Source organism: Eschscholzia californica, unplaced genomic scaffold (genome assembly GCF_041429995.1).
Source record: "Eschscholzia californica isolate CP2 unplaced genomic scaffold, dmEscCali1.0.p SCAF_5, whole genome shotgun sequence".
NCBI classification, from domain to species: Eukaryota; Viridiplantae; Streptophyta; class Magnoliopsida; order Ranunculales; family Papaveraceae; genus Eschscholzia; species Eschscholzia californica.
Window position 1 is genome coordinate 19,789,227 of NW_028238472.1, and position 72,089 is coordinate 19,861,315.

At 36.5% G+C, this 72,089-nt stretch overlaps 3 protein-coding genes across 6 annotated transcripts; 1 reads left to right on the top strand and 2 right to left on the bottom strand.

The window, feature by feature from the left end:
- The first annotated feature begins 17,502 nt into the window (after window positions 1-17,502).
- On the top strand, window positions 17,503-17,910 carry LOC147537701 (uncharacterized). The gene has a single exon (XM_086642823.1). The coding sequence runs from the start codon at window positions 17,503-17,505 to the stop codon at window positions 17,908-17,910; it is 408 nt and encodes a 135-aa protein (XP_086498949.1).
- A 13,010-nt stretch (window positions 17,911-30,920) lies between these two features.
- On the bottom strand, window positions 30,921-41,170 carry LOC147537702 (calmodulin-binding transcription activator 3-like). Of its 3 annotated transcripts, XM_086640392.1 has the most exons (14): window positions 40,678-41,170; window positions 40,392-40,485; window positions 39,088-39,207; window positions 38,156-38,271; window positions 37,879-37,967; window positions 36,606-36,648; window positions 36,054-36,162; window positions 35,747-35,872; window positions 35,408-35,667; window positions 33,834-34,376; window positions 33,004-33,683; window positions 32,099-32,678; window positions 31,525-31,845; window positions 30,921-31,220 (listed from the first exon to the last, which is right to left on the bottom strand). In XM_086640392.1, the coding sequence occupies exons 2-14, from the start codon at window positions 40,432-40,434 to the stop codon at window positions 31,107-31,109; spliced, it is 3,144 nt and encodes a 1,047-aa protein (XP_086496518.1). In that variant the 5' UTR covers window positions 40,435-40,485; window positions 40,678-41,170; the 3' UTR covers window positions 30,921-31,106. The 3 variants fall into 3 exon arrangements, with proteins under 3 accessions (XP_086496518.1, XP_086496521.1, XP_086496519.1); XM_086640395.1 differs by lacking the exon at window positions 37,879-37,967 and having other exon boundaries at window positions 40,678-40,861; XM_086640393.1 differs by lacking the exon at window positions 37,879-37,967 and having other exon boundaries at window positions 40,392-40,869.
- Window positions 41,171-52,833: 11,663 nt separating this feature from the next.
- Window positions 52,834-58,690, bottom strand: LOC147537703 (putative mitochondrial adenine nucleotide transporter BTL3). 2 transcript variants are annotated; one of them, XR_015225205.1, is made up of 5 exons: window positions 57,995-58,653; window positions 55,839-56,142; window positions 54,394-54,861; window positions 53,779-53,937; window positions 52,834-53,135 (listed from the first exon to the last, which is right to left on the bottom strand). XR_015225205.1 is itself a non-coding variant. In XM_086640396.1 (4 exons), the coding sequence occupies exons 1-4, from the start codon at window positions 58,450-58,452 to the stop codon at window positions 53,869-53,871; spliced, it is 1,299 nt and encodes a 432-aa protein (XP_086496522.1). In that variant the 5' UTR covers window positions 58,453-58,690; the 3' UTR covers window positions 52,834-53,868. The 2 variants fall into 2 exon arrangements, 1 of the variants encoding a protein (XP_086496522.1); XM_086640396.1 differs by having other exon boundaries at window positions 52,834-53,937; window positions 57,995-58,690.
- Window positions 58,691-72,089: the final 13,399 nt, after the last annotated feature.

Below are 72,089 nucleotides of genomic sequence, written 5' to 3' on the forward strand. Positions count from 1 at the left end.
AATGATAATTGTACGAGTCGTTATTCGCATATAAACATGAAGAACATGAGCATTGATTCGTTATCTCTTGATGAGTATAATTTGATTGAATATAATACGATTGATACTGATGTAACTGGTCTGGAAAAAAATTTCCAAAATCATTAGCCAAAAACTTTGGTGGCTCTGAATACCACATGATGTAGAACGCAGCGGAATTTAAGAATAAAATAAACTAATACGAAGAACGATAAAATAACGATTAAATAACTGTACACTCGATTAAACTTGATTGGGTTTTCTCTTCAACATGGGAATAATGGACAAACTAGATATCCTTTTATAGGATTCTGGACTTTCCTAGATAGACTTGAATTAGACTTTCCTAAATAAATAAAATACTGCAACTTCCTAAATAACTAGACTCAAATCTGGACCTTTCCAATTATTGGAAATACTAAAATAACATAATTTCCTAAACCTAAATTCTCTAATAATCATACTAAAATTGGGACTTCCTAAAGCTACTCTCCATGGCCGGATGGCCCATGGCCTGGTTTAGTAGTCATGGAAAAAGCCTCCACGCCGGGTGCCCCTGCATCAGGATAGGCTTCAACTCTTGTCTCAAATGCAACATTTTTTTTTGTTGACAGTAAATGCAACTGGAGTGAGGTATTATATCTTGTTTGTTGATAAATTTTTGATAAACCTTTTAGCCATTTCAGATAAAATAAAGGTCAGAGAGCCAAACTAGCTTCATACAATTTAAAACAACTTATTAAAACCCCATTTCAACGACTAAGGATATGTGAGACAGATGTTGCACCTAAGTTATAAAAAGGCGAATTGAAAGCTGTTTGATTAAGGTGTTATTACTTTTGAAATGTTCTTATCTCTACAAACTGCAATAGAGAGAAAACACAGAAAAAGAAGTCCAAAAGGTAAATTCCAATCTAGAACAACTTGATTTATTGCTAATGAAAATGCTAATGACGTGAATGAATACAAAATGGTGATTTGCTAATGGTAATGTCCTTAATGCATATTAAATGGATGTAAATTTGTAATGGAAATACCAAGATAATCGATAAAAAAAAAAAAAAAACTATAATTTTACTTGCTTAACTATTTTTCTCGAAAAATCAAGTTTTTCAAAAAGAGTTACTCCGTCACCCCTAATTCCTTTTTTAGGTGCTACCAACTAATTCATATATTTGCCGATTCTTTTAGAGAATACAGAAACTTATATTAACTTTTAATAACTATTAAACTATTTTTTTTTTCGGAATTAAACTATTATTAATAACTATTAAATTATTAAGTTTACCAAGAAAACATCTTTTATAGATCTTTAATGACTACTATGCTATAAATTTACTGAGGATTGAAATACTCAGTAAACTTGATGAGTACAATGATGAAGTTTCTCTCTTTATATTTTTTTGAGATCACTAAATCATTCATGATTTGGGTGAAAGAATTGATAGTATTTTTTCATATTAGTGATTAATGTGCACTAATATATGAGTTAATTATATAATAAAATTTATTTGACAAAAGATCTCAAATTTATCCAACTTACTGTTTGAAACTCATAATAAAGATCGACTCACTTTGACTGTTGGATTATAAAATCAAACACTAATTTACCCTTACACACTTCTTACTTTTGATTATTTTTTTTCTTTGTTTAAGTTTCCATCTCTTTTTGGTTTTAGGGGAGGGAAATTTTTTTCTTTCAAAATAATAAATTATCTTCATAATAGTTTAAGTCGACATCCTTGTTTAAGTGGACGTCTTCGTTTAAATCGATATCTTCATTTAAGTTGAAAGACTCTTCTTTCTTGATATAGGGTGCCTCCTTCATTAATGGTGGTTCCTCATTCGTAAGATTTAGAGGCATCATTAAGAATTTGTAACTAAAGAAATAATAATCGTAAGCTTATGTATTTTATAGTTGTTTTTATAGATGTTGATAGTACTGATCGATATTAGGATTGAGTTGTTTATGCCAAACAAAACTACAAGCGAATTATTACTTTTTATTCAAGTCCTTATATTTTAGTGTTATTTATTAAACAATCGGTACAACGGTCTCCTTAAACTAGTTTGGTAAAGGTAGAGCAAATATATAAATTGACTATCTTAATGCACTACCTATACCAGATAGTGCTCTTCCTAACCAAAGACCATTATCTTCTACTTTTTATTTTATTTGGACTTTGTTTACTTTATTTCTTTTAAACTATTTATTTTAGAATTTTTCTCCTTAAACTAGTTTGGTAAAGGTAGAGCAAATATATAAATTGACTATCTTAATGCACTACCTATACCAGATAGTGCTCTTCCTAACCAAAGACCATTATCTTCTACTTTTTATTTTATTTGGACTTTGTTTACTTTATTTCTTTTAAACTATTTATTTTAGAATTTTTGGGTATATGGCCCAAAAAATTGGCCCTGATAAGACTTTTAGTCCACTCTAATCCCATAAAGGGTATAAAAACCAAAATAATATTACAAATAGATATCTAGTCCTTTTGGTTCAATCTAGAGAGAAAACACAAATCCCTAGAATAACTATACAATATTAATACATATACTAACCTTTCTTAAATATTAAAACAGTTATAAGCTCAAAATCACGTTTTATATTTTCCGTTTTTATCTCCCTGTTTCTCTCTCCAATCACGTTTTATATTAAGCAACTGTGATCTTCTCATAATCAGTAAGTTTTGTAACCGAAATCTTATTGTCTCTACTCATCTATCTCTCTCTCTTCCTTCATTTGATTCGAACGTAAATCCTCCATTAAATCAGACTCCTTGCAGTATATTCATTTGAGTTGCAACAATCATAATCACCATTCTTAAACAGGTAAAACATAAATCAATTTATAAGTTTCTGTGATTTTGTTTTAGTTTATGATAATTGATTATCTATCTACATCTTCCATTAAAGCAAAGAATTTGTTAAAACTTCATTAGAGTTAAACAAAATCAGTTCCGTAAGTTTTAATCAGGTAAACAATCTTCTTCTTTAATGATTCTGTTTCATATGGATATGAAATTATTTTCTTTCTCTCTCTAAAAATTTATTGAATGATAGCTATTTTGATGATCTAATTCTTCATTACTGAATCTTACAAATACAGTTTAATTATTGTTGGAATCAATAATCTTGATCAGATTAAGCTTAATGAGATTCGTACATTTTGTTCAGATTTGGTTTTCAATCCGATTGGATTTATGAATCGTGATTTTACTGTACGGTTCCTCGTAACAGAATTATCAGTACCTGTAATTTATCGTAAATTATCATGAATCCTGATAAATCATGCAAACATCAGTCGTGCGATCATTTTCAATATGTAAACATCATTTGATAATTCTCTAACAAATTATATATACTTTATCAGGAATTTAATGAATGCTATATTATGGTACATAAATTACGTGTATGTAATACAACATTACGTATGCTTTAATATAAATCAGTATTCGTTTCATTAACATAAAAACTTCGCATTATTGTTGCACCTCATGTTTGATTTGAAATAAATTCTATATACTTTATCTGAATGTATATATGATATATTGTACATAATATACTTTTATGTAAAATTTATTTGTATTTAATATCTTTCAACATGTTATCACAGATGGATTTCCAGGCAGAATCAATAAATCAAAATAAGCAAATCAAATTGAAATCAGAGGGTTGGGATAAGATATTTACAGAAATAGGACAGTTATTTCCTGGTGGTGCAAAAGCATTTCGATATGCTCTTAGGCAATATAGTATTAACACAGGATATGATTTCAAATTCATAAAATACAAAGCGTGTTACTGCTGTGTGTCCTGTGGAAGATTGCAAATGGAGAGTGCATGGATCGGCACCATTAAAATGCGAATCTATGTTCATTTTGAAAGATATGGAAATGAAACATGACTGTGCTGATTTCATTAAGAAGATCAAAAAATCCAAAATCAACAGTTCTTTTGTTGGTAAACTTATTCTTGATGATGTAACCAGAAGTCCAGATCGTTCCACTAAAAGTTTGAAGAACGACTTCTTGAAAAACTACGACGTCCAACTTCCATATTACTACACTTATGAGGGGAAGAAAGTTGCAATGAACGAAGCATTTGGCCAGGAAGGAGATTCGTATGCAAAACTTAAATGGTATGCTGATGCCTTTCACGTACAAATCCAAACAGCATAGTCCAATTAGAAGTTGACGATGTTAGTCGTCGATTTCAAAGAATCTTTATTGCACCACATGCTTATATGGCTGGATTCAAATATTGTAGACCTGTTATATACGTTGATGGGACCTTTTGCAAAACTCGTTTTAACGGTTGCATTTTAGCTGCAGTTGCTAAGGATGGAAACAATGGTGAGTTCCTAAACTCACATAAATTACATATATTATCTCTTCAGTTTATATACTTTATAGTCATTTTGCATACTTTTAATATTCTCTGCATAATATTCCATATAGTATTCACAATCAGGTTAAATTACCTATTCTTTACATATAAGTTAGACATATAGGATTACACTATTATGGATTTATCTTACACAATTCACAATTTCAGGTCTGTTTCTCTTTGCTTATGCTGTTGTTGACGCCGAGAATGACCTTAATTGGGAATGGTTTTTAAGTCATTTACGCAATGCTGTGGATATGGAGAATACATATACTTTTATTTCAGACCGTCACAACGGTATTATCAACGGTGTTAAGAAAATTTTCCCTACAGCAAACCATTCATTTTGTGTTTGGCATTTAAGGAACAATCTCAATTTAAGACTCGCCAATGGAGCTCGAAAATCAAAGTTCTTTCAATCTTTGATTTTTAAAGCAGCTAGAGTTATTCCCGAGTCTGAGTATAATAATACTATTAACCAGATGATACAGATGGGTGGTTCCAAAGTTGCTGCATTCTTTCAATCCTTAGACCTGCATCATGGGCAGATTCATTCTTCCCCGGTCCAAGGTTTGATCAATAAATTTTTCCAAATTATCTTTGTGCAAATCACATATGTTTGTTAATGCATTTTTCATAATTTAGGTTTCTAAAATCATACTATACCGACATTATGTATAATTTCAGAAACATCATCGTAATTTAGGTTTATTAAATTATAATGTAAACACCTTTTTTAATTTTTTAGATCAAGATATAACTATATTATTTTGTTTTGTTTAAACAGGTACACAACAATAACTTCTCAACTATCGGAGTCCTTTAATAATTGTGGACGGTAGTAAATCACACAATTGATAGATCGTCGATTGGTGGGCCACCGACAACTTGGGCTTTAGACCTCGAGACGGACGAAGTTCCGGTTGGACCTGTAGACAGACAAAAACAAGTAAAACCGTGAAGTCTTGGGGACACCGGGATGGTGTCTTGCCAAGGGCACTCCGACGGTCAAGTCACCAAACTATTAGTGAAATAAATATAAGTCGATTGAATGCTGAGGGTGTCACCGTGTTGTATCGTCGGAGGATGACTCGACTCGTAAAGTGGCCGGAGCTTCGACTCTACGGGATAGTTGGTCGGATTGGTCTCCTGGAGCAGGTCGAGAGATCGTCTCGATCGGAGATTCTGTGTAATGGAGAAGTGAGATGCAACAAAGACTTTAGAAGGATTCCAGAGTGATGGAGCTTGAAGGTATAATATCGTCGTCTAGAGTGATCCCCTAGAAGATTATCCTTCAGGTCTACTGGAATTCGAGGGTCGATTATCGTTGTCTAGAACACTGATCAGAAGATACTAAATGTGAGAGAGAGAAGAGTATTCAGTAATTTTCTAGTCGGTATTCGATGCCTTTGGAGTCTGAATCTCCTTCTATTTATAGGCGGCTGATGGACTCGTGGAGTCTATCAGGTCCGAAATACTTGGGGTTGAGGGTGACTCTGAACCCTACGGGAGACTCATTCTAGTCGTCGATCTGTCGTCTAGAGCAATTTGACCGTACGATTACGCCACCTCGACTTTAGACTCTTCGTAGTCTGAGATCGCCTAACGGTACTTAAGGCGACGTGGGGTTTTAGAGGGACTTCGTCAAATGAATACGTGACGAGGTCTCCAGAGTTGAGGTTGACTCGGTAACCGGCAGGCTCGGTTGAGGGTAGGGGTGTCAACGGGTCGGTTCCGGTTCGGGTATTTAACTATCCAGAATCGGAACCTATAAATTGTAACGGTTTCGATTCTTGACGGTTCCGGTACCGGTATCTCAATCAAAATATCCAGAACCGGAACCTTTAAAATTCTCGGGTACCCATCGGGTACCCATTGGGTATGCACAAGAGTATATCAAATATTTCCTAAAGTAGAAGAATTTGCATGAATCTAGTGAAAAGAAATATCATAAACGACATAAATCCTGAAATAAACAAATATCCCGGGTACAATAGTTGATGAGTATAAGAGATTAGAGATTAGGGGAATTAAGAAAGAAGAAATGAACCTTTATGTTATATTAACTCGCTCACTTTTGTGTTTTATAAATTAGCTTTCAACCAAGGAAAAGAGGATTTGAGAAATTTCATAACTTGGTGAGTTGGTAACTTGGTGAGAAAAACCCTGACGTACAAGAATACTATATAATCTAGGGTATTTTTTCGTATTATCTCGGGTACCCATTACCCCCCCGATTTCCTTAATGGATCTAAAACCAATACCCAGTACCTACCCATTAAGACTCGGGGTCGGTTCGGTTCTCGGGTAAACGGGTACCCATTGCCACCCCTAGTTGAGGGCGACCAAGGGGTGCTTGGAGTATTGTTACTTTTAATGGGTTATTGTTCGTCTAGATGGACGTTCACAAGGGCTTAGAGCTATTTGGACCTTTAGTTGGCCGAATTCCACGTTAGAGAGTGTCCAACTAGTAGGCAAGTGGGTCGGGCCCAAGTGACGGAAATTCGAAGTAGGCTCGGTCTAGGCGACCTTTAGACGAAGTGGGACCAACACGATTTTTGACCACTACAGTTTGTCCCCCACTCTCTAAGTTAGTGATTTGCTCACTTAGAGAGTAGATTTTGTATTTCCGAGGAGGTGTCGATGTTTAGCGTTCTATCGGGGAAGTTCCTGTATTCTCGAAAATTGTATGACGTGTCCGAAATATGTTCTCTCGTCGAACATATTGATTGTCTGACCACTTCGAGTGAAATACGACTTAGTGTCGAAATTGGTCTTCGATCTATAGTGATTTTAAAAATACGCAAATATTCACGGATCTAAAAAAACATCGGGTTGCCACCACGAATTTGTAGCAAAATTGGTTGGACAGATCCGATCCAAACTACCGAAAAGCAGTTCGGGAGGACCTCCAAATTGCCCTCGGTTAGTGGGTGAGGAGGTTTCCTCCAAACTACCACAAGGTAGTTTGGAGGTTTGGGGTAGTGTGTATACATTTATATATATATATATATGTGTGTGTGTGTGTATATATATATACATGTGTGTATATGTGTACATCTATTATGTGTGTAAACAAATGTGCTCAAGTGACATATAATTAAATAGACAACAAATGATTTTTGTGGGGGATCTCAACAACTATATGACACATTTATGACAACGTAAATTTTGTGGGTGTAATAGTACTACATGGTGATGTAACATGTGAGTTGGTATGATCCACTCCTTTTGTAGTCCAACCCCTATATAAAGGAGTGAGGACCCCTCACTCCCTCACTTGTGTTGTGAGGACTTGGAGCAACTTGTGAGGATTTTGCTTGCTTTGGATATTTAAAGTAAGGTTTTTGGTTTTCACATTTGTTCTTCATATTCTGTGCTTGTTTTTCATATGTTCTTCCCATGCTTTCCATATTTTTTCCTTTGCACGCTTTTAGCTAGATTTTGATGCATGAATCTTTATGAAATAATATATTTGTTGAAATCCATGTTTTGCTATTTATGAAATATTGGCCTTGAATTTGCTTGAAGTAATCTAGATGGACTAAGTGTCGGCTCGTTCCTTAGGTGTTATGGTAGTATTAGATGCCAAGCCATTTCAAGTTTAGCGGGACTTTAGTTATCCTAGAGAGACCAAATATAGTCTAGCTGGACTAAGTGTTGGCTCAATCCATTTAGCGAGACTTTAGTTGCCCTAGAGAGACCAAATATAGTCTAGCTGGACTAAGTGTTGGCTCAATCCATTTAGCGGGACGTTAGTTGTCCTAGAGAGACCAAATATAGTCTAGCTAGACTAAGTGTTGGCTCAATCCATTTAGCGGGACTTTAGTTGCCCTAGAGAGACCAAATATAGTCTAGCTGGACTAAGTGTTGGTTCGCTCGTGAGTCATACGTGCAAACATTTGTTGGATTTGTTCCAGACAAAAGTTTGTAGGCCTCGACATTAGGTGGGAAACAATTGTTTACCCTTTTCCGTCGACGACTTGTAGGATGGAGGATCCAAGCATGTGTCTTACTGATGATAATGGCGAGGGTGCCTCAGACCCGCGTAGTGCCGAGGTAGAGGATATGCTAGAGGGGCGTCCACACAACCTGGGATGTAAGAGACGAGTTGGAGAACTGGAGGGAATGGCGAAGGGAGAACGGTTACGAGTCTCATGACGATACTATACATGGACCAGATGCTTAATTGGGTCTTTCATGTTGGGTAGGTTTTTGTTCAGACGCATCTTCGATGCCCTTGAGGCAAGTCGCGTCGTCTCGGTGCCCATGGGACTTATATGTTGTTTTTGTGTTCTAGACCTGTATTAAATGCTCTCAAGGCGTATGCGACTTTAGACGCCCATGGGGCTTTTATGCGATGTCTTGTTGTTGTTCTAACTTTCCTTTACTTGGTTTTTATCAGTAGAACTGTAGTATTGAACATCAGAATATTTGCAAGGGCGATGATCTCTTCAATGAATTTTATGAGTCAAGTCAGTTTGATCAAACACTCAAAAAAGGTACTCGTAAGGAAATATTATCCTGTAAAAAAAATGAGTTGAGTAAGAAGTATTACAAAGTAATTTAGACTTGAGGTTTGTCATCTTGAGCCTAGTGGATGAAATTTTGAGGGTGCTCTTCTTGAGCTTGACCTTCAGGATTGCGCTGTCGTCTACATAGTTGGCCATGGGGCTAGCATTTTTGAATGCCTTCCTCTGGAATGGTAGACTTCTGATATTTTGTAGTTGGAGTCGAGCCTTGAGGTGTAATTCTGTCATATAGAGCTCGAGGTCGTATTCTTTCGGGAAGAAGGTGAAATTTTCAAGTCGTTCTATTGCTTTGATGATTTTGAAGTCTCGAGCTCTTTTGTTGTTTTTAGGTAACATCCGAGGCGTTAACATTCCTCGGGTTGTGTTTATCTCGAACCTTCCTTAGGCAGGGTGGAGTCTGGGAGACGTCTCGACCCGCATGAACTGCAATGTGTAAAGAGAGTTATATAAAAGCAATTGATAGAGGAAGTGAGATAAGTGGCGTCTTGTGTATTGTGTGGCTGAAATGGAGGTGCAAGAAGGTGTATGATGTAGTAGTACTTCTTGTTAGACAACCTGGAGATCGAGTGTGAACCACGTCGCTTCGTTAAAGTGACAGTAAGACTCTAGAAATTATTGTGCTTTCGTCGAGGTCTTATGTTCTTCGTCTATAAGTTTGAGGTTGATTGCTCTGGTCTCTTACGCGACTTTGCAGGAAGTTCAGCTTGCATTTTTGTGTGACGTTGTCCCTGTTAGGCCAATTGGAGTTCGAGCGTGGACCTTGTTGCCTCGTTGAAGTGACAATAAGCTTCTAGGAAGTATTCATTTCTCGTAGAAGTCTTGTGTTCTTCGTCTGAAGTTTAAGATCGAAGCTCTAGTCTTGCTTTGGCTTTGAGGGAATTTGAAGCACCGTTTATCCCCCCAACCTAAGTGTAGAAAAATAGTTTTTCTAGACTTAGGTTATTTATCGGTCAGTTAGCGTCAGTGGATGAGTGAAGTTTGTGCTTCTCCTGCTTGTCCCTGAGCCGACCTGTCATACACAAAAACGATGGTTGAGGGCAGCGCCATCGACCCTCCGACGCTCGAGTTAGTAATATTCTATCAATAGAGGGAAGGATGGAAGTAAGGAGTGAATACATTCAGTACTTCATGGAAGTTGAGACGAACATTGTTTGACCTTATATGGAGTCTTGGATTGTGCAAGACTCGAGAATGGTTTGGTTTGTTCGTGCTTCCAAGGGATCGTTGACAATTTTTGTGTCCTTGATTGAAGGTGGGGAGTGTTTCACGCCTTTTAGTCTAGAAGTTGAATCAATTTTTTCCAGATTGTTATCTTTCGAGTCGACTGAAGCTGGTGGATGATGGAGGTTTTCTTTTCCAGCCATGTTTGTCCCCATGTCGTTGTAGTCGCTCTGCAATGGGGTAGGAGAGGAGGTCGACGGTTGCGCCATCGACCCTCCAGTATAAAAGTTACTTAGTAGAGTTTGAAGATAGAATAAACTTTTGAGGCAGAGTTTTTAGAAGGTTAGAGATACACCTCTGGCGAGACGTTTGTTTGTCTGGGTAAGATGCTCTAACCTGCAAGAAATCGAGCTAGAGGGTTAGTCGGTGGCGTAGCCACCGACTCTCCGATGCTTAAGTCAGTAAAGTATTTGAGATAAAATTTAAACAAAAAATTTAGAGTTTAGAAATGATACAACTTAGGATGTGTTGCATTCCAGTTGTATGCTCTATCCTGCAAAAAATCGAGCTAGAGGGTTAGTCGGTGGCGTAGCCACCGACTCTCTGATGCTTAAGTCAGTAAAGTGTTTGAGATAAAATTTAAACAAAAAAGTTTAGAGTTTAGAAATGATACAACTTAAGATGTATTGCATTCCAGCTGTTATTGATGTTGAGTCCATCTTTGGCTTGAAGTTTGTATGCACCTTGCCCTACTATTCTAGTTATTAGGTAACATCCTTCCCAAGTTGGTGCTAATTTTCCAGCCCCAGTTTCTTTAGTGTTCTGGAATACCTTTCGAAGTCCCCAGTGACCCACTTTGAAGGTTCGAGCCCTGATATTTTTGTTGTAGTGGCGAGCTGCCTTCTGTTGGTAGGCTGCATTTTTTATTATTGCCAAGTCTCGTAACTCGTCGATAGTGTCTAAGTTATGGTTGAGTTGTTCCCAGTTCCCTTCTTCACTAGTCCACTGGGATCTAGTTGATAGAAGTCCTGCTTCGGCTGGCAGAACATCTTTTGAATCGTATGCAAGGGAGAAAGGTGTTTCACCAGTTGGAGTTCGAGCAGTGGTTCGATACGACCAGAGGACTCCAGGTAGCTCGTCTGCCCATGCTCCTTTAGCCTTTTTGAGCCTTTTCTTCAAAGTTTTCATGATAGTCTTGTTCGAAGCTTCTGCTTGGCCATTCGATTGGGGGTACCTCGGGGTAGAGAAGCTGAGTTTGATCCCCCAATTTTGACAGAAGTCTTGAAAATCAAAACTGATGAACTGAGACCCGTTGTCTGTGACAATCTCTTTCGGGACTCCGAACCTGCAAATAATATTTTTCCAGACAAAAGTTTTTACCTCTCGATCTCGAACTTGGTGATAGGCTTCGGCCTCGATCCACTTGGTAAAATAGTCAGTAATGGCTAGCATGTATACTCGTTGTCCTGGGGCTGTTGGAAGTTTTCCTACAATATCCATCCCCCACTTCATGGAGGGCCAAGGTGATAAAATGGAGTTTAGGCGTTCAGGTGGCAAATGAGAGGATTGGGCGAATCGTTGGCAACTATCACACCGTTTAGAGAAATTTGAAGCGTCAGTTCTCATGGTTGGCCAGTAATAACCAGTCGTGAGGGCTCGGATAGCTAGGCTGCGACCACCTGCATGATTACCACACTCACCTTCATGTAATTCTGCTAGTACGTACCTGGCTTCGTTAGGAGTGACACATTTGAGATATGGGCCAGAGTATGATCTTTTTGGTAACTGGCCTTCAAGTATAGTGAACCGTGCACCTTTGGCTCGAAGTCTCCTTGCCTCATTTTTATCTTCTGGAAGCTCATCATTCGTTAAGTATCGGAGTATCGGTGTCATCCAATTATCATCTAGATCTGTACTGGCCACTTGGGAAGTTGGGGACTTCCATACAACTAGCCGCTCGAGGATGACCAAAGGGATAGTCTGAACTGCTTTAGTCTGGACGGAGGATCCCAAGTTGCCCAGTGCATCGACGTGCTCATTGTCGAGTCGAGGAACTTGGGTTATACAGGTTTCTTCGAATTCGACTTGCATTTCTTTTACATGGGCCAGATAGGCTGTCATTTTGACGTCTCGGGCTTGGTAAGTTCCTTGAAGCTGGTTAACTACCAGTTGGGAGTCTGACCTGATTTCAAGATGTCGAATACTCATGTCTTTGGCAAGGGCAAGGCCAACAATAAGGACCTCATTCTCTGCTTTGTTATTGGTCGCTTTGAAGCTGCATCTAATGGCACGTTGGATGAGGTCTCTTTCTAAAGATTGGAGGACCACGCCTAGACCGCCCCGTTCATGTTGCTCGAGCCATCTACAGACAAGATCCACTTTTGTTTGCTTCGATCTGTAAGACACAAAAGTTCCTTCTCGGCCTGTGGCAAAGTGTTAGCTGAAAGACCAACGATAAAATCGGCTAATGCTTGGGACTTGATGGCAGTCCTAGGCCGATAGGTTATATCATATTCACTTAATTCTACGGCCCATTTGGTGAGTCTCCCAGACAACTCTGGTTTATGGAGTATGTTTTTCAAGGGGAAGTCTGTGACAACAACTATTGAATGGCATTGGAAGTATGGTCTCAACTTCCTAGCTGCCATGACTAAGGCCAGTGCGAGTTTTTCAAGTTGACTATAGCTCTCGGCGTCGAGCAAAGTTTTACTAACGTAATAAACAGGAAATTTCTTACCTTTTTCTTCTCGAATTAGCACAACGCTTACAGCAGTCCCGACGACCGCTAGATATATATAAATTCTCACCTTCTTTAGGCTTCAAGAGTAAAGGTGGAGTGGTTAAATACCTTTTTAAATCCTGAAGTGCTTCTTCGCAAGTTGGAGTCCAGTTGAACTCTTTGGACTTGCGTAAGGTGGAAAAGAAGTGATGGCACTTCTTTGACGATCGTGAGATAAAGCGACTTAGAGCAGCTACTCGGCCAGCCAGTTTTTGGACGTCCTTAACACAGGAAGGAGAAGGGATATTGATGACCGACTGGATCTGGTCAGGATTGCTTCAATGCCTCTCTGGGTAACCATGTAGCCTAGAAATTTTCCTGATGACACACCGAAAGAATATTTAGTAGGGTTGAGTTTCATGTTATACCTTTTTAGGACATCAAAAGCCTGCTGGGGGTGTTCGAGGTGGTGATTAGCGATCAAGGACTTGACCAACATGTCGTCGATGTAGACCTCCATGGTGTCGCCTAACATGCTGGAGAACATTTTGTTGACTAGCCTCTGGTAGGTTGCTCCAGCGTTCTTGAGCCCGAAGGGCATAACCTTGTAGCAGAATATGCCTCTATTAGTGATAAATGCAGTCTTCTCTTGGTCGGCTGGGTGCATCAATATCTGATTATATCCCGAGAAGGTGTCCATAAAACTCAGCAACTCATGTCCAGCAGTGGCATCAACCAACATGTCGATGTGAGGTAACGGAAACGAGTCCTTAGGGCATGCTTTGTTGAAGTCAGTAAACTCTATGCAGACTCTCCACTTCCCATTCTTCTTTCTTACTACTACCACGTTGGCCAACTAGTTTGGATAACTGACTTCTCGAACTGACCCAATGTCAATTAACTTCTGGATTTCTTCATTAATCACCCTATTGCGCTCTGGAGCGAACTTTCTTCGTTTCTGTCTCACTGGAGGGTGGTTAGGATCCACTTGGAGTTTATGAACTATCACCTCTGGAGCGGTACCTGTCATGTCAGAATGCGACCAAGCAAAACAATTATGGTTAAGAGATAAGAATTCTATGAGTTTGTTACGCAAAATAGGATTGAGCCTTGACCCAATCTGCACTTTGTGGTCTGGAAAGTTAGGGTGTATCTGGACTTCATCCAATTCTTCCATGCTCGGGTGATCAGGGTCGTTAAGAGGCTTCTCGTTCTGTAATTGCTATAATGGAGACTTCGGGGCCTTCAGAGTGTTTTTGTAGCAGTTCCTCGAGGTGCTCTGTTCCCCTCTGATCGCACTCCCCAGGGGGTTGGAAATCTGACTACTTGGTGGAAAGTGGAAGGGACATCCCTCATGCCATGGATCCATGGTATTCTGAGAATCAAATTGTAGGCTGAAGGGCAGTCCAACACTACAAACGTCGTGTTGAGATTGATTCCTCCTGCGTAGACTGGTAAAGTGACCTCTCCAAGTGTGTATTTCTGTTCACCACTAAAGCCTATTAAGATGGTTGAGCGACGACAGATGCTAGATTCCTTCAGACCCATACCTTTCAAGCCATGTAGAAACAAAACGTTAGTCGAAGACCCATTATCTACAAGTATACGTTTAACTAAACAATTAGCAATTGTAAGTGAAATAACGAGGGCATCATAATGAGGGTTAATGAGAATAGAAATTTCATTATCCAGGAAGCTAATAGTTTGCTCAATATAGGAGGGCCCTGTGGTTGAGCTGACGATTATGTTGACTGCAGCTTGAGCACTTCTTTTGGCGGCTGAGTGACTGACTCCACTCACTTCTGATCCTCATGTTATGACTAGGCATGTTTTCGAGGGTGTAGGCTCCTCTGGTTCTCTAGCCGGCACATCTCTTTGAGCTAATGTGTTCTTTCCCTTGTCGGTTAACAAGTCAGTGAGATGACCTCTCTTCAGTAACTCGGCTACCTCGAGTTTGAGGGCGATGCATTCAGCAGTGGTATGTCCATGATCACCATGGAACTCACACCATTTAGAGTTGTCTCGTTTCTCGCTTGGGGTCTTTGTCTTTCCTGGCCATCGGACATTATTTCCCATGCCCTTCAAGATTGCTACAACTTCAGCTGGTTCCACGTTCAAGTTGTACTCTAGAATTCTGGTGCGAATTGGTCCTTGTGGCCTTTCGCTAGTTCGACCTAGTGGGCCAAGTGGTTTTCTGTTGTCTCGAGGTTGAGGTCTCCTTGAGGTAGTGTAAGGCTCTGAGCATCTACCATCTGACCTACGATCTGTTCGTCTCGAGCGACGTTCTCGGGATCGCTCATCACTAAGGTAGTGTCTGCTTCGATGGTACTCGTCTTCTTCCCAACGGATCTCTACCCAGGCTCGAGCAAGGACATCCTCCATGGTGGTGCAATTGAACTTGGTGAGTTCTTTGTAGAATTCGTTGTCTGGAAGTAACCCTTTTCGAAATGCATCTACTGCGGTCTCTTGGTTGCAATAGGGGATCGAGACTTTCTCACTGTTGAACCTCCCTACATAATCTCTAAGTGGTTCACCTCGCCTCTGGCTAAGTCGGTAAAGGTCTCCAGAGAGCTTCTCTAACTTCTTACTACTCGCGAACTGTTCAACGAACGTGTCTGTCAGCTGGGCAAATGAGGCGATGGAGTTGTTCGGCAGGTTGGTGTACCACTGGAGAGCTGGACCAATGAGGCTCGACCCGAAGCTTTTGCACATGCAAGCCTCTCTAAGGTCCCTGGGTATGGCTGCAGTGAACATCCTTTGCTTGTAGGATGCAATATAATCGTCTGGATCTGAGGTGCCATCATACATTCTCATACTTGGGAATGAAAATTTCTTCGGCATCTCCACTAAGGCGATGGCGTCGACGAAAGGGGAGTCTGCATAACTCTGTGGTAGACTCTTTCTAAGGGGGATTAGGACTCCTGGAATGCGAGTGATCAGAGCCTCCATCTCTGCCAATTTTTTAGCCATCGCCTGCTCCAAGGGGGTTCCTGCAAAGCCAGAGTTCAGACCGTTAGTCAACAGACTAAAGGGTACACTAGTAGGTAGTAAAGTAGGAAGAGTAAGAGAGGATGAGAAAAAAGGGGCAGTCATCGACTGCGATTGTTGATTGGTTTGAGCTGAGCTTTGGAAAGATGGTAATAACGTCGTTGTCGGAGTCATAGTATTAGTCACTGGATTCGAAATCGAGACGCCAATGGTGCCAGACTGGACGGTTGGTTGGCTAGAGGAGTTTCCTGCTTCAGGGGTCACCAAGGATTGCATCGGGTTACTGGAGTTCGAAACCTAGGTCCTGTTGGATACACTATGGCGAGTTCAGTAACTTTTTCTTGAAGTAGTTGGTTTTCTGCTCGAACCAGAGCATTCTCCTCCTCCAAGGCTTTAAACTTTTGGGAGTTTTCTCGCATCTGAGCTGTGAGTTCGGCGATCTGGGTCGAGACATCATTTGGTGAGGCTACCATTCCTTCTTCCATTGATGAGATCGTTTGAGATGTAAGTTGAAGGGGGCCCATGGTGGGCGCCAAACTGTGGACGGTAGAAAATCACACAATTGATAGATCGTCGATTGGTGGGCCACCGACAACTTGGGCTTTAGACCTCGAGACGGACGAAGTTCCGGTTGGACCTGTAGACAGACAAAAACAAGTAAAACCGTGAAGTCTTGGGGACACCGGGATGGTGTCTTGCCAGGGGCACTCCGACGGTCAAGTCACCAAACTATTAGTGAAATAAATATAAGTCGATTGAATGCTGAGGGTGTCACCGTGTTGTATCGTCGGAGGATAACTCGACTCGTAGAGTGGCCGGAGCTTCGACTCTACGGGATAGTTGGTCGGATTGGTCTCCTAGAGCAGGTCGAGAGATCGTCTCGATCGGAGATTCTGTGTAATGGAGAAGTGAGATGCAACGGAGACTTTAGAAGGATTCCAGAGTGATGGAGCTTGAAGGTATAATATCATCGTCTAGAGTGATCCCCTAGAAGATTATCCTTCAGGTCTACTGGAATTCGAGGGTCGATTATCGTTGTCTAGAGCACTGATCAGAAGATACTAAATGTGAGAGAGAAAAGAGTGTTCTGTAGTTTCCTAGTCGGTATTCGATGCCTTTGGAGTCTGAATCTCCTTCTATTTATAGGCGGCTGATGGACTCGTGGAGTCTATCAGGTCCGAAATACTTGGGGTTGAGGGTGACTCAGAACCCTAAGGGAGACTCATTCTAGTCGTCGATCTGTCGTCTAGAGCAATTTGACCGTACGATTACGCCGCCTCGACTTTAGACTCTTCGTAGTCTGAGATCACCTAACGGTACTTAAGGCGACGTGGGGTTTTGAGGGACTTCGTCAAATGAATACGTGGCGAGGTCTCCGGAGTTGAGGTTGACTCGATAACCGGCAGGCTCGGTTGAGGGCGACCAAGGGGTGCTTGGAGTATTGTTGCTTTTAATGGGTTATTGTTCGTCTAGATGGACGTTCACAAGGGCTTAGAGCTGTTTGGACCTTTAGTTGGCCGAATTCCACGTTGGATAGTGTCCAACTAGTAGGCAAGTGGGTCGGGCCCAAGTGACAGAAATTCGAAGCAGGCTCGGTCTAGGCAACCTTTAGAACGAAGTGGGCCCAACACGATTTTTGACCACTACAATAATCAGATCAGATATGCCCGTGTACTCCCAATTACAGCAATGTTGGATGCAATACGTACCCATATAATGAACAAGATGAATGTAGCACATGAATTGTCCAAGAAGTGGACTACGTTCTTGTGTCCAACCATCACTGATCTTTTGAAATCTAAACATGATAATGCAGCTACTTGGAATTATGCACAGGCTGCACCACTCATATTTGAGGTTTATTCTGATCCATCACATTGTGTTGATCTTCTAAATCTGACTTGTACATGTAGAAGGTGGCAGGTTGATGGTGTTCCTTGTGAGCACGCCATGTTGTGCATTAAAACTTTGGCTGACGATCAACAAGATTGTTTCTGTGATCATATATGGACAACTGAGTCTTATGTTAAGACTTACCAGGAACATATAATGCCAATCCCAAATTATGATGAGCCTCGTTCATTTGATGAAGAGTAAAAAACACTTCCACCGTTGATTCGTCGTAGACCGGGTAGGCCAAGTACAGTACGGATCGAGAGCTCAGGGAACATTCCCAGGAAATTGAGGATATGTGGTAGGTGTAAGCAACCTGCCTACCACAATCGCTCCACATGTAGGGTTAATATTTGATTTTAGTTCTTCCGTTACAGTATATACAATGTATCTCCGGTTCTTATTAATGACAACTGAATTGGTAAAATTTCATTTTTTATGTTAAATGTTTCATTATGTTGCAATAATATTGCACAATTTATTATAAAGTATACATAATTCAGTATAAACATTTCAGTTAGTTTACATACATACAATACTTTGTCACATAAATTATAATAATTTATGGTTCATCATGAATTCCCTTTATAAAACTTACTTAGTGTATATCAGTACACAATATAAATTGTTTTATCTGGATGACCACTAACAGAAATCCTATAATTTAAATTACAATCCAAACATTTATAGAAAAAAATCATATAGAAATCTGGCATTACATTGATTTGTGGTTCAAATACTTCGAGTTATTACATTTGACCAATAATGAACAATCTTCCCAAAATTATAAACTCCACTATTGTAAATTCTTTCTCCACTGATCTTTGGTTTCATACAGAAGCTCGTACGTCACTTGCGCCCTCTTTCGTTGTGCTAAATCCGTCCAATCTTCGCTAAGAAATTCTTTTTGTACTCCCCATTTGAAATGTTTCATGAACAACAACTCCATTTGTAGCATTATAAATGGACCACAATCTGCACTGTCCATCATTTTTTAATTATCGTAAAATTCAAACCATGAAATAAGTAACATCAAATCAAGCTGTATAATAGTAATATGTAAAATAATATAACAAGTTTGTTACTTACTTTTCTCCATGTTGATGATCATACGGCGTTTTCAACTCCATACATTTCTTTTTAAATTCAGGACTGACATATTGTATTTCATGAAGCACATCAAGTATCTCCTGCGCATACTTCACAGCATTTTCTTCGCAAACTTTACGTAGTTGGATGTCGAAGAATAACGAGTTGTAGTGTGTCCAAGTTTGATCAAAATAATCAAAAACAAGCAACGTCCAATGGATACCCCTACTTACATCTGTAATCATCGCATGCCACATTTGTGCCTTGCATTTCCCTCTACATACGACAGCAACCCTCTACATACTTACATCCCGTTTATGTTTGCTTTGGTTGCCTTGCATTTTATCATTGTCTGTACAATAATCATTCAAGATTTGGAGATCAAGTTTGCATCTTATCATATAAAGATTAACTTAAACATTAAACAATATGATATATTTGATGTAAATTATAAATACTTTACAGTCTATAACTAAAAAGTTATGTTATGGTCTGAACATACTTTACACATAAATCTGCTCCAAGATGCTAACTGTTTTATTTCAGCAGTCATATTGTTTCGTAAATTATGTGTACTTTATCCGACAATATTAATATCATAATATAATTTCACTGACAATTTCATGTAAAGTATGTATACTTTATCAAACAAGATTCATAACATAATAGAATGTATCTGAACACTCACCCATAACTCTGCTCCAAGAATGAATACTTCTCCAACTCCAACCATTACTTCCGAAAATAAATGTTTTCCCCACCAATTTATAATCTGAGCATCTGTCTCGTAATTCATCATTAGTAGGTCCAACTGTCTCCTTCTGTTCTCACTCATGATTTGATTTGTCCAAACAAGTGTTCTGCAGGTCAGATATTGATAGTCAAAAAAGAAATATTTCTAATACTCATAAATATAGTATTTCATAAAGCTCACAAAATGTCAGTTACAAACACAACACTAATAGTTCAACAACATAACATTGTAATCAAAATATAACATCTTTAATACATATAAAATTCATTACGTGTTTTTCCCTCCTTTGCTAAACTCTTCCAACAACCCCTTTTCATCATCTTTAACTTGTTTCCATACTTTGCTCTTCTTCCAGTTGCAGAGTTTCTCGTCAACATCTGATGCTGGTTTCTTCCCCTTAGTGTCTTCCACAGTTTCCACATTCACTACCTCCTTTTTCGACATTGTAGCATTCTTCTTAGTAACCTTACCTTCCATTAATTTTGGATCTGCCTTTTCAGTATGCTTTCTTGTTGTAGGGGCTTCCTTCACTCTCTTGATAAGAGAGTTTTGCTTCGGTGTTTTAACAGCATCATCTTGTTTTAATCCTACTCCTTTTGAAGCTTTTGACTTTGTCCTTGGCTTCTTGACTGTCTTTGGTGAAGGCTCCACAAAATCATCATCTTCATCTATATGTACATCTTTTCCTTTGTAAGATTTTGCAAGTTCTGCTATACCAGCAAAGTCATTTGGATCATTATCATCAATACCCAGCGAAAATGTTGGTGTGCTACTATAAACTCTATCTTCAACCATTTGATACTTGACTATGGCTGTGCATGGTACATTTTCATCAACTTCTGAACAAGTAATAAAAATAATCTTAGATAAATCATGCATACTTTTATATTTATATTGAGAAATTTCATTTAAACAAACCATAATGTCCTATAAAGTACCTATAATTTATGATATTGAAACATAATAGTTGTTGCAATTATGCATACTGTAAGTCATGATATATCATATTTTTAATAAATTTTAATAGAAAATGACTCACCAAAGTTGTTGCCACCATCATTGTTAATTTCACTCTCCTGTTGCTTATCACCATCATCAACATCATTTCCCTCAACATTTTTATCTTCTTCTTTTTCACCATTTTCATCACCACCTTCCATTCCATCTTCTTGACCTACATCTTTATCTCCCACATTACTTTCAAAACAAAAATTACTTTCATCATTTCCATCATTAATTTGATCTTCACATTCCTCCACATTTTCCTTCAACTTAAGTTGTTCTTTCAACTCAGCTATTTCTTTTCTCAACATCTCTATTTCAACATCTTTACACTTCATTCCACTCTTTAGAGATTCTATCATCTCCAGCATATCAATATTCTGATCATAGGTTAATTCAATATCAACCTTTTCAGTAAATTTGAGCAAACCATGCTCTTCTTCATCAACACTCACAATTACCTGCATTTGAACATTAAACATTTTAAGAAAATTTTATACACAAACTTATGATTTAATGTAAAATATAGAAAAAATAGTATAAAGAACATTTATTTCATGATTCAGGCAGAAACAAATAATGTTAAATTAACAGTGTTTGATATAAATTACATATACTTTATGATAAATATAGAATAATGTTATAAAAAATTATACCTGATCTTCTTCTAGTCTGGCCATATCGATCTCCATTCCATTACTGAAAGCATCAACTGACCACCTCAAGAACCTTGGATATTTTGTTGCATTCAAAGGATTCTTAGGGTACAGTGATGTGTGCATGCATATCCAGAACTATAAAACAATATGTAAAATTTCCACATCACACAACTAACATAAGACATAATTTTATGTAAAGTATAGTATCTTTAAATAAAATCTGACAGAGAACATGTAAAGTATGCATACTTACAGGTAAAAGAAACAACCAGATGCTTTGGTTGGTTCTTCAGCATGTTTGTCAATGGTTTCCATCATGTAAGAGTGTATGGCTCTTGGCCATGACACCCTATTGATAGCCCTTCTCGGCATGATGTTCTTATAAATGCTTGGCAAAACAGTGAAACCAGCCTAAGTTGCAAACAGGAAATTGGCTGCTAACAACATGATTAAAAGACTTACAAATTCGATTATTGGTTCATGGTTTCTAATACATCTCTGTAGTGCCATTGCAACATAAGCACTTGAAATTCCCTTGTTTTTGTTACTTGACTTTTTTATTGGTTCCTCAAAATATTTCATTAGAAATGAACACTTGAAGGGATCTTGTTCATGAAACCTTCGAAAAGCCTCGTATTCTGCACCCTCCATTGGCATACCAAGCAATAGGGATACATCTTCTGGTTTAAACTCTAACTCAACCCCACCAATAATAAATTTTTTTGTCGATTTGTTGTATCGACATAGAATATCTAGTATTGCACTTATTGGACGAGTGTTTTAGTTTTCCCTAAGGATGAACCTCTCTGCCATGGAATCAAATAGCTTTGAGAAAGGTGTATGGCCAATTTCTTCCTTCATGTACTGACGGTGGCTTGTTATCAACTCGATCGGTTTGCTCAAGCTGTATCTGAATGGATTGAAAGTCTTCCCCTCTGGTATTACCTTTTTCTCCCCAACTATGTCAACAGTACGGCAATTGTTATCTTTTTCCTTCCCTTTCTTGGTTGTTGAGCTTGCTCCCACCTGTTACATAAATTTTGTTGATTTATATGTAAGGAATAACACATTTCACATAAATTATCTATACTTTACCATAAATTAAAATAATTTTCAGAAATTACTAAAACATACTCATAAATCATACCTCTTTGACAGAAATTGTTTTGTTTTTCGACTTTTTCACAGTTTCACCTTCTACATTGGCCGAGATTTCTTTGTTTTCCGATTTCTTAGCAGGAACTACTTCTTCCTCTAATGCTTTTCTTTTTAAAGGACTTCTTCTGACTGGTGTAGAATCTTTGGATGCTTTAGGAGCCATTTTTGATTTTGGTGCCATTAAATTCTCCTGCAACAAAAAATTAAAATGTTTTCATTCTTCAAGAACCCTAAAAACACAATTTATAAGAAATTTCGTGTAATTTATACATCACAAGCAAAAGAAAAGTAACATTATGAAACCTAACAACTTAAAAAACAGATCAAAACCCTTACAAACTCACAAAATTGGCCAAAACACAATACTAACCCTAGCCCCCAAGAAAAGAAAGAATCATAAATTTATTGAATGATATCAAAACTATTCTTCATTATCACATAACATTATGCATAATTTATCAAACAGATCTCAAAAATATAATGTAGTATAAGCTTTTAAACCTAAATATCTAAATCAGAACAGAAAAAACCCTAACAATCACACCAAAATCTTACCATAACGATGCAACTATCTTCTTTATGATGTAAATTTAACATGCAAACTCGGTTTTATAAGGGTTTCACCTGACAGTAACGATGGTTCAAAAATCAAACGACGAAACTAAACGATGAGGCATTAATCACAACAATACCTTTTCACCTGAACCGGAAACCTCAACCGGAATGTTGAAAGATTAAGAAGGTTGATGAATAGCAAGGTTTCTTGGCTCTTGGAAGATGGCGATTCAGAGATTTAGTTAGGGTTTTTCACCGTTTCGTTTTAGGTAAAATTTGGTTTTTACCAAATCAGTGAAAAGTAGAGAGAGAAAGTTGGGTAGGTGAAAATATCTAATATCTATTAATAACCCACCAATCACGCTTTTATTCCGTTACAAATATTCTCGCTGGGTCCACAATGAGAAATTCGGCTTTATTAGTTTAGGGACACAGGCGTAAATCTTATATGATTTATAAGGTTTTTTTGTCCAAAGTGTAAGAGGACTAAAAATCCATGTTTTAACAAGATTGGACCCTAAACCTTTTTTGATTATTATTTTGGCCTATATACCCACGGACCCTTTATTTTATAATTACTTTCTATGATTTGATAAAGTTTTATTATTAATAAATAAATAACGTATACTCGCGAAGTAGATGAATTCATCTTTACAACGGTATCAAGTAAAAACGTAACGGATCATGAAGTATCAGGTCAAATCGTAGCGAGTAAAAAATTATTGAGTCAAATAATGTCAGATGCAAAGATATCTAATAAAAGAGTATCAAGATTTCGATTTAAACGAGTTTATTAAAACCATGGTATTATAAGTGAGCACTCCTGTTTCTGTTGGATTTATATGAATTGCTTATGGAATTATGGTATAAGGAGATGGTATAATATTAACCATCACATGGGCTGCAACAGGTACCTCCATCAAATGATAAATAAAGTTGGTGCTATCTTGCTACATAGCGGTTGTATTTGCTTAGTTTTCTTTGGTTTTTGGGATTGTAATTGTGTCTATTTTTGTTTGTTGTATTCGGGTTCTGGCTACCCTTATTAATCTGCTGATCTTTACAAAAAAAAATGCAACAACAAACCCGTGATGCACAAAGCCTTCAGAAGCAGAGTGGATGCGGCGCGTAACTAACTGTATAAATATTTTTTTCCCAAATAAGTAGATGAATTAATCTTTAAAACGGTATCGAGTAAAAAATTATTTCCTTAAATTATTTACTTTTTAATTACTTTTTACGACTTGATAATGTTCTAGTATTAATAAATAAATAACTTATATTCGAGAAGTGAATTAATCTTTAAAGGGTATCGAGTAAAACGTCATCAAGTAAAAAAGAATAACGGATCATAAAATATAAGGTCAAATAGTAGCGGGTGAATAACTATGAAGTCAAAATTGTTGGGTCAAAATATGTCGGCTACAAAAGTATCGGACGAAAGAGTATAGGATGACAAAGTAGATGCCTGATGATTTTCTCTTGTGGATCGGTTGGTCTTTCTTCTGATTCTATTGAGAACAAAATATAAGGGCAAATAGTATCGGGTGAAAAAGCATGAAGTCAAAATTGTTGGGTCAAAATATGCCGGCTACAAAAGTACTGAATGAAAGAGTATAGGATGACGAAGTAGATGCCTGATGATTTTCTCTTGTGGATGATCTGTTAGTTTTTCCTGATTTTATTGAGAACAAGATAACCTTCCTGCAAAATAAGCATTAAACCGATCATAAGCTTTTCAAAGACTGCACAAAAAAATAACTCTGCCTTTGGAATAAAGGGTAGTAGAGCTTCCAAGTACATCGGCAGTTGACAAAGGGGGAATGAGTGAAAACTCATGCATGATCCACCTCACTGATCTCTTCACCGATTTAGCTGGAACTCTAGGCTCTAGCCACTCAAATGAGAAGACCATCTCCTATTTCCCTTTCATCTTCGCCGAAGACCTTTTTCACATGCTGACCTTTCCACGTCACCACTCCCCATGCCCGCTGTTCTTGTTATTCGATTTGTTCCTTTTAACTTCCTTTTGACACGTGTTAGAAATAGCGTATATCTCCCTGTCATCCTTCACCATATTTCGACCAAACTCTCTAAATATGCACCACATTTCTTTGTTGTCAATGAAGCCTCTCTCTATCTTCATAATAATGAACAACATAGACAATTACCTTATCTTCATCTGGTTTGATTACCTTTCGCTGGTGTAGTAGTTGGATACCTACTCCGCATCTTAGAGATTCAAAATATTTGGATCGCAAGTTGTCTTAGTTTTAACTAGGATAAGTACTATACGAGAAACTCTAGGACTTGTTAGCATGTGTATCTAATATGTAACTATGTCAAAGACAAGTGATCATGATAAAGACATAAACAAAACTAACTAAAATAATTATGAAAGTGTTCCGCTTATCATAAATTATATGGTATATATTACTCCTATTGATTAAATATAGGTAGAATTAACATGCAATGAATGTTAACGAAGATTCAAAAGAACGCAATAGGAATAACTTATGCAACATAAAGCAAACACACACACACACACGTGTATATATATATATATATATATATATAATAAAACAGAAGGGAAAACGATGGCTGGGACAAACATCCTTTTTTAATTAAGGATATTATCCAGAAACCCTTCTCAAAATTTAAAATATAGTCCTTTTCTATTTCAATGATCCAGATTGATATATGGTACTTCATCTTTTTATTTTAGCCGCAAGATCTTACATAGAATTAGATTTTATTTTTTTTCCTATTAAATTTATGATATCTCTAGAGTATTTTATTATAGGAGTAATTGATATATTCATTTCCTAATATGGTTTTATTTCCTAATACTGTTTTAATACTAAATGCGTATGAACTTGAATCAAATACTTATATGTAGATTGCCTCTTTGGCAAAAGGATTTAAATCTGGTAGAATGCCAAGGGAGGACAAGGTAGCATATTGCCGAGGGCAATAATGGGAGCTTCAAATAGTTAATCTACCTAAATCTGTTGAAGCTTCACATCCTTACATTTTTGGTCCTACCTGACTCTCCGATCTAAACCCTTATTTTAGTATGTGTGGATGGTGAATTTCACTTCAGACTGAAACTCAAACCCAAGTCTTAATTTTTTTTCAACTTATATGTTTATGGGCTACAGGGAAGATGTGTCTTTAGGTGGTTGTCTTGATTAGGGGAAGCAAACTTGGTTATTTTGCTGCCGTATCAAGCCTTTCCTTCAACTTTGGGTCATTCTTGGTTCCATGTTTTGTGAAAAAAATAACGGCTACAATATCGAAGACATATCCTCATGCCATTTGTTTTTCTACATTGTAAATTTGTTTTGCAAATATTCACTTGATCGGTGCTAGCAGGTACTGTTCGTTTATTCTTTAAAATTCGAACAAGACTTGTATCGAATGTATGTAATCGTCTGAATTTGGTTGATTTGAGAATCTTTTCATAATAATCTACCAATGCCTATTTTGATCGAGAAATACAACAATAATCTATTTAATAAAACAGAAGGAAAAATACTAACGAGACAAACATCTTTTATTAATAAAAGATATTGTTTGGAGATCCTCCATAATTTGTAATAGAGTTATTTTATGTTTCAATGATCCAAATTGAAATATGTTACTTCATCTTTTTATTTTAGCCGTGTGATCTTATATAGAATTAGATGTTATTTTTTTCCTATTAAATTTACGGTACCTCTAGGGTAATTTATTATAGGAGTAATTGATATATTCATTTCCTAATACGATTTTATTACTTACCGGTCAGTTACCGTTTCTTCTTACAAACGATTCTCTCTCTCCATCAGAGTATGGGAATTTTTTCGTTGATTTTCTCTCTAATAGAGTTTCAGTTACCGTTTCTAGACGCTTTTCTCTCTACCAAGTACCAAGCGATTCCCTTAACAAAAAAAAAAAAAGTACCAAGCGATTCTCTCCCTGTACTGAACCGACAAGATTCATTTGGACGAATACTATGAGTCAAGAGTGGATACTTTTTTTTTTCAGACGCAAAAAGTTTTTATTAGAAAAAATGTAACCACTTTTTCAACGAATTTCGTGCTTTTATATATATATATATATATATATATATATATATATATATATATATATATCTATTATATAAAACACAATGGTGTTTTTTGAGGTGGACCGTAGATTTATGTTTTGGATATTCACGCCCGTCCGATATTGATCAAGAATTTTCTAATCTAACCACTAAAATTGAATTTCAACCCCACTAAAACAGAAATTCCTTAATTCTCTCCCACCTTTTCCATAACAACCCACAAAAAACCACGACATTCCAAAACCAAAATTGAATTTCAAACCCACTAAAACAGAAGTTCCTTAATTCTCTCCCATTTTTTTTAATACTACCCACAAAAAAACCAAAACTACCTAACATGCACATAGAAATTTTCGTGCCCATAGGGCACGGGCTATACCCTAGTATATATATATATATTAAGTGTACGAGACTAAAAGAAAACTATCATTCCTTAAAGCTAAGAATCTGTGGTAGAATCAATTATACAATAGCATATTAGCTTCTTTGGATATAATTATGATTGTCTAGAGATAAAAGTAGCATTAACCTAGTACTTTATGCATAAATAAATATGTAAATCAATGTTGAAAAAGTTAAAATTAAAAATTAGTATGTATCCAAACAATATCAATTATAATTTTGAGATGATATATTACGTCTCATGTTTCCTGCAAAAAAGAAGTAAAATATTTATGTAAGAGAAAGATCGCAATAAAGAGCATCTCCAGTGCAAAACTCAATTGAGATCTTAAGATGATGTGGAAGCATTTAATTTTGAGATGTCTCAATTACAAACTCTATCTTTGAGGTCTCTTTTGAGAGTCTTAAGTGTCCTAGTCATCAAATTTAATTTTCGGATCAATAAAAAGCTTTTATTTTTTAACCACTTTTTCCTATTAAGTGTATGTGTGACATGTATAACTATTAGAGTTTTTTTTTAGTGTTGCATTGGATAACCCCTTAAATTAGAGACACTCAATTTAGTCATATAGGAAAGAGAATCTCAATTGAGAGACATAAGTCAATCCATCTTTCCCATGTGAAAGAAAATCCATCTTTCCCATGTGAAAGAATATCAGTAATTTCATATGTGAATTGGAAGTTTGAGCGTTTGATTGGGTAGTAGGAAGTACCTTTAGAAAATCTAACGCCACCCCTTTGTTAATCATAAAATTCGAAAGTCCAAATCAGTTTCAGCCTTCAACTCTAACCCTCATCACTGTTAGGGCTTCGCCTTCTCAACCCGATTAGGGTTTTACTAGAGAAATGCAATAATTAAGACCAATAATGTTAGTCGGCAGTACTGTCAAATTGCAATTACTTAGTAAATCATCATCATCATCATCATAATCAGAGGCAACTTATATAAAAAAAATTCCAAGCAAATTTGATGATTTTAAATCAAGATGCAAGGTAAGTATCTAATCAGATCATGCACTAAAACTGAAATCAACCAGATCATGTACTCAAATCATGTACTAAACCTGAATCCAACTTTCATCTTCTCAACTTAAATCACGTACTCAAATCAAGAATCAAGGGATTTGGGTAAGAAAACTAGAATGGACGATTTCTTCGACGCTTTCTCCGGCTATAGAGAAACGCAACTGTTTCTTTTAGAGGGAGAGAGTCACAAGAGAACGAAGGAGTTGTCTTTAGAGAGAAAACTAGAATGGATGATTTCTTCGACACTTCCTCCTTCACTGTCTAGTTTCTTGCTTGTATCTGATAAATTCTCTATGAATCTTCATGAATTCAAAGATTCCACCACCATCTGTATATCTTTCTTTTTCCCCCATTGATAAATCAGGAGGCAGAATAAGAGAATCAGAGTAGAAAGTGTTTTGAGAGAGAGAGAGCCAGAGACGCGTGAGAGCACGGAGGAGAGAGTGTATGTTTTGTTTTGAGGATGGGAAAACTGTTTTCCCATCTTTTGTGTGGGAAAATCTTTGGACCTAATTTCCGACCTTTTTTTCCAATGAAAAACGACTTTCTCATCCTTTTAGTCTTACCAAACAGTGGAAAATCGATTTTCCTACTTCGTAGGAAAATCAATTTTCCCAACCTGTTTTCCTACATATCAAACGGACCCTAAATCCATAAGATAAGGGTTGACAAATGGAAGAGAGGATGTTAGTGTTCTCCATAGTTATATAATTATATTGGAAATTGTCGGTTAGGAGGGGGTGAGAAAAAAATAGGAACTTACGGAAGATACTATTGTCGGTTAATAGGGGGTGAGAAAAAATAGAAACTGTTAAATACTTTCTCCTTCTCAAAATTAATGACCTATTTTGAAATCTCAATTTTTAAAGGGAACATCATTAGAGCATCTCCAATGCAAAACTCATAAAAATCTCTATTCATCTTACGTGTCAAGTTCCAATTGAGATTCTCACTCTTAGGTGGCCTTAATAGAGATCCTCAATTTTTTTTTCTCCAATGCAAAACTCTAAACGTATCTTATTTACTTATGTGGCACAGTTATTTTTGTCAATAAATAATTAGTTATTTTAGAAAATATAGATGACTAGATTTCTATTGGTTGAAAATCAAATATTGATGAGTTAGACAATTAGAGATATCTCAAGAGGACACTCTATTTCTAGAGTGTCCTCTTGAGATATCTCTATTCCACCCTCGACACGTCATCTTAGAGATCCAAATAGAGTGTTGCATTGGAGAGGAGTTTTAAGAAAAAACCCTAAAAATCTTAGGTGGCACTCAGAGTTTCTAAGATTGAGTGTTGCATTGGAGATGCTCTTAATTAGAGTTTGACTTTCAAAAATAACATGATTTCTAATTGTACCCTCAATAACTTTTTTACAATACAATGAAAAAGTTTAACTTACTTTTAAGTTGTCATTAAATTTACAGTAATAGGTACTATTAGAAAAAAGCGAAAAGTTTTTTTTTTTTTAGAAATGGAACAACTCAAAAAGGAAATTAGGTCATTCAATTTAGGTCGGTTGAACTACATGGAAAATACTATATGAGGGAATTGCATCCGTGATGTGAAAACTTCATGCTCTTAAATAGAAACCTTAGATTCTATAGTTCTTGAGAAAAGAAACACCCACAAAAATCTTATGAACAGTTCTCATATGGATCCTTGTTTATGTCCAGTGTCTTGTTTGGTTCTTAATTTTTTGTTAAATGTAACTTCGGCCTCATATTTTAAGTTACTTTCATCTTTTTCGAAGTTACTCTGATCTTTTATTATGTTTCATCTCTATTATTTATGTCAACCACATCTTAGTGCAGTAGTTCAACCTTGGCTCCAAAAATCCAGAGGTAACACGTTTGAATCTCACTGGGGGTGGAAATCTATGATTCATTGAAAATGGGTTCTGAAGGGTATAAAATAGTGGTAGCTAGTTTGTACGTCTGTCAATTGTATTCATGTAATCTTATTGTTTCAAAAGCCAACTCTATGATTTCTCTCTGACCCATACTGAGAATATGCTTCTTTATTAAACAACAAAATTTTTATTTTTTGAGAGAGAAAAACACTTTCTAATTAATAGGTAATTCCATTATAAGATATAATACCTAATTATCCATTAATATGTTACTATTAATTATAATCCGGTCAAGTTTGTGATCCACAGACTCATCAGAAAAAACCGAACCGGACATGAAGACCAATTCAATCAAAAAAAGGCCGACCATTCTAAACCGGGGTTTTTTTGTCCGGTCTGGTTCGATTTTCACCGGCCTTTCGATTTCACGGTCTTTACTTTTACCCCTAGTTACCCAACCATCAGCAGCTTTCGCTAATAGACCATGGCACGCGAAGTCATAACAGTTGAAGGAACTACGAGGCTAGTAACTCAACCATCAGCAGAATCCCGTTAGCATTAGTCTTAAAGACACCAAAGCCAAAGAGGCCTAATAGAATTGCAGGGTGCACGAGCTAAACCTCTATATAATACTGTATAAATTGATTGGCACAGTTCTGCTATTTTGAAAGGTGGTTCTGATAGAGAATTTTACAAGTTCATAGACAACTATACTGTATAAATTATACTAAAAACCTGCAAGTGCACTGAAACAGCCAGTAACACAAGCAAAAGACAGTAATGGGTTTAAATATGCAGCAGATGAAAACCTATCGAAGCGTCGACATGAAGTTATCATCACCGATCAGCGCTTCGAGGTCAAACATATCATCATCGTCATACACTGCTTCTTCTGAGGTGTTCTGATCCATATCGCTCACGACCTACAAAAAATTACAAAGGAACGCAACTAAAGAATAAAATTTCTGTTTCAATGGAAATCTCGGTTAGTCCCGGTTTCGGTTGGTGCGGAAATTTTACAAAGGTCCAGAAGAAGGCAGAAACTGTGTTTAGGAAAGTTAACAAAAAAAGAGAATTTTATTCATGGATTCCTTCGTAAAAATTGCCAAAAAATGCCCTCTGTCGATTTTTGCAAGAACAAAAGACTTGGAAACTTTAATTTTACAAAAACACATTAAGATGGGTCTTGTAATAAAAATTGCTTTAAACTAGAAAGAATTTGAATACCTTAGATTCGTGGATCTCCGTTACAACAGTCAGCAGCCTACGATATTGATCTCTTGCTTCTGGATACTGAACCATGGATTTTACCCTATTAAGTGCCTTCTGCACTCTTTCCTCAGTCTGTTTTTTACCGTCTTTCACAAAATCATAATCATCTTCTTTTGAGGGTGTGCTTGTTGTGGGTACCCCTGGAAGAGATTCCTTTCGGAATCCACGAAAACCATTCCCTTTCCGTCTCCAGCGTAAGACAACTTTCTCAACAATTCCTACTGACCATACGATCGATTTGTAATGTTTCCTAACCTGGTGCCCTCGTACATGAGCCTATTCACCACCCAATTTGGTATCAATATTTATGGACAGGAAGTTGGGAATACCACAAATAAATAAATTTGTAATCAAGATTGAGACTACGACCAGGTTGTGGTGTTCAGGCAGCTGCCACCGCCAGCACATTAAAAAGTTGTGCATGTGGTGTGCAACACACACCAGAGCCCCTTAACAGGCCACGCTAATTTGCCAACCTCTAATTAAAGATGAAGGTTGTGAAGGTAATAGGTAAAGAATAGAAATGTACCTGAATCATCACAATCCGCTGTCGGGTAAGCAAAAATTCTTTTCTTCCCTTCCAACCACGAAATTTATTCTGTATCCGTATTGCAGCTGCTGTCACAGGCTCATCATGTTGGCCTTGCCTGTTTTTTTTCATGGAAATAAGTGAAAGGGCTCTCTCATCTGACATTCTTATTTTATCATCACTGATTTCGGTGAACTGCTTCTTTTGGAAAGACTGAACTCTTAAGACTTGGTGAATTCGTGCAGCAGCTTGAGTTGCATTACAAACAGCAGTTAGTGAATCCTTCAATGAAACATCTGGAACATCAACGCTGTTGATTGGCGTGGGGCTACGTTCTGTAATGGCTTGAATAGCTTTGACTCTGGAAGTTTCTGGAAACTCGGTTTCTTTTCTATCCTTCACCGTAAGAGTAGATAGATGTGTGGTCAATGAACATTCTGCTAAGTAGCCTGCAATCCCTTTGTGTCCATTTGAAGAACCAAGGTCCGCGGGTGTTCTACCAGCAGGAAATTTGGGACTTGGGTCCGTTAATAAACCAGGAGCAGCACCCAGAGACACAAGAACACCAACTGTTCGCTCCCTGTCAATAGTACAGTTGAGGAATAAAGAGTGAATAAGAAAACATGTATCTCAAAATGTGCATTTAAAAATAAATTTGTCAGGACTCATTAATTAAGGAAAAATGGCCAAAACTCCCTAGCCTAGGTGAAAGTTTTTTCGTCAAAAAGGATAAATAAATTCTTTTTAGGCTTTGGCTCCTTCTAAAGGTTCACATAGTAAGGTTTGCACATATTCTGCACAGAAACGCCTAGGGATCCCACTCCTTAGAAGTATTAATTATCACTAAACTAGAAAAAGAACCCTAATTATACAGAACAATAGGAACTAGTTTTCAGTAGACTTACTGGCCACAAAAAGCTGCCCAGTGAAGCGCAGTCCATCCATTAACATCACGAAAGTTGATACTAACACCTGAAGTTATCGTTGGTTCGAAAGCCCAATCATAACCAAGAGCTGCTGCTAAATGCAGCACGCCTTGACCTTCTTCATCTAACACAGTAGGACCTTTACCACCTTCAATTACTTTCTGAAGAAGCCATGCATGAAGCTTCTCTTTTAGCATCCTTTGGAGCAACAGCTCCTTTGCGTTGCCAGGGGAAAACTCTTCCTCTGAAGTAATTGATACTATCTTCACCCACTCATCATCGTCTTCTTTCGTCGGCGAACTTGTCTTACCGTCTCTACAAGGTTTTTCGGAATCACAGCTGTAGAGAGATACAGATTCAAGAGATAATAACTTCCCAAGTCGTATATGAAGAAACATATCACTGATAGTGCGATTGGCCATGTTAGAATCTTGAAGAGGGTCGACTTGGAACTCAAATTCTCTGACTTCACTGCAAGCCAACCTGTTGGATAACGTTACGTAAAAAGGGACCCTCCCAGCTGCATGTATTGGAGCACAACAAAGAAGAACACCTTCTCTTAAAACCTCAGCTGGAACCTCCATTTCCCCAAACATGCATGACCATTTAAACTTCCTGACATCTTGTTGATTTTTTAAGAAAGTTCCAGTAATCAAAACCTGTTCGAGTCAAGATCGAAATATGGAAAACCATGAAAATCAGTAAATATTTCTACTGCTAGCAGTGACCCTACTTATTCTATTGATGTGATGATCCAACTTATTAGCTTAAAGCAGAAGAGGATGAAAATTAGATTTGGACGTCCATACCTTAGCTTTGGAGCTTGCATATGCCCAATTTGGTGAGAAGTCAATGATGCTGAAGAGCTGGTCTTGCGCGAGTGACGGACTCAACAAGTAGGCATCCAAGTCCAATTGAGGAGATATGCTCGCCTCATCAACTACACGTTCACTTTCGGCAGCACTCCAGTAGAACCTAGAGCTAGACTTTATATGTGAATCATCTACCTCTCCAAGTTCTTTACTCATCCATCGGTTGAAGCTGTCAGCTCTAGAGCTTTCTAGTAGTGGTTGCTTTGCAACGGAAGGTTGATCTAAAGTTCCATCTTCTGTGAGATTGTTCTCTAGAAATGATTTTACAAGACTCCCAAATTCCACGTCTAAAAGCTGCTGCATCTGAAGATCATTTTGCAGAGGATGCCCATCTTTTTGTGCAAGGTGCGTATCCAAGGGCTCAAGAGCAGTAATATAATGACTGTTTGGTTCATTAAATCGACCATAACTAGAGTGTATGTGCAAGTTTTGTTCCATTGACCACTTAGGTATGTATGGAGAATCCTCTTCTGCAGCAATCTGATAGCAACCCGTTGAGTAAGAATCAGGACAAAATATATGAAATTTTTGTGGAAAATACGGAAAAGAAAACATACTGAAAAATCGCATTCGACCTATAAGAAAAACTCGAAGGCAGGTAAAAAAAACTTATCAAGCACCTAACCAAAAGAAAAATAACCAGATTATTTAGAACCAAGCATCATAGAAAACTAATGTGCGCACACTTAATTTAGAATAGAGGATGATTTGCCATAGGGCAGCGTCCCTATATATAGGAGGACAAGCCTCTTCATTAAGTTCTTGTAATAGTAGAAACATAAACCCTAATATATATATATAATTGACAATCCTTGTCTAAAAAGTAGAGCTCACTACTAATCAAAACTCTAATTAATTAAACTAGCAGGAGTAATCCAAACAGAAAGGGTGTAATAGACCAACTTAAAGTTCTTTGTATTTTCTAATACTTTCCCTAGCTACAGCTCTATCCCGGCGGCTAGCTAGCCTGTCATCAGGGAGTCTTGTACTACTTTTTCTTTCTAATATTCATTTGGAGTTTCAAAAAAGTTAACAGGAAAAAGAAACGAATAAAGGGAACGTAAGATTCTCCAGATGACATGGGCACATGGCATGTGTAACTTATTGGGTTTGTGCACCCACGCCATTATTGGAATCAGAGCAACCACGTAGCTCAACCGTTAGTCAAACAGGAACATGCCGTATAGCTTATTACGTTTTAGGATCTAAATAGGAGTAAAGCAGTGTCAGTACAAGAGCACCAAATATTATAGAATTACTAGGTTGGTCCATGTCATGGACATGATGAAATCAACTATTACTGCCAATACTTTTACGGTGTGTCAACCAAAGCATTTCATGTCTGCCAAAGTTTTGGACTTTTTTGCATTTACTTTCAGTAATTAGTCGTAATATCATGTAGAATTAAGTAAGATTTGCAAGTATATGCCTGTCTATTAGCCATTTTAATTTCTTGTTTAACAGAACATATCCAAATTAAAAGTAAAGAGTGGAAGATCCGAAAGGAAGACCTCATGGTTTTTGTTGAGTTTATCGGAAGAACGTTGCCCAGGAATCATGCTTCCTTGCTTAGGGATCGCCTCCAAGGTATTATTTTGTATTGAAGAAACTGGAGGTCCAAAACTAGGACTCTGTTTTGCGTCCCCTCGACGAGATATCAAGTCAAGCTCAAAATTTAACCCTGAGCTGTTATAATCTCTACCCCCATAATCTTGAGCTAGAGGAATAAAATTCAGTTCAGGAACAGCTGGCTGATTTCCACGAAAAGCATCTGCAAATACATCCAGTTAAGCACAAGCAATTAATACACCTTGTTAAACAACTAGTAGAAGATGAAAACTGCTGCTTACATTGGTTATTAGGAGAAGAAATATGGTAATTGGGGTTGAAAGCTCCAGTATTCATCTGATTCTCCACAATCTCGGACTGTGATAACTCGGGAAAAGTGCGGTATGCAGAGTTTGCTTGATGAGGTTCTGTAGCAAGAAAAAATTAGTTAACACTAATAAGATGGACCACTTGACTGGAGTTTAAAGAAAACTGATATGTGGACAGTCCACTCTAGATCAATTATGACCCTGTTGCATCAATAATCTGGATTTTTATTTCGTCTATGGAAAAAATACTATAACTTGACCATAAGTGCAAGAAACGTACCAGATTCAATGTCATCATAGTCCGATGTCTGAGCACTGTTCCCGCAACTAGAAGACACTGGACTAGCGGTCTTGGAATCGCTAGGGAAGCTAAAGCTTGTTTTATTCCCCTAAGACATAAGACATATTTGTGTTAAGATTGAAATTAAAAATATTACAATGATGTTATATTGCTCTCTGTCCTCTTAGACTGAAATCAATGACTATGCAAACAGAAAATGCAATCACTATTTTGATCATTACTTTTGTGATTAACCTCTCACGAATGGATCAATTGTGTAAGATCCAATTAGGTACCTAGCATCATTTCTTTCGTGTTTCTCTGTCAAGAGTTGATGCCATAAAAAATATGCTTGACCAACGAAGCATTTGCTTGGTAAAAATACTCAAAATAAATCTTGTTCGAACTGTTATGAACTCATACGCAAACTAAAAGAATGGAAGAAAAGTTACATATTATAGATATTTAGTGCTCAATGTTACTTAAATAGATGAGAGATCTAATTCTGCAATGAGAAGTAACTATAGATGATTAAAATGGGGAAGAGCTAACCTTCACTTCGAGGTAGTGGACAAGTACGATATGCATTTGATTCCTGCAGCATAGAAAGCACATTAGAAATAAAATGGATATTGTGCCCATCAGGTGGGATTCATTGGTGTAAACAAAACTAAGATAACTGGTGTACAGTTCGCTTCATGGTTATGACATTTAACCGGATGCAAGAAAGACCATTAACTTACCTTTATCTCAAACAGAGTAACTAAGTTTTTTATTCGGTAATTTTATATTAGCAATTATCCTCACAAATTTGACAAGTGCGATATTTCTTAGTTGGTGTTGATTTATAACTCTCCTCCATTCAAGGTCTATTTGGTAGAAAGGATTTGTAGACAATGGGAAAGTCACACATGGGTGTACCCATCAACGGATTCAAGCACTCTAGTATCAACTATGCTTTGTGGCGCTTGCCATGATGCTTCTTTTTGAAACTAGAGTGAAGCTTAAAGAGTGAAAGCACTTTTGGCAATGTCTTTTTAGCATTAGGGAATCGGTAGGTGCTATTTTGTGCAGCATTTAAGGAGTTTTGGGAAGCACTTGGCACAGCAATTGCACGGGCACCTGCGACAATCCATTCGTGTGGACTAGGCTGCATTTGTTTGGATACTTTTCGCATTCACATTTGATGAAGCTTCTGTAAAACTTTTGGTGGTGCTTCTGTAGAAACATCAGATAGTGTACGCAAAGCTAAAAGTGGATACAAGAGCACGGCTGAGTTATACAACAGTACCACTTGATTTTCGACCAAAAAAGTAAAGAAAAGTGGCTGCACAAACGTCATCATAAGTATCACAAGAGTGTCACTGATAATATTGCAAAATTGTCACTGGACGAATGGAAGTGCTTCCAGACACATCAAAGCCCATGCATAATGGTAGTGGAAGCATTACAAAGTGCAAATTAAAGCTTCAAGCCTTCAACCATTTGAAGTGAAGAACATTGCTTGCTAAGAAGTGTTGCGAACGTAGATCATATGAATCCATTAACAAAACTAACTCATCTCTTGACTCCCTAATCCACAATCCTTCCTAGCTACCTGACTCACAATGCTAAGCTTAATATGCTTCCTATTGCCTATGCGGCATCACAATATTCACTATGAGAAACCAACCCGACTGGCATCAGAATTTACTATATAAAGAGAAAGAAAAGCAAAAGCACCTATGGGATGAAATGAAGTAAATAAAATGTAGAAAAACAAGCTTATAGGTTCCAAAAGAGATACTACTATCCTAGTAAGCATTAACTTGCTTTTTATACTCACTCTTCGAGCATCCAATAAACACGTCTTTGGAAGTTTTCGTTCTCTTCTCCATGAGCATAGTAGCAATGTAGTACATCAACACTTCCAGCCTAAATTTGTACACATCAACTAAAGTGTTATTAATATGATATCCAATAAGTAAGATTGCAGGCTGAATCATGGACGGCAATAAAACCTTCTGGTATTCTAGGTTACACACTTGCATACATTTCATATAAGTAGAAAGAAAAATGCATTCATAGGACGTCCACAAAAAAGAAAAGAGGTTGCATCTTACCTTTAGCTTCTCATGTGCTTCCTTCACTGTTTTACCGTCTCTTTTCTTCCTCCAATTATGGCCATCCTTTCTGAAATATCTCAGTACTTTCCGATCAAAAAGGAAAAGTGAACCACCTAGGGAGAAAATAATTTAATTTAAGACAGGTTTGTAAGTGTATATTCAAAATGAAGGTCGCACAACTCAAAAGAATTCTCACGCAATCAGAACAAGAAGAATTTTTGTTTTCCAAGTCATCTCCCATTATTGTCAGTGGTCATATTGAACTACTTAAGAGCTCATCAAAATTTATTTCTTGAAGTCATAGTCTTCTCTAACTCTCTACATTTGAAGCACAGTCACACTATAACAATCTTTTACTTTATTTAGGCTCATAAATTCAAGAAAGCATCAATAACTCCAAAAAAACAATAGTATCTATGACAACCGAGTCATACTTCGGTTCTTGGATTAGAACTTATAAACAGGTGCAAACATAAGTAAATTCTTTTTACTATGATCTGGATACTTATTCCATTGGCAATCGCATGGGCTATTTGGAAAGGAAAAAATCTGGATACTTAAGGACTGGGAAGATATAAGCACAGTCCAAACATAAGGCAAACAAAGAGATCTGGATACTCATTAGCAATCATGTGGGCTATCTGGAAAGAAAGGAATGGGAAGCCACTCAAAGATTCCAATGCTAATAGCAGCTTGCAAGTGGAAGACATCCTCGCCCTATTTTTTCACTGGATGACTGGAGTCAGAATATCCCTTTGGCAAAGGTTACTATGATGTTGTGTCTAAGTGGGATGAATTGATGTAACATTTTCCTTTCATGTTTTTAACTCTTTGTAAATCCTTTTTCTCTCAATATTAATTCAAATTTTTCAAAAAGAAAAAAAAACACAAGTAAAAGTAAAGGTAATAGTTGCTTAATTAAATCATACTAGGTGGCTTATTTGGAGGCTCTGGAGCAATCTGAAACTTCTGATGATGTTGAAGGATTTCACAAATTTCAAGAGGGCGCAACCATCGAGTTTGTGCTTCAGCAAGTATCTGATCAAGATCTACATGTACAAGTCAATCAACAAGAAAATTAAATACACATAATGAATATCAGGCTCATAGTTTACATTTAGAATCACAATTATATGATCTTCTCTGGTCGATCAAATCTTCAGTTAAGTGGTTCCATTCGATAACAATTTGGCGCTCCCACTGCTTTTTCCTTAACGAGAACTAGCGTAATATTGTTCATAGGTCATCCTCCTTTACTGACTACATCTTCAACAAAGATCTAAGGCATTATCTATCTTATAATTTTTTCTATGAAACAGAATCAAGCTAATAAGGTAGATTTAGCATCTGTTTTGCTTCTTTCAAGTTATTTCGTTGTACTATGAAGCAGATGGATACTACTATCTATAGTTGTCTGTTGCAGATCAGAAACTAAGTATCCTTCTTCGGCAGAAGTCGATTGATAAACTAAATGAAAATATCCAACCATCTTTTCCTTATTATCGAATTTGTGGACTCGTTAAAAGCATTGACAAAAAAAAAACTAACATCTTCATCTCTTAGTAAGCCTACTAATGGGCAAAAGACAGCTATTTAAATGTACAAGTGACACTATATCCTCTGAAGCTTCGGGTTTCATACAGATCCAGAAAGGCAGATGGTATGAATGGAGATTACAATATAAAGAAACATCATGTATTGTCGTGATTGTTAACAATCCACCTCATTGGCAATAAAGGACTCAAGATCATCATTACCCACCATCGCACGATCTTCAACAAACGAGTTATCTTTATACCACAATACTAACTGTCTGTTGTTTTCTTCATCTTATAAGCATGAAGTTTATTCTTTACCTAATTTAAATTGTCTTTTTGCTTAACTAACTCCCAATGATTTGTGTGTTTATGGATGGGACTTGGGAGGGTGTGGGGTTCTATGTATGAAGCAGCTAATTTATAAGATATCTTTTGCTTAAGTAACTTCTAAAGTTCCAAGTAACCTCAAACTCAAAGGTTTTGCCTTTTCAGTATTTCAATAGCTTCAAGTAGAAGTGATTTAGTATTTCCAATGTCTCATTCAGAGTTGACAGAAGTGAAATCAATTGAAAAATTTTTAGTAAAGAGCAACTAATTCATTGATTCAACCTAGTAGAAGAATAAGAACATACAAAAATAGATCCAATAAGCTCAGACAAAATTCAGCAAAAAAAATATTGAGTTAGAATTCTTACCTAACTTGTTACCCAGACTGTACCTCCTACTAGTCTCCGCCATGAACGACTGATTGGAAGAAAACTAACTATATCACGGACAGAAATAAAAACCCTAAAACATATAAAGGTTCATTTTTTTAGTACTCCAACTTCGAACCCTAATCCCTAACTATTTAGATGATAATAATTGAAATCAAAATCCGAATTCGTTTAATTGGACCAAGACTTGTAGAGAATAAGTGGTAGAATCAGAAAGAGAGAAAACGGAGGAGAGAGAGAGGGGGGGAAGTGAGTATGAACGCACCGAAACGAAATTTCACAGGAAATAAGGGAGGAATTAAAGAGTAAAAATGGAGACTTTAAACAGAAGTTCTGGAATCCAACTTTGACGAGTGTTTGATACTCCTCTCTTCACAAAGGGGAAGTCTTGACTCCCGAGCCGTCTTAGCTCAGCCAAACTGTTACCTCCCCTAGGTTTGAGCTACTCCACCTAGACAGTACGATGCAATCATTCATTAAAGAAAGAAAGGTTGTTTCTCAAATGGCACCCTAGTTTATGACCAGCTTCCCGCCTAACCCCTTAATTTATCGACAATACTCAGATGACTCTCTTTTTGGAGTTACCGTCGATGGTCAGTTAAAGTCAGATTTTCTATGACAAAGTTACCCTTCTTTTAATAATTCCTTCACATCAACTCTCTTTTTCTCTCTCTTTAAAAATGTTTTCTCTCTTAATTCTCTTACCTTGATTTTATCCCTCTAGAACTTCACCATAAAACTTCACCAGCAGGTACTTTAGGGATTGAAAGGAGGGTACTTCATACTAATATTAAATGTGAGTATTCTAAAACATGGCAAGTGATTTTTGTTTGATTAATGTGTTTGAGATTTGGGTACTTCATACTAATAGCAAGTGATTTCATAGGGGAACAACGGTATAAATCAGTTAGTGTTTCAAATAATACCAAAAGATTTGAGATGAGGTCTGGTTGGGGGTTAAAAGAGGTCTAGATCTGGAAGACCATAAGGATGAAGAATCTCACTAATTGTGTTTGCTTGGCTAATACCCAATTTATTAGCCCTGAATTTATCTTTACCACCATCACCGACAACTCCACCACCACCACTATTGTTGTTGCCGAGGCTACCACCATTGGTGATGAATGAATTTATGGCATAAAATATTTTTCTTTCTCTCAAACTCTATCTTTCTCTCAAACTCTATCTTTCTCCCTCTTGGTACTAGGTCGAGCGAGTTTCTCAACGGAGAGGGGTTTTCAAGTTTAAGTTACTAGTAGTAGATATGATCGAATCTATTACTATCTATTATTTCTCGTCGCGATTATCTCTTACTGATCTGCAGATTTTCGATATGACCTTCCCCGATTTGATTTCAAAAAGTGAAGATTAAAGAGAGGAAAATTTTTCTGTACAGATTCGTTCTTAAGGCTTAATGGTGTCTCCTTCAATCTTATTTTAGGTTTCTTTTCATCATGAGAACTAGAGAATAAGCAAGTGATTTGTGTTTATCTATATGTTGTGATTAAATGAATCATTGATCAAGTGAAGTTCTCGGTTAAGAATCGTGGATCTGATCTAATACTTTTTGGTTCGAAGTTAGTAAAGCGTTGGAGCTTAATACTTCTACCCTACCTCAACTGCTCAGAGTTTGCTTGACATAACCCTAGAAGCAACAGTTTCATCAATTGTATATGTTGAATAATTGATAAATAACCATCAGGAAATGTTGTTCTTAATATAGAATGAATGGTCTCTTTACTGTGATTTGTCACTATATTTGATGAATAACCATCAAGATTGATCTTCATTTCAAAAATACCCTCCATTCACATATTCCCGATGTTACTATAATTGATGAATAACCATCATATATGTTCTTAAAATATAATAAATGGTCTCCTTACTGTGTATCAATGGTTTTAGTAGGTTTGTGCAAGTTTTGATAGAGTTGGCAATCAATGTATAGATCGTTAGAAGATCGAAAGCAAATAAAGCAATAATGATTTTGTTCAGAAATTGAATCTTCGAAGATTTCAAAATGATTGGGGAAGTGATAAGTAATGGCGTGGAAAGACAAACGAATGAAGGCTTAAGAGAAATTTTGAAGAAGAAATGAATGGAAGTAAACTTGTTTCACAAGGGAATGAAAGTGGGAACCATGTTTTTGTATGAGATTGGCTTTCCGGCTAATGAAAATATTAGAAATAAAGAGAAAGGGAGTTTTAGAAGAGAAATAAAGGTGATGTGAAAGAATTAAATGGAAAGTATTTCTATAAAGTCTTAAAGAATTAGGGGGGCATCTGGATATTTTTGATAAACTGGGAGGTTAGGCAGGAAGTTGATCATAAACTAGCGGGTCATTTGAGAAATAAAATAGACGTCCCATATTACTGCTATAGTCTCCCTTCCAAAGGGAAAAGAATTTGAAGGACTCATGTGTAAAATAAGGCGCCTACAACAATAAATTTTGGAGTTGGCCCCCAATATTGTTAAGCGTTCCGAATTGGTCCCTTTTTTCCGTTACCATCATATCTTTTGTTAGATTTTATTTAGCTTTTCTATTTTACCCTTTCACTAAATGACATAGTCATTACAATTGTGTTTTTAGCACGTCAATGATTTCTCACTCCAATTCGTACCTTTTTTTTTTTGTTCATCTCGTGCTTCATTGAAAACATTATTCATCTCTAATTAAAAACAAGTCTAGAGAAGGAATTCTGCACATAAATACACAATGCAAAAGATCAGGTTCAACAAATTCAGATATTTGTAGGGTTAGCCTATTGCCAATAGATTTACCAATTCCTTCCTTTACATGGAAAATAGTGTTAGCCTCCAAACTAGAACTAAGTGCATCCACAATCCAATTACAATTGTGAATGATTAAACATTTATATAATAAGAGTTATATGGGTCGAAATTCGTCATCAATAGCGCTCCTAAAAATCTACGGTTACGAGGTCTACGTGTTCACCAAGCCCACAAAGTAAATGACAAATGAGTTCGACCCGCTCACCTATAGGCACCCAGAATAACTAGTTTTACCTCTATTCAAGTAGACAACTAACGCAAGATATCAGCATACTCGTTGAAGATGCTTTATTGTCGTTCAATATGATAGCTGACCTAGCGTTACCACTACTAGAAATGACAAGCTACCAAGGACAATATAAAATGGCGAGGGAAAGAGACATATGTGGGCATCCGATTCTCCATCAAATAGCCAACAACTACTATTTTCTCTCTCATATCTATCATATAGAGCAAGCATGCACATTTTTACTTTCTCTCTCATGCGGGAGATTTTATTCTCCACGGGAGAACGACTATCATACTCTTTCTATTCATCCACGCGATCTTCTTCTATGCAACATATCTTAAACGACATGTGTTACACTTTATCTCTCATACATACTTTAAACAACAAGCGTTCCACTTTATCTCCCATACATACCTTAAACGCCAGAGGTTCCACTTTATTTCTCATACATGCTTCGGACAACAAACATTCCGTTTTTTTCTTTCTTACATACTTAAGGGTTGCCCTACTTTACATACTGAAGAATGACAACCATGTTTCTCTTTTATACATAGTCACATGGGAAGTGATAGACAAGCGACTATAACTTCTCCGTCTTGGAGTAAGTCAGTCATATTCTCTCTTCAGGTAAGGCAAACATCTAATTGAGCAATCATTCTACCCATTGCTCACTCCTACTAATTTTAAGCTTTTAACTTAAGTCGAACTAACTCGTATGGATCGAGTTGCGAGCACTCCACAAGTTGCACCATACTCCGACCATCCTTCTCGACGGTAGTCTCAGATGCATCACTCTCATATTTATTATTTCTAATACAAGTTTACTGACTTGATCGTCAGAGTCTCTTTGGCTAACACCACCCTAGTGTCCCAAAGATCTTACGTCGTTGATTCTCATAAATTGACTACGAGTGACGGTCTGACTTCCAGTCAATGGTCTGATTCCTTTGATTTCTTGACTCTCGATTTCAACCCCTCACAAGAGTTTCTGGAGTTTGAAGATGGGGGGAAATGGAAGGAACCCTTTTATCTGTATAAATATAAACATTATGACCTATATGAATTTCCTAAGTAGGATGGGGATAATTAAATCTTAGTTTTTTTGCAAATATTATTCCATATTAATGAATGGTTGGATTTACCTGGACTATCGACGTACGACTTTTTTAAATATTTAACTTTTAAATATTAGGCCCGTATGGAGTTCGACTTAGTTTTGAGATGCCAAGCTAGTTTTTCTAAGGAGGCCATATTATGAACATACGCCTTATAAATGCCAAGATCACCTTGGTTTTTGAGTCCACGACTCTGTAAACAAGCATTTTAGATTTTTCTTACCATCAAAGGCTTTTGAGAAATTTCGATGCGTTTGCGAATGCCTTTCGAAATAACAAAATATTGCATCCAATGTCGGGGAATGGTCGTTGCTACCGTTGTAATACTATTGTGCGACCTACTTGTGACAAATAAGAAGATTTTAAGTTCCGATAGAAAGTTGAGCACCAAGGTAATTTTTTGTGCGAGTGGTAATCCTAACTTTCAATTTACGGGTTATCATTCTCTCAAACTTTGGATAAGAGTTTTTCGAGAAGAAAATAGTGAATATTTCACATAATTAGTCATTTATCTTGAAGAGTCGCATAATTTTTTGAGAAATAGTTTCATATTGTGAATTTTCTCAAGATTGTTGCGTCGGAAATGATGCAATCGTCTCCAACAAAAAGGCGTTTTATGACTAAACTGAGCTTAGAGGTTTGAAAACCTCCAAAAGAGGTCAAGAAGAGGAAAAGGTGAGAAGACGACTCAAAGCTCCATAGAAAAAACCCAAGAGAATAAAGAAGAAAGATGATCTCTTTGTCTAATGCTCCAATGAGGGAGAAAAGTAAGACTCGGTCTACCATTTGTAAGAACTGAAGCCGAGAAAAAAGATATACATAATTATAAAAGATCCCCCCCAAATGCAGCGAAAGTCCGAGCGTAGTCCCTTTCATGCTTTTTAAAACTGAATTATCTCTTGAGCTATAATACTCCTTCCGTCCCAAATTAAGAGTTATGTATTCTTTTTTGGTCTATCCCAAATTAAGAGTCATGTATTTTTTTGGTCTTTCCCAAATTAAGAGTCCCATTTCTTTTTATATCATATTAAATTCCTACTTTTTCCAATTGTACCCTTGTATTGGATTCTAGAGTAATTATTAGCTAATTAGAACATTTGTTAGTAGAATAACACCAAATCTAGCTCATTCCTATATAAAGCATTTTACTTTTCATAAGTGTTGAAAATCAACATTAGTTCGGTATGAGATTAATTAAGAAAGAAAACACCAAAACATAAAATACTACCAACATTTGCTACAGTAAAACTCAAGGAGAAATGAATTTTTTGAAGAAAACACATTTTTTATTTTTGAATTGAAATGTTATGGATTACATTTGCATAGTCTTTAATTCTTTAATTCTCTTATTCTTGCAATATTCGTAAGGCATTGTTCATTAAATTACGTACGGTCACATTCTAGATGAATAGGAAGATGTTCATCCTTCTCTATTGATTTTTATTCATGTACGGTATTCTATAATTATTAGACCCATCCACTTTCATTATCTTAATAATGCATTGTTGCATCGTTAGAAAATTACGATTAAAAAATTTCACAGATAATTCGTAAAAGGCATTTTCTACTGCTTGAAGTAGATCATTGATTGTATTTGGTGCTTATTGATGTTGCAGTGACTGAATTGCTCTAAAAAAATTCGATATCCAAAACGTTTAAATCTGGACTATTTGGCGGTTAACAACACAATCAGAGATCAAGTCTAGTGTTTGAGACTGCTTGAATAAACTCAACATCATCCGGGTTGATGCGGGGTTCATCGTTGTCTTGTTGGATAAAAATTGTATCCGTCAAAACATCAAGTGACCGCTTTTTTTATTGTTGACAAAACTTTTTCAATCAAGTAAGATCGAATTGTTTCTTTATTTACGGATATCATTGCTTTTATTTCTAAACTACCTGTAATTCGATTCTTACTGTTTTTCTTAGCTGCCACTTGTGAAAGGAAAAAATTCCAATTTTTCTAGGAAAACTCTTCATTACTTGCATAATCAAATCTTGGTAGCAACAACAACAAGGAACATAACTTTTGAGATGAATCTTTTGCTTTTACAAGTACGATATGAGTCTTCTACTTCTGGGAGAAGATAATACTTTTGTGATTCTTTGGTCATATAAAACCATTTTCATCAATATCTACATAGTTGTCATTTTCTAGAAAATAGGATTGGATTATTTTGATCAACCATTAACAAACAAAATCAAAGTCTTGCTTTTCTATTTTCGTTGTTCAAATATGGCTTCAAAGCATTTGAATGTGGTCTAAGCATACCTTCTTTAATTTTTCTATGAAATGTGCCTTTTGAAACATCCGAAGCGTTGGTCATAGATCAAATATTTGTTCGACGTCGTAGAAAAGTTTCCAAAACTTTGTTACGATTAATTTGAATTCTTTTACGACCAATGTTGGCAACAAACTTGTTGGATACATTAGCAATTTCTCAATTATCAAAACATTCTTGAGAACTTTTCCAAATTCGACATACTGTTTTTCTACTCATAGAAAATAATTCGGCTATACGACCAATTGTACCTCTTACTATTTCTCCATTATCACTTGCTTTCAAGAGGTGATTAAGAATTTCTTGACGTTCCTGGTTAGACAATTTTTTTCAGAACCACAATTTAGTTGTTGTGAGCGCATATTTGATGTTAGAAGAAATGGAGTGGGATTTTGGTTATCTTTTAGATAGAGGTAAGAATAATTTTATGCTTATGGACAGTAGTCTTACATAATTTCGTAGTCAAGAATGAAAATTTGTCAAAAAACAATTTTCTCAATAAATTCAATTTTTTCCACAATCGAATGAATTTTAATTTGAAATCTCAAAATTTATTTAAAGTGAAAAATAAAAATTGTCAAATTTCAAACTTAAACCAATTTTATGATTATCACAGTTTATTGTGTCTCAAATTTGGTGTTACATTTTATTGTCAATTTGTTCACTTACGGTAAGTGAAGTGAGAGAAATAATACCTACTATAGTTCCTTGAATTCCAAAAAAGATGCTAAAAATTAATATGGGTAAAAATAGAAATGCAAAAGTTGTGAAGAAAATTATATTTTCAAAGTAGGAAACTAAATATGGGACAGAGGGAGTAATATTATCTGAAATTTGACGTCCCGTGAGAAAGGCTCATTAAAAGAGAGAAATTATCTCATTTAAAAAGGTTCAAATCTATCCACCGGAATCTTGGTAATAATCTTATAAGTGCTACTCAAAAGACTTATAGGCCTTGATGATCCAAATATTGGCCACACTACCTAAATACGTCACATTTGTAACGGCTTCAAGGAAAGCACAATGTCAAACAGGTCAACTCGTGTCAAGTCATCAGCGAGGTGAATCCGAAAAAGGTCTGTCACTCAAGCCCAAAATTAGGGGATCGACACAAGTAAGGGAGGTCTGTGGAAGTGGGGTTGATACCTTAAAATTCTGAAATACGGGAAGGCAGAAGTGTGCCTAATACTTTTCCAACCTAATCCCAAATCTGATCCAAGATTCGGGACAGAAAATATCAAGTATCTAGTCCCTCGAGAAGAAACTTTCTCTACGAAATCTAAAAGATCGGCGACCCGATCTATCTAAATATAAAATATACTCAAACAAGAAATTTATCTTATCACGACTACAAAATAGTAGTTTCATCTTAAGCCGATGGATATTCATCGCCTCATCACAAAGACTCATCATCTGAAGCCGATTAAATAAGCCTATATAACACAATAGGTTCACACTAAACTGGGCAAACAATCAATTGAAGTTTCAAACTCTAGATTCAGACTTTTAACTCAACTTTTTATCTGCAAGAATGCCTTATCGACTTGAGTGTCGAAGAGAATTTTGAATTTCTTACAGGTTTTTCCTAGAATCATAGAAGCAGTTCGAAGTTAAAAGAAACATTTTTCATATCCTGAAGGATAACCTAAAGCCAAATTTAGATATCATCAGGCCTAAAGACAACTGGAGATTGAAGACCATTTGTTTTTGGAAGGAGAAAAATGTGAGAATGATTATTGTTGGCAATAACCAATTTATGGTTAAGAAAATATTTAACCATGTTCTGGATATCTGACTTTAAGGTATCCCAATTAGATCGAGAAAAGAAGAGAGACAACCATTCTAACTAGGGCAACATCAGATTTAAGCTAGCGAATAATCTGATCTCTTTCATCTTTTACAGGCCAAGTCGTCGAAGGTAATTTTACTCCTTCGAGAACAACATGTAAAAAGGGCTAGAATGACCAAAGAAATTTAAAGTTGGATGGAGGCCGCGATTTTGGAGAAATGACTAATAAAAATGGAGTAGATTTCATCGTCAATAGAATCTTCTAGTCATTCTCATTCTCGATATAAACCATTTTGTTCTGGTAGTTTCGCTTAATAGACAAAATTAAAGTATGTGGTAGTTTTATCACCTAACCGGATGAAAGAGTCTTTGGATGTTTCATAATTAGGTTTAGGTACTTGTTAATAAATCATATTCTTTTCTCGCATTATTTTTTGATTGACCTCTTAAGTATGACCAGCTTCTCGAATGACCCCCTAAATTTGCTTAAATGGCGAGATGGTTTTTGTGTTTTTATATGCATGAATTGACTAAAAAGTCAAATTTGAATTTTTCTGGTCAAGTCCTTTGTCTTTTTTTCCTTCTTTATTGCTGTTATAGTCCCATATACCTCTCTACTTTTAACTTTTATCATCTTCTTAAGTATGGTCTTTAGTTCTAGTATGGGTGAGGAAATCCCATTGCGAGTTGCTGGTTGGCTCGACTTGAGAGTTGATGCAAACACAAGTTCATTCTTGTGGACCACATACTTCTAGTTTAAAAAGTTATTTATCAACAAGAGGTTGTATCACCTCCTTCTCATATGTGAAGTGCTCATGTTGCACTATGCTCATGTTGCACAGATTTTCTTTTTGGGAGGTATCCCTTGTTTATTAAGAGGTTTAAGTCGATGCAAACATGAGGGTCAAATCAGACCGACTAGTGGACTTCGAAATTGGTTATAACCCATCGAAGGGGAAATCGAAATGTATGATTCTCAATAATCGCATAATAGATCTGTTTAGCAGACGTTGTTTTGGAAGTTTTGATGTCATATGAGTTTGTTGTTGTGACCAAGATCTTGTACAGAGCCACTTGTATCGAGTCTGATCATGTGTGAATTATGATTTGTTTTAGCGAGTAAACCTCTACTACATAATGCCTTGTATTGTGTTGTATTGTATTTCTTGTACTTGTATAACATATATGTTGTAGCATTTGCTACACTTGATTGCATATTTTTTGTGATTATGACATGTTTGATTTCGATGACGAAATCATCTTTTAGGGTGGAAGATTGTAACACCCCTAAATAACAAAACTCTTGGTCAGTTTGGTTTCGGTGAAATACTAGTGGATTTAAAAAGCCTAATCCTCTTTACTTTTGAAGAAAACATATAGAAAAGGGAGATGGTGCAACCGCTCCTTAATGAAGGAAGGATGAATAAAGAAGAAAATAGATAGAGTTCTCTAGAGAGTAAACAAGGCATGATTGTGGTCTTGAAGTCATCTAAGGCGAAAAGAGGTAGATTTCCTATCTTAATTCTTTTGTAGACTCTTTCAATTTATTCAATGATAGGTTTAGTGTTGTTAATCACATAATTTCTATAACGAAAGATTAAATGGTTTAGATATTAGTTTTATCCAGAATTCCATAGAACATCCATAAAGGAAAGTATTTCGGTCTAGATTAAACTGAATCTGGTATTGATAGATGATGATGATGAATCTCGGTGTGTTTCTTGTATGGTTTGAAAGGTTTGTTCGTCTACTTTTTACTAGTTCAAACGATGCATTAATCGGAGTTCCGAGTACGGAGTTATAATAGTTTTCATACAAAGTGTGAGAACAGTTGCTATTGTATTTCGGTCTAGATTAATATTGAATCTGGTATGGATAGATGATGAATCAAGGTGTGTCTTATATGGTTGGAAAGGTCTATCCGTCTACTTTCTAGTAGTTCAAACGGTGCATTAATCGGAGTTCTCAGCGAGGAGTTATAATAATTTTCGTACAAGGTATCTGAACAGACCTTACTGTATTTCGATGTAGATTAAAATTAAATATGGTATATAGATGATGAATTCGGGTATGTTTCTTGTAATCTGGAAAGGTCTATTCATCTACTTTCCAATGCTTCAAACGGTGTATTAATTGGAGTTCCGAGTGAGAAGTTATGGTAGTTTTTGTGTAAGGTGTCAAAACAGTCTCCAATGAACGAATTTATTGAGATAATTCACTTGGTTTCTGTTCTTCAGGCAATGTATCTCCTAGGTAGATACCTTCTATTGGTGAGTCTATATTTGTTAACTATTATTGTTATTTACTTGTTTAAGGTTGTGGTGATCCATGTGAGGATCCATTATGAACATCATCCATTTTGACTTGTCATGTATTGTTAGCTTGAAATCTTGAATTGTTTGGTGAACTTGTTTGTAATTCTTTATAACAGTCAATGTATGTTATGTATTGGTCTGAGATGCCCAATTGAGGGTTTGATGATTGTGTTTTTTGGCATAATGTTTTGTCGACTTACATGTCAAGTTTGGGTGCTATAAAGGTGTATCTTACTTAAAAGTGTGATCTTTTTATATCTATTGAAAAGGATAAAGATCGTTGTATTACTAGGGTTAGTATTGGATTAGAGTACAAAAATCTTGAAAACCTGTTAATCAAGAACATAACTTATTAGTTTCTACAAGCGCGAGGTAAATCTCACTGTATGGTGTTAATTGTCACCTTTGAATTCCAGATAATGTCAATAATGAATATGAAGGCAATGCTTCCTTGATTGAGGATTGAGCGTGCCTACCCGGAACTTAGGTTTGTGGAAATCTACTGCAGTCGGGTTTAACCAGCTATTTCGTTTTTTAAGTATTGATTGTGCACCCATGATAGGCGTTGTTCGTGGATCCAGTTTGAAGGTCTCTCTCTAGAAACTTCGGCGAAGGGGTTTCCCATCGACGGAGTTTTTAGAGAGAGTGAAATTTTTTTTCTTTTTAACTTTTCAAGTCGTCGGGCGGAAAATTTTCCGGCCGACGACCTGGTCGGAGAAGACAGAGAGAGTGGTGAGGAGAGAGAGAGAGAGGTAAAACATATTCCCCATAAAATATATTTTCCCGGAAAATTTTCAAAATTTTGCATATTCCCTTTAAAATTTCACACCCTGAAAACTGTTTAGTTTTCCCCAAAGCGCTGGCCTATTGATATTCTCAATAGGGTAGGATATTTGACCCAGTGTCAACTCATTTAGACCTATTTATCTTCCTCATCTAGCTATCATTATAAATGGGCGACTTATATGTAGTTAGGTACCTATTAGAGGGTTAAGACAAGGAAGATCCTCTGTGGCCTTTTCTTTTTTAAAAACTTCAGACCATAGATAGATACACAGGCATCAACCGAATAAAACTGATTTACACATCACTCACCTATTATTTGTTTGGATTGTATGATATTTGGTAAAAATAACTTGCATGTTATAGACTCCCTTAAACGTTTATTGCATAAATTTTCGCATGCTTCAGGCCAGATAATAAACTACACTAAGTCGGGTAATTTCTTTAGTCCTAATACACCTAGTCATTTTAAGAAAGTCATTAAATCACATGTCAAGATTATGGACCCCAAAGGATAAATATTCAGGGACCACCCTTTTCATTAACTCAAAGAAAGTAAATCATTGCACAAATTGTTGAGACTGGGTTTATCTATTCTTTATGCATCATAAACAGTATTTATTGTCTATTAAAAATAGTCCAAAACGTATAGCACCGTAAAATCACATACCGAAGAGATATGCTCCTAACGTATTGCCTACACTCATAGTATCATACCACATACCAGTATTTGTTCCATGTACCAAAACGAATTGAGTTCTAAGTAAAATTGCCACCACCTAAAGGCATGGAAGCATTTCCTTTCGTGTATAAACTTGGAGGTACATCTTGTGGCATGGAAGATGCAAAAACGAAGATGACAGCATCAGTGTAGAAATGAAGATTAACTGTTGTGCATAAGTTGTAGTTGGTAAGTACCCAAAAATCAACTTTTTTGCGGGACTACAAATTTGGCGATCTTTTGTCTCGGCAGGAACCCGAAGAAAAGAGACCTTAGCTACGACCCACATTCCGTAATAGATATTGTCGTTAAAATAAACTTTAGGCACCACATTTTATCAACTAAATTAGCTGACATTCGGGTAAGAAACCACAAACAGGCAAAGCAGAAAATCTGGTCACACAATTTTAATGTTTCATTCACCGTAAAAAGTGTGGAGTGTGGACATATAAACAAAAGAACATAAAATCAGTTCTTTTACTTCCAAAAAATATACCCTTTCACAAGCATTTGTTCACTAATTTAGATGAGTGCCTCGCAGAATTCAAATATTTTCTCTCCAAAAGATTGTCATAAGCTATCAATTTTCATGTACATGCATAGCTAGGATTACTGGCTTCACCAGAACCCTAGAGAGCCATAATTTGGTTAACCACAGTCTGATACATATTGTACCTGCAGAGAGTCAGATGCTTCCTGCAAAAGCGGGAGATGAAGTAGAGAGATGATGCATCAAAACAAATATTGTACTTATATGTGATTCTTCGGAAGTTCAAGGTTTTTCAAAAATGACTTCTGATTAGTTAAGTTAGTTCCTGCCTTTGTTGGGTAAACAAAAACAGGGTTGACCGCTGTTATGTGCAAATACGTATTTATGGGTAAGTGTAACTACTGTATTGATATGGGGTACTAAGGATTGGAGCTACTTGACATGATATACCATACCCAACCCCACCCTTTTCGATAGGGTATCGAAAGCAGACTTTATTATGGCCCCCTTAGTAGAAATATATTCTTAGGTCAATACTATTTACTGAACTTACGCGATTTGAGTACTTTTGTACTCCATACTCAGTTTTTGCGACTCAAAGCCACTGCTCTAGTTGCTTTGGGCCTGAGCCGCCCCTGACCATTCTCCAGTCTCCGACACCAACAATAAGGGAGATAAAGCTTTACCCAAAAGTGGGTAACACATAGATAATAAGAAAATAAAATGAAGACGGTTGTCTCACATTGGCAATATGTATTCTCTATAAAGATACACAGAAAAATTTGATAAGTAATAGTGTGATGAATGATCTCATATTCAAGATTGAAGCTCTTAAGAAAGGATACTTACAAATGTGTAAATGAATCAGCAGCTAGACTTGATGTTACAGTTAGAACTTAGAAACCTCCAAAACTTTGCTGAGAAGGGTCCAGCACATACTCATTCAACTTTGAAAACTATCTTCATGAACTCGTATACAAGAAAACTTATTCCAGCCGACGGAAGAACCTGACAAACAAGAAACTAATAAGTCTTCGACATAGAAAGGTTGTTTCTGTTGTTCCATAATCTGAATATGATTCGTGTGAAACTTTGGTGTTTAAGATCTAACAACATTAAGCATAGAAAACATAGAAAACTCACTTTAGACAAGAAAATCTTACACAAATTTCAGATAAATTTATAAACAATAGGCTTAGTTTGGTTTGGCTAATTGCTATATACTATATTTTAGTTCTTCGAAGTCCGCTTTTCTGATAATTGTTTTAGTATCCGCAGTTAAAACATCTCTTGAGTTGCTTCCCGGACTCTCCTTAGATAAGTAGTTGGTCTCTCTTATTTTATTTTGTTATTGTCAAACAAACTTTAAGTGAAAGTTACTAAAATAGTATTTTTTAGACTATAATATTCCCAAACTGAGCCTAATAGAGTTGGTAATTGGGTGAAGACATTGCTTCTACATACCTGTAATAAGCTGGGAAATAGCCCTGCATAGAGAGCTTTGATACCTCCGTTGTTAACTATTTTGGCACAAGTTGCAAAAGCATTTAACTTGTTTGCTTGGTCTTGCATTTGGAGTTGCCTTCTCACAACCTCAAACGGGTAAGTGACAGCTTCCACACATGCACCAGAAATGGCTCCATAGAGTAAAGTTCTTACAGTACCCAGCTCCAGTTGATTGAAAGCATTTAGTTCCTGACCTTGTTGATGCATCTGCTGAATTCTGTTCCTTCCTTCTGGTGAATGAAGATAAGCTGACTTTAATATATCGTATACTCCATAGAAAACAGCACCTGCAGGTGCCATACTCATAATAGAGGGTAACAAGCCCTTATAAAGTGAAAAGAATCCTTCTGTTTGTATCATGTGACAAAAAGCACCAACAACGCCACCCAAAGCATCACCTCCTGGAGCTACAATCTTTGTTCGGATCTATTAATAGTTGGAAGCAATGTCAGTGTTCATATCATGTTTATCATTCAATATTGAGAAGGATAAGTTTGTTGCTCTAGGCACTCATTCAAGAAACGTATGTATAAAAATTTCATATACTCACTAAAGTGCGTGCGGGTATATGAATGTCAAAGTATCTTACAGAACAAACTACAAAAATCATCTATATTAAACGAAGATAGAGCTTACACATTCTTATAAATTAGTCTGACCAAATTCAATATCTTCACTAACAAACAACTTCAAGTAGATACCTAAGGTGAGCCTTGATTCTCTTTTACAGTTGTATGAAGAACCCAGGTGGACTCTAGTTCGGTATAGAGAATCATATTTTTATGCAGTAAATTGAAGTTCTGTACTGGAGTCTGTCACAAACACCATAAGAAGAGAGTAGCATATCCTAGACGAATTATTATGCTAGTTTGTAGGTGCCACAACGAGTATAAAGATAATTAAGTTTAGGATGTTCTCTGATCATGTAGATCAACATCGAGAAAAGAAACGAAACCCCTGAATTGACGAATTATACGATCATCATTCAGCGGAGTTCAGTTTAAATAATGGAATGCTACTATAGCCCTTTTTCGGCTATATAGGTCCAAGTGGGGAACTTTGAGGGTAAAGGTTGGGATGTTCTCTCTATCATGTATAATCATTTATCAAAACTAACAACAATTTATAAAATTGTGAAGTCCACCAAAGTCTAACTTCAATACAATGGTCGTGTAATATACCTATAAAGTCTGGTTGACTTCCCAACAGAAAAAAAAAACCTCCAATGGTGATTATTAACAAGTCTAAATGTTCACCAGGCATTTGGACGGACAGCTGCCTAAATTGGTTATTTCTCTATCAATCTAATCAGCCAAAGAAGAAAGAAAACTGATAGGACTGAAGAAACCGTACCGAAAGTAATAAAAACAAAGAAATGACAAAAGTTAGACGAAGCTATTTACCGTATCCAGAGGTAAGCAGAGTATTGTAGCTGTAATGCCAGCCGAAGCACCAGCTAGAAACCTCTCGAAATTTGTAACTTTATCATTCCCAGAGATTTTAAGGAGCTGCTTTCTGTATGTATCATTAGCATAAAAATTTATGGCCTTAAATGGAGCTGTACGAAGAATATTGACAAAATTTCCCTTCCAAAAACCTTTCAAGCCTTGACTAACTGCAATTTTCTTTATGAGTTCAAAAAGATTCCTTTTCTCATCACGCAATATATATTCCAGCTTTAGTCTCTCGAGTGGAGCAACAACAGTTCTGATACAGCAACATTCAGTAAAATGTTAAACACTATGAAGGACTAGAGGAGATTATGCAGTAATTCTCGTAACCAAACTCATGAGATTGAAGATGAACCTCATTCAAGTTCCATATAAACAACTTGTATCGATTTTCTTCAAGATAGACTGTTTAATCATTATAAAGCAAATTTAGGTTTGGGTTACGCAAGATAACCAATTTGCTTGGTATAAATTCTAAGATATTGTGAAAGGAAGGTGTTATCAGATCATTATGAATTATGACTAGCATGTGAGAGGCGGTTTCTAAAATTGGAAGAGGCGGTTTTCTAAATTGGAAGAGGCGGTTTTCTAATTCCACTCCAAGAATTGTGAATTGGTTTCTAAATATTAAAGAGGCGGTTTGGGTTCGTAATTGGCACCAAAATTTAGAAACCAAAGTTCCTATTATTGGGCTTGTTATGACGGTGGATATCCTATATAAATAAGGGGTTTGAGTGCTTGTAATAACACATATCAACAACAAACACAACAACTATTCTTAGAGAGAGCAAGTGAGAGAGAAATTTTGTTCATAGTTTTGAGCGGTGTTTAATTTATCGGTCGTCGAAGATCTAGTATAGAAGGTTAATTTCTATACGGTACCATCTTGGGACGAACTTGCGGGTTGTGTGAGTCGTCTTCATCTATCTTTCAATAAAGTTTTCTTGTTCGCCCGAGGACGTAGGCTTTAAGCCGAACCTCGTTAATTCTGTTCGCATATTTAGATTTTGGCTTAGCTTTTCGACTAATTTTCATAATCGGATCAATTTCTAGGATAGGTTTGATAGCTTCCGCGAACGTTTAGTACTAACATAGCAGCACTAAATTCACTACGATATTATGATATTACACTTATCTAGATTTTATCTTTTTGTTTGAACTCTTTGTATGTCACCTAGAAACCCACTATCGTTCAATCATTAAGTTCATTAACCAATTCTTTTATCAACAACATTTAGTTAATCTAAATCTTTCATGTTCAATAGAGTTCCACAGATCACACGAGAAACGACCAATTTTTTTGTTTCCTGGTGTATTAGTCATAATATATAGGCAGTTAATTAACTAGATTTGATCAGTAATCCTTCTTTTCTCTTTAAAACTCGCCACATTTGATGCGAGTTTATTTCACATATAACTACTCAGACCCACTCACAGTCAACACTGATGAGTTACCGTCTGAAACTCCTTAGCTTGAGAACAGTTTTCCTATATTCAGTGATTTATGTCTTTCCGAGATTAGAACTCCGTTATTATAATAATCATAATCATAATTTCTGAGTCTCTTAAACGAAGAGGGTCTCTTATCATTCTTTAGCATGTTTGGTACGCGAGGATGGAACAGCATTCCCTGTTTCGGTGCTTAGTTAAATCAACAGATAATCTAAATACATTCCCACTCATAACATTTGTTTCGAAATCACACAAAAACCAAATACCAATTGATGTATTATTCACGAATGCATTTTGTTGTAGACAACAGAGGTTCAAAACTTAAACCAAATTCATTACCAGAACCACATTTCCTTCTCACTAACCAATCTTCGTGATTCAGACATTCGTCTACATACTTTTGTCTGGTTCACGACTTCGACTTGCTAATTAGATTGAACCTTGTGATATTGTAATCATGTCAAGTCCGACATATTATTGTCATTAATTCTTATTCTTGGGTTGAGAAGAACTCCATTTTTCGTAAATTTTTGTGATTCGACCAATTAGATAAAGAATCCTACCACATTTTCTCATTGTTATTAGAACTACCACATTTCACCTATAGACCTATAAATGAAAATAGTAATAAAAGTAAAGAATGGAAGAAAACAAACCTTGTGACTGCCGCAGCAACTGCACCAGATAAGAGATGTTTGGTGGTGTTCATTGCACCTGGCCGTCTCTGTGACCTGATTTCATTTTGCTTCTTGCTCTTCTCAATTTCCTCCCCATTCTTATCTCCATTTTCCTTCAAAAACTCTTTTGATTCCTCAATGTACCCATTATTTCCACTTGTGGATAAACTTACTGAGAAAAAGCAATTATCAGTTGCCCTAAAATCCCTCTCTTTTCGCTGATGACCCTGAAAATGAACTAATTTCCTACAAATCCGCAATGAAGAAGAAGAAGAAGAAACAGAGTTGGAATAATCAATATTACACGAGACTAAATGAACAAAAGAAACAGGAACAATAGTGTCAAGAAATAATCCTCCTCTGTCACGATTGAGAAGTAGAATTTCAGATGATTCAGAAGGAATTGAATCCCTAAAACCGACTTCCACCCCAAACATTTCAAAAGAAGGGACTTAGGAAGATTTGATAGTTCAGTTTTAGCCTTCAGTGAGAGATGTTGATTAGCTAGGGTTTATAGTTTGGCAAGAACGAGTGGAAGGAACTTTGTGTTTGAGTTTCAATTATAACTTTAATTTTAGCTGGTGAAGTGGGTATGCGGTCGATTTTTCTCGAGTGATATGGTTGCTGGGTTCAGGGATGGCAGTTTGACGGTTAACGTTATCTTTATTTTAGACTAAAGAGGGTGTTTGATTTTTTACCTTTATTAAGTGATTTTGACTTAATAAGTATGGATCAGCAATTTAAAATTGTTTGTTTTTTTTGCTTTAATAAGTGAAAATCACTTCTAAGAGCATCCCAATGACCCTCCATAACACTATTATTTGGTTATGGAGGGAAAGGGGAACTCTGTGGCACTAGAGATCACTAAAGATCTCTAATGCCATATTTGGTGGTCACTGTTCATCCCACCAAAATGGTGGGATCCCTTTTTAACTTCATTTTGAGTCCTTTTTTGTTTTCCGTTTAATCCTTTTCATCTTTATAGTTCTATGTTTAGTCATCTTATTTGGGAATTATTTTTAAATTTAGTCCTTATTTCAATTAAATTAATTTTAATTTGTTATTAATATATATATATATATATATATATATATATATATATATAAACCAACTAAATAACTTAATTAGATTAATTATTGTAATATATAATTTTATTTTATTTTAAAATAAGAGTTAAAAATGATAAAAATAAGATTTGGTGTGATGAACAGTGATTTGGTCGGAATTTTAGAGTTCTGTCTTTGGGTTCAAACATTTGAAAACACTAAAATTTTTGGTGAGGATTCTTTTTTAGTGTTATTTTGGTGCTAACCATTGGGGATGCTCTAAGTGGTGCTAAAGTAAGTGCAAAAAGATAAACTCCAACTTTGAGCTTATTTCTTTGCACTTACTTTTCTAAGGCCTCGTTTGGCTTAGTTTAATATAAGCTAAAAGCTAGCTTATAGCTTATATTAAGCACTTATTGAAAAATCTTTGCGTTTGGATAAAAGAAGCCGGAGCTTTTTTTAAGCCCCAAAAGCCCATTTCATTGGAAAAGCAGAAGCCAGAAATTTATGGCTTCTGCGTATAGCTTATAGCTTTTACGGAACAGTTACGGGCGAGATACGGGAAATTGCCTTTTCCTTTCCACAGGTTCTTTTCCTCTCTTTTCTCTTCTCTACTTCTTGAACAAATTAGGGTTTGGGAAAGTTGTTAAGAGTGAAAATTAGGGGTTTTCTTAACATCATAGGATTATGAAAGTTGTTGGTGGTTGAAATTAAGACTTTGCTATGTATGATCAAAACTAATTATTATATGAAAAATATATGTTCGTTCTTTTTGGTTATGAAGTTTATTCATTTGATTTAGCATTATTCTAATCACAATTTCGGCAGTGACTCAATCCGTACATAGTTATTTGTTAGTTTGATATGAAAATTGTGGATTATGTTCTGTATATTTTGTTTCAATTCAAACTTTCTCTCTCTAAGAGACATTCTTTCTAGAGAGAGAAACTCCTCTGGAAAGAAAAATTAAAGAAAAAACTAAAGAGAGTAGCTTTCATCTTCATGGCATTAGATTCATATACACAATTTAAGATTACCCATCTATTCAAAGTGGTGATGACAAATATTTCTGACATTATTAATGGAGTTCAAAGATTTCTTTTTCTTGAACTTTAGTAACTCATGTTGGATACGAACAATACATTTGTACTTTATCAATTTTATTACATACCTAATCTTATTTTGTTAACCTTATATTCCAAATCCTTTTGTTTTGAGAGATCAAATCAATGGACTAAAAATACATTTAGCTGATACATTCCAAACGCCATGTATAGCTTTTAGAGAAAAAAAAACACTTTTAATAGGTCATGCATGCCAAACGATTACGGTTGCTCATTATTAAGCGCTTTTCTTATGGGCTGATAAAAAAACTCGTAAAAATAAGCTACATGTGTATCCAAATGAGGCCTAAGTGCTAAAAAGACATAAAAGACCTAAACAAGTTTTAAAATTACTAATACCTATTAACACTCTAAAATCGTATGTATTTGAATCCAAGACATAAAAGTGTGCATGGAAAAGTACTAGAAGCTGGCAAAGAGAATTTTAGAGAGATAAATAAAGTTGTAGAGAAAGGAAAATATTTTCAAGACACAAAAGACATACCCTCATACCCTATTAAACCACCTAAAAGCCTAAAATTTTTAGTCTAAACAAGAAGTTGGTTTCATCATTATTGTCTTTAGATTGCATAAATTCTGCCATTGATTAGGATGATCCAATGCCACATTCTTTGACATTTTGACCTCAAGATCAAGCTACAATGATCCAACTCCAAAACGAAATTGCAGATGAACTAGTTAATAGTATAAACGTTATTGTTTAGTGCATAGTTTCTTACATTACTCTATCTGAGGGCCGTGTTTGGGCCCATGCGAGCAGGGCGGCCGCACAGGGCCCCCACCGACAAGGGTCTGTTTTCGATAATATCGTAATAGATACAGTATATAAAAGTAAGGATACAGACGTGCACATAAAACATCTCTTAGCCGAGATGGTTGGATTTGGTTGCTTCCAATCGTGTTGCGAGGGTTTAAAACCCGCTGCCCGCAAATTAATTTGGCTTTTGAGCTGGTTTTGTAATGTTCATGGTACATTGCTAATTGGCTCTTTATCTTTTACTTTGCTACACTTCTTTTTAACATTTTGTTACGTATTTCTGTGCATTTTTTTAATATTTGAAGTATTTTTTGAAATAAGAATCTAAAATTCTTAAAAAAGAATTCGAAAGTATGTATGTGAAAATCATGATACAAAAATGCTATATTCAAAAATCCACTTTTAGATTCTAAACTATATCTTGTAAAAAGAAATAATACATTTTAACAAAGAAATTTTATCTTGTTCAAATTTTGTTTGTAATTTTTTTTTATTCCAACAGGGTCCAGGTTCAAATTTCGCACGGGGCCCTTAAACTGTCAGCCACGGCCCTGCTCTATCTGACATGAGTTTTATCTACCTTATCAATTTATGATGTGAAATTTTGATTGAATGTGATTGAGTTTTTGAGTGAATACGTATTAACAAAGTTAGAAAATTAAGAGACTTTATGCGGGGATAATATAGACAATTAACATTTTTATAGCGCTTATAAGTGATGAAAAACAAACGACATTTCACTTGTAAGTGATAAAAAACAAACGGCACCGCACTTATTAAATGATAGCACTTAGCAAGTGATATTCACTTGCTAAGTGATATCACTTATAAGTGCTAAAAAATCAAACACCCTCTAATTTTATTATTTTATTTTAAGTATTCTTGTGATATTATTATGATTTCGGTTCTCTTTTTTATCCATCTTATCCTTTGGCCCCGGCTTTGGGGAATAAAGAAAAATCTCCGGGAAATAAATTTTGCGGGGAACCCATGTATCTTTGTGAAATCTCAAGGGAATAATTTCCTATAGGGAATACAAAAAAAATAATTTGCAACTGACAAAATTAACTTGAATTTTTTTTATGTCATTTCCCCTCTTTCTTCTTCCCCTCCTCTCTCTTCTTTGAGAAAAACTCATTCATCTCATCTTTCTCCATCTCCATCACTTCTCTTACTTATCTTCCCCAAATCTCCAACACCTACTGACCTTATTTCTCTAACATCAACAACAAAGTTAGAGAGATAAAGAGAAAAAACATTCTAAATCCTAGAAATCATCAAACAAAATATCTTGAAATTCTTAATACATCTTCCATGGGATCCATAGCAAGTTTCTTCATCCATTAATCTTCCCCAAGATAAACACATACTAAACCCTATAAATCAATTAATTTTGAATCCTAAAACATATTCACTTGTAAACATATTAGGTTTGTTCTCCATATTTTTAGGGTTTAGTGATTAGAAGAAAAAAGCTTTGGAAAATAGGATGAAGAAAAGGAGTTTAAAGTTTAGAAACCTAGAAAGTTTTTCTCAAGTTTTTAAAAGTTCTTTCTAAATTCGTTTTGTAGGATCTTCTAAAAATTTAGTTTTGTTTAACTCTAAAATTGGAAGTCCTATAACAACAAATAGATATAAAAAAAGTCAATCCCAATTGACTAATTTTGTAGAGAATTTTTATTCCTCGGAGACTTTTCTTTATTCCCCAAAGTCGATGCCTATCTTTTTTTTCTCTCCTTCCCCTCACCTTCTCATTCCAGTTCATCATATCCTCTCTGGCCTTCACCTCATACCTTTTTTTTTTGAATTGTCAGCGTCCTCGAACCTTGACCTCTAAGGTGGAAGGCTAAACCTCTTACCCAACCAAGGGTTGTGTAGGGAATTAAACCCCTATACTAGTGTTTATAGCGGATAACGACATCTAATGTCTAACACTAGTATCCCCAAGATCATCATGCAAAACTAGTAATTAAACTAATGGAGATAGTAGATTACCTTAATCGCTTTTCCCTCGAACTAGTTGAATTGATTAAAGAAGACCGAGAGCTTCAAGTGTAGCTCCTCTACTTGGGACACCGAATAGTGTATTTAATCTCCCTCCTTGAAAGCTCGCTAGCACTCCAATGGTGGTTTGTAATAAGAAGACCTTCTTCTTGCTTGGCTAGAAGATAGCTTGGGAATTAGCTCACTTTCTCCTCTCTACTTGATGTGGTAGAGTAAGAAAGCTTAGAGAGAAATTCCACACCTTATTCTCTGCCCTAAGAGTGTTTATATAGAACCCTAATAAGAATCCACCTCCTTTTAGGTTTCCTAAAACACCCTTTAGAATAAGATTTAGGGAAATAGTCGAAAATAGCAACTAGTTGATATTTTCTCAATTCCCTAAGGATATGACGTCCACACCCAGCTAAAATTGGCATAGTTAATGTTCATAACATAAGGAAACGCCCCTCCAAAAATCAGCCCAATCCGAGCCCTAAAAGTGCCCGAATCGGCCTAGGCCCAAAACCCTTATTTCGGGCCTTTTTGCTATCTTTTGCCCAAATTCTATTTAGGCCTGTGAGATATGTTTATGGGACATTCCCAATGTTATATCACACTCCCACTAGTCATATCATCCAATTAAATACCCATTCTTATGTGTAACCCGATGTAGGATCCGATCGAAGTTAGCCGCGAATTACTTCGTAATTCGACGATCGTAGTTGGTTTCTAGCTAAACGCTACGACCCCTAAATCAATCGGACTTGATGATCTTCTTCATCAATTTTCCTATCCGACATATTGCTCGCATTGCCATCTTGGTCGAAGGACATCTCCTTCAACTCCTTCAGACTCCCACTTGGACTTAGAACAAGTGCAATGCCTCGATTCCCGTGTCAATTTAGTATCCCATCTGATACGTCACGTCATTCAGACTTTCTTGATATCCGAGTACAACTGTAAAATACAAACGATTAACTCCTAATCCGTTTGAGCGTGGCCACGCATTTTCAGTTGCTACTCATCAAGTGGCTTTGAGACACTTTGTACCTAATGTGATTTAAGATGACACAATCCATTCTTGCGCTCCCACTTAACTTCATGTCTATCTTGTCCTTCCCAGTATCCGTCTTTATAACCTCCTTTTACGGCGCGGCGTTTGACGGAACCAAAGTCGGACATTCCTTTCATGAGATGAGTGGAACACTCATGTTTTGAGGAATCTCTCCAATTGTCTTTATGAGAAGTATTGACGTTCATCACGAGTGATGTACTTCTCATTTGAGGGTTATCCAGTGTATAAACCGTTTACACACCCACGTAGTCGAATAGAATATACTATTCCTATAGCCTATGAAACGACGATATCCCATCGACTCCCGTGCTAGTCTTCGTGAGTCATTGTTGTCCATGCAATGGCCTGGACCAGGGATTCGATAATAAATATTCCAAGTTCACTTAATAGGGTTTCATTCATCAGATCACGTATCTGACAAACCTATTCGGAATGTTTTATCATCAATGGACTGTCGTTTAAACACTAAACCAAATTTAGACGACTTGTGAAATAACTCTATTATTTCTGATAACGAGAATTGTAAATCTGAGCCTCTTCCGTAAAACTCTTTTTACCCACTCAGTTTTACTTGTCGAGGTTTAAAATTATACCTCATGCCTTAGACTCGTATATGACTCTCATACTTTGTCTTAGGTGACAGTTTAGTTTGACTACGGATGTAGTCCGTTTTAAACTTTGCTAATTATCAATTAATTTGAAGACCGTTATCTTCAACCTTGATAATTTCTAGTAACTTTTACTAGAGTTAAGGCTTTTAATTCTTTATGTAGTATTTGCAACAGTTCCAGGCTTAAAACACTTTTAGCCTACTTTCCTTCCATGTCTGGAAGTTTGCTACGATGACATGTTCAACTTTTGTACTACTTTATCCTTTAGCCTTCTAGGATATTCAAAGTAGTGTCTTCGGTTTTCTAATCCGAATTTGGATATCTAAATGTTTAATCATGTCCAACATGATTGACTTTATGTTTTCGAACATAAATGTTTTTCTCATGCGTGCTTGCTCATCGGTGTCTTTTCAGACTCCGAGTTTTGCAACGCCCTCTGTCATGAGTTTTTGGGTCGAAATTCTTTTAGACTTTTCTTGAGTCTTAGATTTTCGGTTTCGGATCTCAAGCGTCTCAGCGTACTGAGTCTTTCTAATCCTATCATCTTTCTTGATCTACGCTTGTAGACCTTTAGATGCCCAAAATGGCATTTTATCCTTTTGTGTGTGGTCCTTTATTGAGTCAGTTCTTTACTGTTATACAACATCTTATGTCGTACTCAATCTTTTGTATGTGCTCTGCATACGGACCCGGAAGGTTTGTTTCTCCCACTTACCTTCTTGAAACTCGTGATTCAAGATTTTCTTCATTCCTCAGGAATCAAACTTCTTTGATTGCCTTTTTGAATCGAAGATTCTAACTCTTGCGTGCTTTTAATCCGTCGATAGATTTCTGAAGCATGCCTATGGACATAACTTGATTGGAAGAATCTTATTCTTCTTGTCTAGTTTCGGGAAACATGAATGTTTCCATCCTTCTCAGTTTTCTATTTTGGAAAATCAATTTAGGTCTTCTGTTGACTTAAATTATCAAGCTTCATGTCTTGACGAGATATGGATTCCACGATGATTTTGGCTTCTAGCAAAAAACTAGAGTCAGTTTCCGTTTCTGCGCAGGTCTTTTATCTCTTCAGAAATAACCTTTATTTTCTGAGTCTTTAAGATTTTATTTTGACCTTTCAGGGCTTTTGAACAACAATTTGAAATTTTCTCAACTACTTTGAGATATTCCTTTAGAGATACTTTCACTCGCTTTGAGAGTTCTCCTGCGAATGACATTCGCTTTTGTGCGGTGGGTTTACAAGATCATATCTTTAACCTTTCCTTTTCCGAGGAGCCGCAGTTTGTTGCTCTTGGTCGAATTTAATCGTCTTGTACAAGTTTCATGATTGTTCTTCATGAGCCTCCATGATTTTTCTCATGATCGAATTAAATCGACTTCTACTTTTCTCCCACTTATTCTTGTAATAATTAGTACTTTTCTCCCAGACTACTAGGTGTGCTAATTACTATAAGAATACTATCATGAGCAACAAACACTTTGTTCTCTTGATTGGTTGTGGAATAAGCCCAAATTTCTTTCAAAAGAAATCGCGTCAGATATTATCTAGTTTTGTAACGCTTTTTACAAGTTCTAGCTTTAGATGGAATTTTGGTAGTTTTGTGGGAAGCTATGTCTAGACTTAATGGATTTTTGGAGGATAGAGTTTGATTCGTGTTCTTCATCTTAATCCTTTTGGACACTCCAAATATGGATAGGTTAGAAGTACGTTTGACGATCAATCTCTGTTTCTAACTCAAGACTTTCTTTCTTGTCAGTTGATTCATGTTTTGGTTATTTGAACCTATCTTGTAGGTGTTTAACCAAGTTTAGAATCCTTAGGTATAGTTTGTTTAATTTAGCACTTTCAATAACATCTCAATTTAGAAATAAAATTCTTTATTGATTCTCCATAATACTTAGTACAGAGATGATGTTAAAAAACTAGAAAAACGCTTAATCTAGATTAGTGGCTAAAGTAGACTTCGATCCCTTTCGGCATCCTTAGCAGTCGAGGCTTCTGCTCCCTCTTGGATCTTGTCTTCCTTAGCCAAATACTCAGTTCCCAGTTGCACCTGTCCATTCACAATGATAGGGCAATTTTAGGTATCACATACCAAAGTTTGGGAATTTTACAGTATTTGATGAGTTAACTGTTTATACCTGAATTGGAAGCCACTGTTCCATTCTTCTTGTCCTCCAAGAATTTAGGGCAGTTTCTTTTCCAGTGGCCTTTGCCATCACAGTAGAAACATTTGGTGTCAGGAGGAGGACCTTTGTCTTTAGGTTTGGCAACCCGTTTGCCTTTCCCTTTTGACGCGGTTTTCTTCTTCTGTTTTCCACCTTTCTTAAACCCTTTGTCCTTTTGTACCATAAGAACGTCCTTCTTAGTCTCCACTATAGCGACGTCCTTTTCGGCTGTTAGAAGCATAGAATGAAGTTCGTCCAACGTTTTATCCCATCCATTCATGTTGTAGTTCATTTTAAACTGATTAAAACCACTATGGAGGGAGTGAAGGATAGTGTCGGTAGCCGTCTGTTGGCTATAAGGGAAACCTAGTTTAGCCAGCTTGCCTATGAGCCTGATCATTTGACGAACATGAGGCCCAACTGGTTTTCCCTTTTCAAGGCGCATGTCCATAATTGCTTTAGAGGTTTCAAACCTCTCCAATATCGACTGTTTCTGGAACATTTCCCGAAGTTGTCGCATCATGGAGTAAGCATCCATGTCTATGAACTGCTCTTGCAGAGTCGGTTCTATGGTTGCTAGTATTAAGCAAGTTACAGGCTCTGCCTTTTTCCGCACACTCCTTTCTTCATCTATCTCTTCTTTAGTCGAATTATCATCCAATACAGGGATTGGAGTTTCTAGTACATGTTGCTTTCCTTCCATCCTAAGAACTATTCCCAGGTTCCTCTCCCAGTTAAGGAAGTTGTGCTCATTCAGCTTCTCCTTGTCGAGAAGTGACCGGAAGTTGAAAATATCTTTTGTCATCTTTGAACTACATAAAAGAAATGGCAAAGTTTTAAAACTCGTTATCATTTTGAAAAACTTAGTTTTCCCACATTATTCAATAGAAATCGTCCCCGATTGAATAAATGATTCCAAAATCTCAGTTCTTCGGAGTAAAGCGGACGAAGGCCCTACCCTTTGACTCCGTCGTTCCGGGTGAGTGAACTACTTTACTGATCATACCTTATGACTCTTGGTTGATAGATTTCATTAATGAATGACTAATCTATCCTTTTGCCTCGAGTATCCAAGACTCTCTTGCTGATCTCGTTGAGTAGAACCATTTAGACCTGTAGGCCTCTTCTATAGACCTACCCGCATTGTTCCAAGGTAGAGGAGGTACTCTGCGAAGGCCGACCCACTTTCCTCGAACAAGGGCGCAATGAGTGTCTTAATCTGGATAGGCGATTACTCAAGATTACGTTTTTGGGACTTTTACGCTAGTCTGGCGTTTGTTATAGTGAACTATTTAGCCTAACTAACATCCACGACATAAAACGTAAATAAGTAAGTAAATGCGCGCGAGAATGTAAATCAAGCAGACATGGATCCTAGTATGGCCCCTAACCTAGAAGATCTAATCTCCTTTGGTTTTCTTCTTGTTTCGCCTTTTGGTTCATCTTAGATCGCCATCTTTGAACCTCCATTGATTTCTCCCACTCGCCTTTGGATTTCATCCTCGAGTTTCTTCAATGGACTCATAGACCCTAAACTCTAATTACAAGACTCTAACGATTCGCAGATCGTATAAACTTGAAATTAAAATTAATTACAAAGCATGCACCCATCCGTGCTTAAAACAAGAATAAAGAAATAAATCTATGACCATACTAGTTTCCCGCATTCACATCACATGCAATCATATAATATATCAAGGCTAAGAATTATATATGCATGATTATCTTGGGAGATACTTTTGTTGACATCACATGTCACATTACGGACCTTAAGTCTAAATTCTAAGAATTCAACTAATGGTGCGTTCCGGTTTTATCTTTTATGATTTCTAAAATCATCTTTAAGAAAAAAAACTCCGTTTTAGGCTCAAGAAAGCCCGGGTCAATTTCGGAAAAAATATTGGTTCGATTCTTAATGATTTCATAAATCGATTTAAAGATAAATCCGTTTTGGCCTTCTGGATGGCCCGGATTGATTTTGGAATTATTTGGTTGGAATCGGAAGAAATTTTGGCAAAAACTCCCACTCGAATGATGGTCCCTTTTCGTGGTCCGAAAAGCCTCGAAAAAGCCCGGGACAAGTCCTAGACAAGTCCTAGACAAGTCCCGGCCCAAGCCCACAAAAGGGCTCGGACAAGGTCTGGACATAGCACGGCCCATAGGGCCGTCATGTCCTGCCCGAGGCCTATCAAGGACTGGTCTCGTCCTGGCCGGAGCCAGGACGCTAGTCCATGTACCAGACGCGTCCTAGACGTGTCTGGTGCTGGACCGGACCAGCACTAGGTGTCTCGGACCTAGTCCGAGACACCCAGAACCTCCCAGACGAATCTCCAAGACGCGTCTGGTTGAGAGCTCTGGACGCGTCTCAGACGCGTCCAGGAAGCTCCCTTGCAGCTGCTGATCGCGTGTTAGACGCGACCTGGACGCGTCCCCAGTAGCTGCTCTAGACGCGTCCAGAAGACGCGTCCAGGAGCTTCTGGTTGCAGCTGCTCTGGACGCGTCCAGAAGACGCGTCCAGGAGCTTCCGGTCCGGCCAGGAAGCTTCCTGGCCGGACAAGTTTCCAAAAATTTTTTTTTTCCTTATGCAACTCTAAGTTGCTATTTTCCAATTTTAAAACTTTTCTGAAATTTTGAAATTCCTTTTAGAACACTTCTAAAATTCTTTTAAAACTTTTAGAAACTTTTAAAATTTTCCAAATTTGTTTTGGGAGTTTCCTAAACTCAAAACAACTCCTTTTAGAACACTTCTAAAATTCCAAATTTTTGTTTTTCAAAAGTTTCCAAAACTTAAAAAACAACTCTTAATCAAACCAATTTTGAATCAAAATCTAGGTTTTTGAAACTTTTTCAAGAACAAATTTCGAAATCTATTTGAAAAACTTCTTGAATCCCATTCAAAATCAATCAAATTCTTATGTTTAAAACTCTTTTAAACATAACTATCAACTTAATCGAGCATGGATTAGTTCGAAATTCAATCAAATTGAGTTTTTAAAACACTTTCAATCATCAATTTGATTCTCAATTTGAAAATTTTATTGAATCCCATTCAATAATGTCAAATTATGAGTTTAAAATACTTTTAAAACACTTTTAAAATACTTTTATAAACTCAATTTTCAAACTATCAAGTATATCAAATATGAATTAGTTCGATTCTTAGCAAAAGACTAGTTAACTGCAAGAGGCTCTGACGCCACTGTAGGGAATTAAACCCCTATACTAGTGTTTATAGCGGATAACGACATCTAATGTCTAACACTAGTATCCCCAAGATCATCATGCAAAACTAGTAATTAAACTAATGGAGATAATAGATTACCTTAATCGCTTTTCCCTCGAACTAGTTGAATTGATTAAAGAAGACCGAGAGCTTCAAGTGTAGCTCCTCTACTTGGGACACCGAATAGTGTATTTAATCTCCCTCCTTGAAAGCTCGCTAGCACTCCAATGGTGGTTTGATAATAAGAAGACCTTCTTCTTGCTTGACTAGAAGATAGCTTGGGAATTAGCTCACTTTCTCCTCTCTACTTGATGTGGTAGAGTAAGAAAGCTTAGAGAGAAATTCCACACCTTATTATCTGCCCTAAGAGTGTTTATATAGAACCCTAATAAGAATCCACCTCCTTTTAGGTTTCCTAAAACACCCTTTAGAATAAGATTTAGGGAAATAGTCGAAAATAGCAACTAGTTGATATTTTCTCAATTCCCTAAGGAGATGACGTCCAAGCCCAGCTAAAATTGGCAGATTTAATGTTCATAATATAAGGAAACGTCCCTCCAAAAATCAGCCCAATCCGAGCCCTAAAAGTGCCCGAATCGGCCTAGGCCCAAAACCCTTATTTCGGGCCTTTTTGCTATCTTTTGCCCAAATTCTATTTAGGCCTGTGAGATATGTTTATGGGACATTCCCAATGTTATATCACACTCCCACTAGTCATATCATCTGATTAAATACCCATTCTTATGTGTAACCCGATGTAGGATCCGATCGAAGTTAGCCGCGAATTACTTCGTAATTCGACGATCGTAGTTGGTTTCTAGCTAAACGCTACGACCCCTAAATCAATCGGACTTGATGATCTTCTTCATCAATTGTCCTAGCCAACATATTGCTCGCATTTCCATCTTGGTCGAAGGACATCTCCTTCAACTCCTTCAGGTTGTTGGCGTACCTTCTTCTTCTTATTTTCGATCGTACGTCGCCGACAGAAAGTCTTCACCACCAATACCCTCTCTTTCTCTATTTTGGCCTTTCTCTATCTTGTACGTCCTTCGTCAGCAAGAACCTGGATGAAGGAGAACCTTCGTGGAGATGAAGGTTCCTTTACGTCGAGGGTTTTACTGGCGAAGGAGAACCTAAAGAGAGTGGGAGACCAAGAGAGAGTGAGAGGCCATGAGAGAGAGAGAGAGAGAGAAAAAAAAAAGAGAAAGAGATAGGGGTCAGGCGAGAGGAAATGGTGGTGGCAAAGACGACAATGGTGGGAAAAGTATTTAATTTCTTCTCAGAGCCGACCCTGGCTTATAGGAGGCCCAAAGCGGACTATATAGTTGGGGCCCCATTTGACTAAGAAAAAAATAAAATTTTCTTTTGTGATTGTCATGCCTTACTTTTATTTGAGAAAGAATAGAAAGATCATCGCTTGCACACAATTTAAAAACATTGGGAATGCATGCCTTTTAGTCCAGATTAATTAAGTATAGAAGTAAAAGTCCACCAAATGAAACTAAAAGAGTAAATATTGTACACAAGTGCAATTAATGCTTGCCTTATATAAACAAAGTGATTAATCTCAACTCCTAAACGGAAAAAATGACAAACAATGAAAACTTAAATATTTTTTAACATGCCAAACTTAAACATTGTATATGTGATTATAAGAAGAAAAAGAAGAGGAAAAATAAATAAAAGAGAGAATCCTTTCACTTTTCTCATTTACATATTTTCATTTTCCATTTTTGTCTCGAGTCCTAGTCTCCTATTATTCGCGAATAAATTTTGTTAGTAAGTTATAATTTATTATTAATGGATCTGGCGTTCTTATTATATAATTCACTTTGTTTTTGTGATTGTCATGTCTTACTTTACTTGAGAAAGAATAGAAAGATCGTCCTTTGCACACAATGTAAAATATTGGGAATGCATGACTTTTAGTTCATATTAATTAGTTATAGAAGTAAAAGTCCACAAAATGAAACTAAAAGAGTAAATATTGTACACAAGTGCAATTAGTAATTACTTTTAGATCGAATTAATGAGATTAGAATCATGTTTGCGTTATATAAAATAAATAGAAACCTAAATAATG

What these genes read in the sequence shown, in the direction of transcription:
- LOC147537702 (XM_086640392.1), bottom strand. Translation starts at nt 40,434, where the DNA reads ATGGCGGAGACTAGTAGGAGGTACAGTCTGGGTAACAAGTTAG. An exon ending in CAGTCTGGGTAACAAGTTAG is followed by an intron (nt 39,208 to 40,391) that starts GTAAGAATTCTA and finishes TTGTACATGTAG; the next exon opens with ATCTTGATCAGATACTTGCT. An exon ending in GCCTCCAAATAAGCCACCTA is followed by an intron (nt 38,272 to 39,087) that starts GTATGATTTAAT and finishes TTTTCTCCCTAG; the next exon opens with GTGGTTCACTTTTCCTTTTT.
- LOC147537703 (XM_086640396.1), bottom strand. Translation starts at nt 58,452, where the DNA reads ATGTTTGGGGTGGAAGTCGGTTTTAGGGATTCAATTCCTTCTGAATCA. An exon ending in TCTGCTTACCTCTGGATACG is followed by an intron (nt 54,862 to 55,838) that starts GTAAATAGCTTC and finishes AACTATTAATAG; the next exon opens with ATCCGAACAAAGATTGTAGC. An exon ending in TATTTCCCAGCTTATTACAG is followed by an intron (nt 53,938 to 54,393) that starts GTATGTAGAAGC and finishes CTTGTTTGTCAG; the next exon opens with GTTCTTCCGTCGGCTGGAAT.
- LOC147537701 (XM_086642823.1), top strand. Translation starts at nt 17,503, where the DNA reads ATGTTGGATGCAATACGTACCCATATAATGAACAAGATGAATGTAGCA.